At 40.6% G+C, this 61067-nt stretch overlaps 3 protein-coding genes across 3 annotated transcripts; all 3 read right to left on the bottom strand.

The window, feature by feature from the left end:
• Window positions 1–20469: 20469 nt before the first annotated feature.
• On the bottom strand, window positions 20470–32689 carry rassf8b (Ras association domain family member 8b). The gene is made up of 9 exons (XM_029495445.1): window positions 32582–32689; window positions 25806–25976; window positions 23472–23822; window positions 23145–23350; window positions 22842–23045; window positions 22642–22716; window positions 21984–22106; window positions 21065–21215; window positions 20470–20585 (listed from the first exon to the last, which is right to left on the bottom strand). The coding sequence occupies exons 2-9, from the start codon at window positions 25939–25941 to the stop codon at window positions 20470–20472; spliced, it is 1362 nt and encodes a 453-aa protein (XP_029351305.1). The 5' UTR covers window positions 25942–25976; window positions 32582–32689.
• Window positions 32690–38726: 6037 nt separating this feature from the next.
• Window positions 38727–47653, bottom strand: pkp2 (plakophilin 2). Its single transcript, XM_029495155.1, has 14 exons — window positions 47389–47653; window positions 46197–46255; window positions 44777–45363; window positions 44545–44683; window positions 44245–44452; window positions 43877–44054; window positions 43024–43141; window positions 42556–42717; window positions 41574–41579; window positions 41302–41469; window positions 40396–40549; window positions 40116–40308; window positions 39927–40014; window positions 38727–39409 (listed from the first exon to the last, which is right to left on the bottom strand). The coding sequence occupies exons 1-14, from the start codon at window positions 47612–47614 to the stop codon at window positions 39341–39343; spliced, it is 2355 nt and encodes a 784-aa protein (XP_029351015.1). The 5' UTR covers window positions 47615–47653; the 3' UTR covers window positions 38727–39340.
• A 2166-nt stretch (window positions 47654–49819) lies between these two features.
• On the bottom strand, window positions 49820–60599 carry nudt4b (nudix (nucleoside diphosphate linked moiety X)-type motif 4b). Its single transcript, XM_029495513.1, has 5 exons — window positions 60162–60599; window positions 54163–54273; window positions 52847–52891; window positions 52597–52684; window positions 49820–51880 (listed from the first exon to the last, which is right to left on the bottom strand). Exons 1-5 carry the CDS (start codon window positions 60255–60257, stop codon window positions 51660–51662), a joined length of 561 nt encoding a protein of 186 aa, XP_029351373.1. The 5' UTR covers window positions 60258–60599; the 3' UTR covers window positions 49820–51659.
• Window positions 60600–61067: the final 468 nt, after the last annotated feature.

The following is a 61067-nucleotide window of genomic DNA, read 5'->3' on the forward strand; positions in this document are numbered from 1 at the left end:
CTAACAACTGGAATTGCGAGATACTTTACAAATTAAAACTTGACATTAAATACATTAATTAAGTACATTAATTGTTTTTAAGGTGTCTATCTAGTCTTTTGCATTTCATAGACTAAACGATTCCACAAAGTAAATAATTGCCATTGTCAGTAATTGTTAGTCATGAATGTTGCTATTATTCACTTTGTTATCCCTTTATATTAATACTGAATACTGTTATTCCCTGCTGGTGTTAAGGAATGTAGAAACCAAAGTTGATGAAAGTCATAGACCTAGAATGAAAAAAATATTGTTGTGAGGTAACAAAGGTGTTTGTTGGTCCATAGAAGACAAGTATATTTGAAAAATGAGGCCTTCACTTAAGAGTGTACATATATTCCTACCTGCCCTGAAAGACCAATAAACTCAAAAAGAATTCTCATTATATCAGTAAACAGTCTTTCATAGCGCTCATGAAGAAATCAATATAATGTACAGAGAGATGGAGCTGAGAAAACAAAATGGTAGTGTTGCTGAGGTTGGCATCAGAGGGGCCTTTATAGTGAACTTGATTAAAAGAAAATTGCTTTCAAGTGCTCTCAGCAGGCTGGGAGGTTGAGTGGGAGTGCTCTTGTGTGCAGCGCTGGTGGAGTTGCACAAACTAGGCTTTCAGGGTGAGAAAACAAGATGAAGAAATGCTTTGAAACCACCTGAGGACAAAGAATGTGGAGGCACTGGTGACATGGTGGCGCAATATTATTGCTATTATCATTTTCAATACATTTTCATTAACCTGCCATTTTTGAGACTGGTGAGACAAAATACATTTTGATCTGAAAAATAATTATTTTTAAGTTCCCGTTTCATGATGAAAGGAGTTTAAATTTCTATAAAATACACATTTTCTTTGGTATTTCTTAGTTATAATTGTTGTTTTTTATAGTTAAAATGTACATGTAAGCCATAAATAAAATATCAGCTTTTAAATTGTGTGTTGCTTCACAATATAAGTGAATTAAAATGGAACAGAAGAAAGGCCATCTGTGTGCATATGAGCCAAATTAGCCAAAGAGGAGGAAAATAAAGAAAAAAGATAAAATCACATAATAATGGATTATGTGTCAGGTGAACTGACTCTTGTCAGGTAATCACCTGACAGCTGGATGAGGTTGTTTAATTCTGGAACTGTCAAATTTGTGTAATTTATTCCCTCTTGAATTCAAAATGACATCAGGAGATCAAATACAGTCCCTGATTTCCATGAAATGTTCACCTAATTGGCTTTTAAAGGGAGGAGTGAGAACTGGTGAATAATTTTACTACTTTGTTTTAAAGTAATCGGAGTTGGGTGAGAGTACTATTGGAAATCCATTACTGTGCAGGGTTAAACTTTCTTTCAATTTTTTAAAAGAACCAGTATTCAGAAATTGAATTTGCATTTGATTTACATTTGGTTTCCTTCCCTGCACTCATTAAAACATATTGTCAGTCTAGTCATGTATGAACCAAGCAACAACAGGAGCAACACTAAAGAGACACTAATATATAGCTGGAGTTTTCACAGGCAGCTTTAAAGAAGCAAACCATTTCACAATAGACCGTTTCACCGGTTTAAGGTTTTCTTATAGCATATTTGTGTTTGCTTTATTGCTTTATGGGTCAAACGGAACAAAGAACCAACAAATAATGAGGATTATTCACTTCTGTATACAGTTCATTTTAAAACAGACTATTCTTGCACATAAACAGACATGGTGACTATGTCTGAACATCTGAAATACATTAGCATGTGCACTGTAGCACAGTAAACACTGAACCTATAGAGAATAAACTTCATGAATTATTTTGAGTGATTAATGAGCCCATTTCCCCCAAAAAAACTGTAATTGTTTTCGCTTTTTCGTCATGTTTTGCCACTGTGTTTTTGTTTTTTTCTTTTGTGGGCAACATTAACGTCTTGGCTTGTATGAATTTGTCCTACACTACTGTGTTCTGTCCTAATGTCTTAAATATGTGTCAGATCAAATGTTAAAGCAGTAGTTAGGAAATTGACATTCTTGCTATGAAAACATTGACACGGCTGCCAAATTTGCTTGGCTTAGCATAAAGACTGCAAAAAGAGGGAAACAACTAGTTGGGTATGTATATATCCAAAAGGAACACAGACCACTTACCAGCACCTATAACCTCTTGGCTAAACGGTTATATTTGATATTTGATTCAGTTTGAGTCCATGTTACACGTCATCAGTATGTATTTGAAGTTTGGATCGCGGTTATTTTATATCAGTCGGTGACTTCTAGATGGAGCTGACAGGAGCTAGTAGTGACTTGGCATTGGACAGAACATGCAGCCCACAGACAGACGCGGAGACAAGACAGAACACTTCAGTGACCACGCTGAGATGGGTGAAATCCCCCAGTCCGACAAACTCATCCCACACGATCGATTGCTGCTGTGACAACAGCCCCTCTCGTCACAGGCTGGAGAACAAGCTGTTGCGAAGGTCTGAGAATGGAAGATAGGCCCTGGAGGGGAGACTTGATTTACGAGCCTGAGTCAAGATGGAGGCACAGTCGCCCACGTACTGTAGATGGCCTTCCTGGCGCATCATTCTCACTCTCCCTGCCTGCCTACTGCTCCACACGTCCTCCCTCCAGTGTCTATTTGCCTGCCTGTTGACAGCAGGACTGGGCTGAAATGACATATCATCCCCGCAAAAATTCATTGTGTTCTTTATCTTCAGTCGGATGTGTTGGATGGTGAAATCCCAACCATCACCTTTAGCTGGTTTTAGCTGTTGTTTAGCCATCGCCAGAGGGGGAAGATACTTGTTGATGTTTAGACAGATAATGCAAAAGGAGGAGTTAATTTTAAGATGCCATGTAGCTGTCGACCCCTGGGACAAACACACTGGTGGCACTCAGGAGGTTAACTGTGCTGCTAGACAATACAACCACCCCGAGGTGAGAAATACAACACAGCAAAATGTACACTCGGTGATGTCTGTCCTAGACATGAGACAGAGAAGAAGACAAATACTGTGTCAGCATCACGAAAACCTGCGCATTCCACTGATAACAACAACAAAAAAAAGTTACTAGGTCAATGTGGATATTGTTTGATTTTAGGGCAAAAGGGAGAAACACTGCACATTAACAGTAAATGCAGTGAACATGCAATATATTTTTACGATTTAATGATGATTTTTTTTTTTTTGAGCAACAAAATGTCAATCAGGAGAAAATGGCCTATTAGCCTACTACGCATAGAAAGTCTAAGGAGTTTTAATTTAATATGAAATTAAACAAAATAGGAACAACAAAAAGGTTTCATGAGCGTTTAAAACATTAACAAATGTTTCACTCCTCAACCCATAAGTCTACTGAATAATTTTTTTTTTTTGTTTAATTTTGCTTTCATTTTTTCACGTTTATTCATTAATGTGGAGGAATAACTTTTGAACACTCACAGGCTTTGGAAATTATTCACAAAAACTCAGCTGTTATCAAAGCAAGATGCAATTAATTTTCTGCCAGTCAACTTATTGATTAACAGGCTAATCATTTTAGCTTGACTTGGTTAAGGCCTTCAAGAACTTCAGTGCATTTATTATCTTTTGGACTTGGAGCTGTTGCAGGACATATTAGAATTGAAATACAGAGCGAGCCACAATCTAAATCTGTCAGAAGCTCTTCAGCCCTTTGACCACATATTCTGGCAACATTTTAGAGCCCAAAGGCTTTCCGATGCAGAGTACAGTTTCACCCCCTCCCTTTCATTTATCAGGCTTCTGTTGAGCGAGTGAAGACACCCTGCCTCCATCTCTCTCCTGAGCCGTATCAATATTCATGGGTCTGCCGGGTGCGTTTGTGCGATGGCTGTCTCATTAGCCTTTGATCCCCTTGCGCGGGCCTTGTCGGAGCGTTGCTGCGCCAACAACAGAGCAGCGTTTGAAGTGTAGAGAGAACAGCTGCTTGCATTGATCTCCATATACTCTCTTTGCCATCCACATGCACGTCCACACATGCACAGATGCTGCCCACGGGCACATGAATACATGCATCTACTGTAGGGATACACTTTGTAGAGTCTGACCTCAACACTGCAACAACCTCAACTCTGCAAGTGTGCCATGTTCATATGCTGCTTTTTAGTAGTGCAATATGTAGATTATATATATATATATATATATATAGATAGATAGATCAATTGGATGAGCAGAAGATTTGAGCAGCAAATTGGACAAATGATAAATCATCTAGATTTTCAGGTTTCTAAGCAATAACAAATGTGAATATTTTCAGTTTTTATTGGTCTCCTATGACTGTAAACTAAATATCTGTGAGATTAGGACAGTTATTCAGACAGAACAGGAAAGGAGGATCTTTCTGACATTTTTTTCTGAAAGATTTATTGACGAATAAAAATAAACAAGGTGAATTGATTTTAAAATGTAGCTTGTAACGTTTTGTTACGTCTTATCAACAGGATTTATGCCAAGTGCACCTTATTTACGAAGAAAAAAAACATTGTTTGAGTTGGGATTATAGAGAGAATATTATAACATGTACCATCACTGAGTGTGTTTGGCAAGATTGCTAAACCACTAGATTACTGGACAAATTGCAGCAAAGTTGTAAAAACCTTGTAAAAGACACTTATTTCCTACAATGAGGCAGCTAGAATTATAGAAATTACAGAATCACTTCCTGCAATCAGAAATATTTTGGTCAATCCCGCGAAGAGAAAATAGAGTTAAGTGTAGTTTAGGAAAAAATATAAAATTCACTGTAGAATCTGCCTACTCTTAATGAATTAATGAATTAATGCAGTGCTTTAAGGAGCATCTGAAACAGCCACAATAACATCACATATGTTATGTAGCCAACAGTGCAGCTCCTGCTAGACTACGATTTCACAGAAAAACAGGCTTTCTTCTTTTGTCTTGAATTTTACATGAAGTGCTTTTTTATAAAGCAAAGTGATTGAATTACATATCAGAGCCCTGATGACGCCGAAGTAATTTCAAGAACAATGGAATTTACCACCGTGCTTTAATCTTCTGCTCTGCTTTGTGATTACAGGACAGTCCACCTCTCTCTCATGTTCAGATATTTTTTCACAGCCTAAAAGAAGAAGGTCCAGCTAGTATGACATCATGACACCTGCACAAAGACAGTCCCTGCGCCAGTCCACTCATTAATGCCCCACTCTCCTCTGAAACGCTATCTTCCTTAAAGAGTGTGGTTAAAAATTAAGATCAGGAGCTTCTCTGGGCTATTGCCCCCCTGAGAACAGGTTAGCCGATCAATACCGCAAATGTGCCTGATAACATTAGACTGTTCTTAATGGCACTAATGAAGAGAGTGGTCTACACACACTTACGAGACTTAGGTCAGAGAAACAGCCTGTCAGCTGCAGAGCCAATTCAATCAAAGTGTGGTTTTAGAGAATTTTGTCTTATTTTAACATTTATTTAGTTTTTATTTCACATTTAACTGCATTCAATCATTATTTATAAGAAAAGTATTGGACATTATTCAAGATATACTCTATTTTAGTATATTAAGAACATAAGAGAACAGACAGTTCTTCAGGAAATTAGTGTATTTGTGCAAAAAGGTGACCTTTTTAAGTAACAATGTAGTATAAAATTAATGCTTGCCTGTCGCAACAAGCTCTGGTAGTGCACAGACAAATGAAAAATAGAAAAGCTCATTTACAGCTGTGAGAGTAGAAATAAGATCAGAGTCTAGTTTTACGATACAATCAACTCTTTTCAGTGTCATTTATAACATCAGGATGCAACACGAATCAGACTGATAACAGGAAATGTTATCAGTTTTCAAATGTCAAAGAAATTACATCTTTGCAGAATCACTGCTGACATTTTGTTTAATCAGACCCTTGTTTTGCTCCATAGACTCACGCACACAAACAGACGCACGCACACACACTGACACAATGCACAACCGTATGCTGAAAAGCCTTGTACTTGGCAGGATCTTTGCAGACAGACACACTACTTAACACCCCCCAGTGCCTGACTGCTGCTGGTCCACACAGTCCTGCTGCAGATGAAAGGAGAGGAGTGAGACAGAGACAGTGCGAGGTTAACATACCTCAGAGCGGACGCCTTGGCTTTAACTTCAGGAGCAGCTGGGACGCACTGGTGAGGCAGGACTGTCGAGTTCTTCGTCCCCTCTCTGTGTCTTTTCTGGGATGGAGACTCAGGAGGAGGGCTACCACTTCGCTGCCGCCTCCCTGCCTCTGGCTCACTCTGCTACTGTCTCAGCCCCTCTCACTATCATACCTCCCTCCCATGCTGCCCCCCCGACACACACCCCCACCCCTCTCTTTTTACTCCTCCCCTTTTCTAACCTGCTCCCTCCTGTCTGCTCTTTCTGCTACACCATCTTACTCCTCAAACTCAAGGTTGACAAAGGAAATCATCATTAGTTTTTTTCCACTGATCGTTCCTATTCCTATCCTATTTAATCAAAGCATCATTGTTTAAACATTTTGTGAAGCGAGTTTTTGTGATTTATATGGTTCAGAGAGTCCAAAGACTATGTGATGACAGTACATAATGTAGTTCAGCACTGTAGACTATGGCTGCAAATAGTAATTATCATTCTATGACAACCTTTTAAATTAATCCTTCATTTGTTATATTTCTAAATCCAATTTGATGTCTTCAAGTTGCTATTTTATAAATATCCATTTTAATGTCATTAAAGAGAAGAAAGTCCAGAAATGTTTGAAACTGAAAGCATCAAATATTTTCCTTGAATATTGCTTGAAATGAGTCGTTTTCTGTTCTGTGGCTAATTGAGGAATTGACTAATCCTTTCAGCTCCACTGTGGACACAAACCACGGGTCTGATGTAGCTCGTTGTTGTGTGCAGCTTAGGTGAATGATGAAAGCCGGATTCACTCATTGATTTCCCTTATTAAGATAATACAAATCACATTGGAAGCACGTAGATAAACCGGAGCAGAAGAGATGTGTGAGGATTGATGTGGTACCTGCTAATGCATATTTGCGGCTGAAACTCAACATCAAATGATTGTTGGTCATATTTGGTACATTCAGTGATCATATCTCATCACAGCTGGTGTCTTACTCATAGCTTCCCCACTGTCTCAGTGAAAAGAAACTGTTAAAAGAGTGAACCGATGAATACTGAAATAGGATAGAGAGGCACTTATGGCACAGTGAGGTGCTTTGGATGACATTATTCCACCCATTTTTGCCCCAAACCTGTGAATGAAATCCATTTTTTAACTCTCCCCCATCCTTATTTAAAAATAAGATTTACATCAGTTGACCACTCACGGATTCCTCAGCATCGGCTAGTTCCCAGTCTTTTTCTGTTTCTCCCTTCGTCTCTCTCCCCCTCTCTCCCATAGAGAGCCCTTCACTGCCTCTGCCCCTGTTTCCATAGTGACACTTTCCCCGAATCTGGCTCGACATAATCAAGTGAAGGGGATAGGGGTGGGGGTTGGGGGCAAGTGAGGGAACAGGGAGTGTGTGTGTGTGTGTGTGTGTGTGGGTGGGCGAGTGGAGGTGCGTTGTTGAAGGAATGGCCAAGGTGAGAATGATAAAAAAGAGCTAACAACGAGTGATAAAGGAGCAAATAATGAATAAAGAGAAAGTCAATAAAGACGGTTTGTCAGCGGCAAACAGTGTTTTCGGCTCGAGTCCATAGCTGCCTGATGCTGGGCTCAGATCAGGTGCTTTGCAAAGCCTTGGCATATGGCTGAAATAATTATCGTGCTCATCAAACAAATAGATGGCCACTTGTGCTTTGTGACAATGCTCCCACCAGAGCAGAAATGAATTATGGGATCGCGTTGATCAATCTAAATTTTAATGTGAGTGGTGCTCAGCATGGGTCTACAGCCTGATGCCACCACCTCAAGCACTGGGATCGTTTCACAACAACATTTAGACTAAATTTCACTGTTAACTTATTCTGCAGCAGCATTTGTCTGTCTGGCAGATCCAAAACATTTTTGACAGACATTTGTGTTCCACAGAGGATGAATCCCAAACGCTGCAGTGAACCCCTGACTGTTTCTCTGGTGACATGAGCTTAATCTTTTTGGTTTTAATAGAAAACTCTCAATAGCTGTCTAATAGATAGATGTGTTCTGATTTTCAGAGGATTCATTCCAGTGACTTTGACCATCCCCTCAATTTAATCTAGCAGCACCTACAGGTGATATGTTTTTAATTATTCAGTGAAAACTATCAATATCTATAGGAGTACATTTGGTAAAACATCCCTATTTCTCAGAGGTGAGATGAAAACGAAAGATGAAAATCTCAGATGAAACTGACAATGACTGCGCTGATTTTGATTTTGCACCCCTTTGCCATCATCCAATATGAACAGAGATTGGCTCCATCCATGGATTAGAAGCATAGAATGGACTGGCGAATTTGGTCATCCCTCAGCTTTTCATTTAGTTCCCTTAACAAAGCAAGAGATGCTACTTCCGATTGTTTAGTAACTACCCTGATGTGGAAAAATATAAACTAAGCTATCCCAGGGATTCACTGAGCTGGAAGTTTCATTTTGCTATCTGGGAGAGCTTGAACTGACAGCAGTGACTGATCAGCGACAAGAAGGCTTGGAGGCTTTGGAGATTTCAAAATATTCATTTTCTCCTCCTCTGATAAACATTTTATGAGAATGTTTGTGTGCTGACATTAGCATTTAACTCAAAACACTGGACAGATCAAAACACTAAATACAGCTTCACTGAGCAAGCAGCATGGCGGCAGTTTCTCAGTCTTGGGGAACAAAGGGATGCTGGGAAAGAAACCACAGGCCTTTACTGTGTCCTCATATGAATCATAGAGCACTATTATAACAGCCCTTCATGCTGCCACGAGATGGCCTCAGATCTGAACAAATAACAGCCAAATTTGTGCAATAACTGCTTAATTCCTTACTTTAATAACAGCCGTGAGAATTCTCAAGAGAGGGATAAGAAAGGCTGTGTTGGCAGCGTTTTGTAGCATTAGTCACTGTTGCATTGGATTACCGATGACTGCTGGCCTTCCTGTGTGATCAACCATCGCCAGCAATATAGTTTGAAATTACTAATTTTCTATCGATCCCTGAGCTGCTGTGTTCCTGCCAGCCTCCACCCACCGGGAGGGTCAGATGGTGGGGTCACCTGCTCCTGGACACAGTAAAGATTTAGCTTTAGCTTGAATACGGTGTTTGTGTGCATGTTTGGAAACAAATACAGCATTAAGAAATTGATTTTCTTCCAAAATGACTTTGACGTGTTTGGCTTGGGCTGGGAAAAAGAGCTCAAAATCTATTTAGCGTTTTTAATAGGGCTTTACCTTGGTTGTCACTTTTACATATCTAGAACAAGAAAATGACACATCCTCTCTGTCTGTGTGAAAGATGAATTGGGTTAGGTTTCCACCTAACTGCTGTGTTGGCAACATCCCTATCATCAATTTGGTGATAGTCCTGCCTATAAACAGTACTACCTGGCCAAGCACAAACTTGTCGTAAAGATTTATGTCTCTCTAACTCCAAATTCCAATCTCAGCCTGTTAGTTATCCCTGGCTTTAGTTTAGTTGGCAGAATGATTGACAGCTGGCTGATTGGGGAGCTGTGGATTTCTGTGCCCTCAAGTCAGATTCTGGAGGGATTCAACCAATTACTGCTCAAGGGCATCAAGACAAGGTGCAGAGGGTTGATGCCAGTGCTGGTCATACTCTAACCCCTCATGGTGCTTGTGCACGCCAGAGGGTACAGTACGATGCAGAATAAAAGGAACAGCAGAGATTACTAAGACACAATCAAACCTGGCAGGTTATGTCTTTTGTAATTGGGGGGAAAAAAAAGTTTCAAGGTTTCAGTCTCAAGGAGGAGTAACAAAGTATGAAGCAGGGTGTGAATTCAAAGCTTGTGAAATTGTCAGATACTGAGAGCGTCTACTGAAAGCAGCGGCATTTTATTCTGCTTGGAATTTATTAATTTTCATTAGTATCACTTATACTTTTCGATCTCAATAATACCTGCAAACTGAACCTGAACAACAACTTCTCTGCTACACTTACTTTTGATTAAAATGATCATTATTCTGAAGGGATATTCATTTTGAATTTAAAAAAAATGTTTCATTACCAGTACATTTCTTGGAGAGCAGTGTCATTTGGTTAGAATTATAAGCAAAACACGAGAAAACCTTGATTCAAGCTTGACTGAATATAGCATCTACATAATTTTCAGAGTGACATTTGATGTCCTCTAAGCATGGCTCTGCACTAATCATACCTAAACTTGTATGTAGTCTTCAATCAGGTATAGCCTTTTAGTTCAGTTGCATATTAATTTTGTTTTCATACATGATCTTTGAAGAAAATACAGTGTAGCTAGTGCAGGGTGAATTAACCATCAATCAGTCAAACATTTATACAGCACCTCCCAGACATGTTAGTGCAGTCTGAAGTGCTTCACAGATGACTGATGAGACAAAAAGGAAGGACAAAAAAAAGATGACAATGAGGTTCAGCCAGTAATGGATGAGAGCTTTAGTTAGAAATCTTGCATCAGATCAGGTCCAGTCTGGTGGGGTCATAAACGCTCCGTTTGGATCTTCAAATTTAAGTCTCTATGCTTGCAATTATTTGAATTTCCCATCTGCGATCCTGTAATCAGCATCAAACACGCATAGTTATTACACATTAGTACATTCCTGACCCGCAATGTGAAGCAATATTACTTTGCCATTTGTGACGCCCTTTTCTTCAGTGTGAGGCAAAAATTGAAATGTTATTTCAAACCTACCCTGTGAAGCCTCTAAAGGTTACAACAGAGTAATGCAAATTTAGTAACACGTTTACAAACTGTACAATACTTTTAATGCCATTGTGCACTGTTGTGTTAAAAGGTAACACAGTGCATGGCATCCCAAATTATTACTGTAGCTGGTCTGACATCCGTTTAGGGCATTTAGTGTGCATTTGTATGTGCGTGTTAGTGTGTGTGTGTGTGAAAGGCACACAGAGGGAGAGCAGACACCTACTTGTAAATGATGTCTTTCATCTCTTGACTTCAGATGTGGCTGTCACCCACTTCCATCATACAGCAGGATGAGATGGGACACACAAGACAGGTTGGAAGACAGGAGTGCAAGAACAAAGGAAACTGAGAAACACACACACACACACACACACACACACACACACACACACACACACACACACACACACACACACACACCCTTTTGCACATGCCGGACATGCCATAATCACAGAAACAAGGGAAAATTCTTTCTCTGCTACTTTAACTTGCAATGTGATATTTCTGATAATCCTCAGGATGTCAAGGTGTGGAAAATGAATGAGCAACACTCTCAACAAACACCAATGTGGTGTCTTTGAGGAAGCCACTTAAACCCAAAATTGCTCCGGTAGAGCTGCTCAGTGGCCAACAGCATCGGGCTGCAGCTGCACTCAGTGAATGTCTGCATGAATTTGAAGCAGAAGGCTGAAAAGCAGCCAGCGAAACCCCTCCCAGGTTAATTTTAAAGAAATCTGGATCGAGGCAGTAAGCAGGGGAATGGCAATTCATTTATGGCAAAGCTACAAGGTGTAAAATAAGAGTCCCTTGGGGAAATTAAAGTGTGATAAAACAAGACATTCACATATTACAGTAATTCAACCAGCTGTGCTCAACTTGGATATCCCAGATCCCAATGTAATTCCTTTTCCCCTCTCCTATCAGAATCAGTTCTCATTTTTCAGTGACAGCTCAGACTGCAGTCAGTAGTGACTGGAAATTGAAATTGCCTTTCACTGTCTCCAAACTCCCATTTCTAGGCAGATTTTCTTTTGTAAGAATAATCCTCGGCTGAATATCATGAGGAAGTCTCACTTGTCAAATGCAGGAAATGTCCAGCTTCCCAACTCATATACAGATTGAGTTTTTACAGACTGTAATTACTTAATAATTTGGTGTTATATCAGATTACGAAATGAGAGAGTGACAACTAGTTATATAGAAATTAAATAGGAGGTTTTACATAACAGCAATATCCAAGCTGTCTTTTACCAAGAAGGTGATCCATGACAGTTATTAAACCTGACCTTTAGCTTCCCATGTAACGAAAAATACCTAATATTAGCAGAGACCCTTTCCCTCAGACCAGTTTGTTGGCTGCATTTGACACAATTTTAAATTCATGCATTATTTAAATTGTCTAACCAAAGAATATTAGCTAAGGAGAAGATAGCCCTTAATATATTGGCAACATGGGTGAAGCATAAATAAATCAACTGATAGAAGTCCAGATTCTGGTTTTTCACCAGGTAGCCTGGTATAAACCTTCAAAATATAACTAGGATCATCCCATTTGAAAATTTGTTTTTAAACTGTGTATTAAAAATGCAAACATGACTCAAGTTCTTGGAGAGAAAGTTGTTAATTGCTGGCTATAACAAAAGCCAAACTTGCAAATAGACAATAACCGCATAAAACAGGAAATAAGCAGCCTTAAATCTACTAATTATAATCTATCTATGACCTAAATATTATCAGAGGAGCCTTCTACCACTGAGTGCCAATAAACAATATAAAAGAATGCAGTTTCTTGGTGTTTGATTTACTTTTTTGTACCAAGAGTCCTATTAGCTAAGAGCGGAGCAGATCAATACTCTTGCATGGTGCATCTGAGCCGAGCACAGAGACAGAAGAGAGGAGGAGGTTGTTACTATTCACCAGTAAAAGTGATCTTAATAAGAGCTGCATGGGGAAGAGGATAAGCAGCTCTCTTCACCTTACATACCAAGACTCCGACTGCTGAGATGGCTTCATTAAGCCCAGCAGACTATGGGCTGTCACTCCTGGAAATGGGCAAGGCGGCAAAGGAATGGGAAACAACAACAGAGTAATAACGCTGACATTTACAATAGGCGTAGGATATCATATCCAATTTCTCCCTGTACACCCTTAATTCCTTTTTAATTGCTTTTCCGTGTTGGTTCCGGGATAAGGCTGTCTCTCTTCATTTCTGAAAGTGGAAAGATGGGGACAGTGGTGTGTGGGGGAATGGCCCATGGTATGTATATATATATATATATATACGTGTGTGTGTGTGTGCGTGTGTGTGTGTGTGTGTGAGTGAAGTAGGGGGGGGGGGGGGGGTAATTAGACGCTAAAGTGGAGGTGGTGTTGGTTGCAGGCTAGTTGGAAGGGCAGTACTGAGATAATTGGTAGCTCTTTCAAACAAGTCAAATACTTTTTCAAAGCGCTTCAATTAAACACTTTAGAAATCGGACTTCATTTGATGAAGTAACTGAAGAATAAAATGATTATGATATACTTGATTAATTATATCGCAGCACGCAGCTGCACAAATATGTTCATGTGTTCAAATACTCATCCCTAAAGGGAGGATTATGATACAAATGAGAAACATGAATTCAAATTTGCTACACTAAGCTAACCGTCTCATGGGTGTAGCTTATATCACCGCACAGATATGATAACAAAACAAACTTTTTTTTTTTTTTTTAAATAAGCAATATTCAATAGAACACAACATTAAACATCACACGCAACATAAAATTTGGACAGGAGCTAAATCTGAAATGGAGTGAACAACCAGTAAATCTAAAATGGTGGCCTGTTCCCACTGGACCAATTCTGACAGGAAAATACTGATTTCTTTTTTTTCTATGTATGCATTTTTTGCATGCATGTATAGCTAAAAAAAAGAAAAGCAAAACTGTATTCATCTAGTATATATATCTTCTATATATTGATTTCTTTTTTACAGATATAGATGTAAACAACATCAATCAAGCATCAGGTCCGTCACACTGCTGACTGACTGATCGCACAGCCCAGTGCACCACATAACTTGGCAACCCTGGTGTTACTTTTATCCAGCAGAGTGTGTGGTGGTTAATCAAAGCCCATAATTTCCATAATTCATGGATGCCCATCTGTTTGCCACCTACTCGCATGCCCAGTGCAGAATAAACAAATTCAGGAGTGGGGCCAAGGGGCTATTTAATGACAGCATCAGCCATGGCTTGTGCAAATATCCACATATACACACACAGCAGAGCACAGACACACACACACACACACACACACACACACATCCATACAAAACTTGGTATAATCAATCTTTTGGCACAACTATAATTCATTCTAAACACAATTGTTTAATCCATCTAAGGTGCGATATTTGCATCATAATTCACAAACTGGGGTTAACTAATTAGGCCTTGTAAGTTTAAGACTATTACTCATTCCCATCAGACTGTGCCCTTTAGAAGACTTTCAGATAACTCACAACTCATAAAATCTCAGATCTCCATCCAAAGACTTTCTCACAAGTCTTGTCACATTACAGGATTGTACAGATTTCCTTCTGATAAAGCCGAACTACTTTGATGTTATTGCGAGCACAGCTCAGGATAGAAAAAGAAGTCGATAAAGCTTAGAGGGAACTGGATTTGTTGTATGAATCAGAGATAAAGTCTTACCTAACAAACATTTTAATAGTAAAGCTGCCAATATAGAGTTGAACCTGACATGTCTTTGTCTGGGGGCGTTTAGATGTTGTATTTTTTCTGTATTCTTTTACTTTCGAAGAGACTGTAAGGAAGTTTAAAACTCATGTCAATATCATATCTTATTGTTTGTATTATTATTGAATATCAGGAACGTTAAATAACTTCACATGGTCACCATGTTTCCAACAGGTTTTTCTTTGTTGTGTAGTAAACTTTTGGGTTACAATTGAACATATTAATTATTTTCTCTTATTTCTTACTCGCTTTCTTCAAACAAACATATAAACAAAAAGAAACAGGCAGGATAAGTTAAATAAAAAAGTAAGTAAAAAACTAAATAATACTTGGCTGGTGCCTCCATCTTGACAACTGATTTCTCCTCTAATGAGATATAGGCTGCTCTAACTTTACCAAAAGTGATGCTTGCTAAAGTACTAAATCTAATGATGACACCTTATAAATATCAGGAGACAACGGAAAAGACAAAACAAAATGCAAAAAAAAAAAAAAAACCCAACTCAGGTCAGATGAACTTAGCAGGATTCAAGACTACAAATCTTCAAGTATCATCTGGTGTGAGCGGGTCACAGATGTAATCAGAGCCCCTCTGACCCAGCTGTTGGGCTCCATTTAAAGTATTAAAGCTGGAATACACTGGGGAGAGACCAAGGGACAAATGACTTTTCTCACAAAAAAATACCTGGTGTGATGACCAAAGTTTTCCAGCTCTGCAAAGTATCAGAAGTCTCCCTCCAAACTTAAATAAATTTGGAATTGGATCTCATTTTGAGAAACTTTTATTCCCTTCATTCTTGGCAGCAGTTTGACAGCTGCTTGACTTATGAAGTGCAGGTAAAGAGGCTGCTAAGGCACTTTCTGCAATTCAGAAACGTATAAAAAAAAATCAAGTTGTTTTTAGCCTTCATGGATGTAGAGAAAGTCATCTGCGCTTTCATCTCTTCTCGTGTAGACAACTGCAAATGCCACTCTCACGTCTCTGGCTGCAACAGTGGGTTTTTAACTGCTCTAAGACCGAGTGCCAATTCTTCAGCAGCCCCCCCACCAAATAGAAATCCCCTTAGACGAATGTTAATGAGTTACATTTCCGGCTATAACCAACACGACTTCAAATAGAAAGAAAAAATATTTAAATTTTTTGGGATACAACACTGGAAGCCTGACACATTTTTCTGTTCTTCCTCACTTCGTCTCTCACTGAGGCTGCACAGACCCAGGGGAGCTCTAAAAGGCACATCGCCTGTATTTTGGTAACTGACCACTTTTTAAAACCCCTTTTCCAAACAACAGCAGCAATTTTATCTTAAGCTGACTGCTTTCCAAAATCTAAATCAGGGATGTTTCCAGTATTGATGCGCAACTCTGAAAATGTCATCAGATTTAACATTGCAAACACGATGCTAACAGGACCTACAGCAAATGACACACATTCCAAGCTAAACTATGAAACTACAGCAAAGCTGGCCGTTTCCTCGGCACACCACAAGCTGCTCAAGTGTAACAGGCACAGAGAGTGAAAGATGTGATGTGAATACATTTTTCAGAAAAATGTTCTGCGCTCTATATATCACTGAAGTGTTTTAATATATAACTGTCACATGTTTCACTACAGGGAATCAGGACTCATCGTGCTCCTGTCTTATAACCAGCGTAACCCAAGAATTGTATTTTTATTCATTTATTTATTTTTTTAATACATGAAACCTAAACAGAGGGAGCTAAATATCTGCCTGAAGGAGCTGAAAACCAGCTGGTCACTGGTGACCACCATAAAAACAGAACAAGACACTCTCCATCTTGTGAAAATGAGGACATCTGGTCCCAACCCTACTCCAGCGCACTTCCAATGAATGTCATTGTGCGTAGTGAAAGCCCTGTTCGAGCAACTCTTTATTGTGCGGCAGCCAAAATGAAATCAGAGTGTATGTTGATATTGGTGGATCCAGCTCAGTTAGTTTACCTACAACACCAGCCAAACTTGTTTTTCTGAGATAGCATTTTGTTTGCCAGACACAAGACACTAGAAAGAAGCTCTGTATGCCAAAATGGAAGCTACATCCAAGAACACTACCAGGAACAGTAGACAGCTCTCCGTTTTTATTTTATCATATAAATTCACAACAGGCCTTTTTCTGGGATGAAAACATTGGTCAGGTTGCATCTTCCCTGTAGAAATGCATGAAATGAAGCCCTGAAAGTTAATACAAATAGTTTCTATAGTTGATTACATACACATCCTCTGTACAAAACAACAGAGTAGGAACAAAGAGTATGATGCATTATAGGGACCACAGTGTGCTGCATTTCGTCATCATAATGATAAGAAAAAGGCAAGTGACAAAGGAAGCCAGACAAGTTGGTCAGGAGTTCATCCAACAGCCAGATAACGACCCCAAACAGAAGAAAGGAAACCAAGAGAGGCTTCACATGATTGAAGAGCAGCAGTCTGCAGACCAAAACGCACAGGTCTGGAAGGTGAAAGCAAAGAAAACTGAGTGCGACAGATTTGCATCGTTTGATTACCTTTGTAGAGGGAATGTTGTGAATGTATTTGGCTTCTGACTGAGCCATGATACTGTCATTCATTTTCCTAATTCTATGCTTTCATTTCCTGCGTTAAAGACCCTCACATACTGTAAAGCACGAAGCCCAACAACAGCTGTTTTGCCCTAAAGTCAGCAGCCAAGTTAGTCTAAGTATATTTAATATCTGAGATGTATGAAATGCAATTTTTCATTATTAATAATTGTTAATTATTAAGTAAAAAAATAAATAAATCAGCATTCAGCACAGTATAGCAGTTCATTCATTCCTGTCATTTTTGCAAATCTTTTAAAATATAATTTGTTTACATACTTTTTTTTTATTTTATGTTCATGTCTTTCGTATATAGTGGCTGAATGATAACCCACAAAAAAAAGGGGTAAATTCTGAAAGGTACAACAAATACAGTCAGTGAATCTGCAAGTTAGAAACAGAAAATCCTAAAAAGTTGAATATGCAACACGTCCTTAATGCAGATTATTGATGTTGGACAAGCACATTTCACCTCACCGAAGCTTCAGATGGATTTAAACACACTTTGAGGGGCGTTTGAAGTAAAGGCATCACTGTGCAGAGCCTGTAGCGTTAACTAGTCCCAGGCTGTGCCTCTTATGTTTACCCTACTGTAACTCTCATGTGTCGCACTGTTTGAGAACTGCAAGCCGAGACTAGCTGCAACATGGATCATGAGCCAGCAGAGACGATTTACTTTTCAGGACATAATCATTACTTCAGTTACATTAGCAACGTTTTGTCCCTGAGCCAGTGCTACAAATTGTCTAATAGCTGCTCAAGTCTCCATAAGGACAAATATGTGATTTAACTTGTCAAATGGTGCGAGACGACATGGACAGCTTTCATCCACAATTACTTTCGGTCTGGGTAATTCTGTGTCTTGAAATATCCCTGAGCAATGGCATTTCTAAAATAGCTCTCAAAACTACTTGATGGCCATTTCCATAATGGCTCAATCATCTCATTTGTATATGCATTTTTATTGAAAAGCTCCACTGATGGCCGAATATTGGCAATGTGTCCAAAAAAAAAAAAAAAAAAGAGAGAGAAAGGATGCAACCTGTAATGTTGGGATCTTATTTTCACGTATTAAAGCAACATTGTTTAATTTAATTTTTTTTTTATTTATTTTACATCCAATAATGTTACTTTTGACAAAATTAATGGAAGAGCGTTGCCATTTCTCTACTAGTAAACACTGAGCTGCCTGCTCTTTATCTACCAGCATCAGGACAAATGTCAACAAGGCAAAAAGGGACACAACAAACTGAAAACCAAACAAATCTCAGATGAATTGTTACATCCGTGGCAGCCACTAATTAGGAGTCCAAAGAAACCAATCATACACTGTTGCATGCACACAGAGCTGTCTATTGAACAGCAGCATTTAAATCTAACCTCTCTAGCACTCTGCATATTTCAGACTTCAATCTATTTAAAAAATATCCATAGACTGATGTGATATGTAGACATTATTTACAGGTTTGTTTGTTTGTTTTTTTTTTTAGTAAGGCATGCCATTATTCAAAAGAGCTTGCCAAGTTGTGATGTGAATTCCTCCCGTTACCTTTGCAATGCAGAGCACACAACGAAAGAGGGAGGAATTCACTTTTTATTATGCAGTCACAGAGCAAACAAGCCTCTTCCTCTGTGCTCAAATAAAGGTCAGTGAGATTCCGAGCTTGTGAAATGATGAGAAATTATTTTCAAAGCCTGTGCTTCTATGTCGCTCCGAAAAATGTGAGAAATTTTTACATAAAGATTGTACTTCAACTGAGAGTTTGCAAACAGACAAAAGAACTGCTTTTGTTAACATTTGAGTGCAGATTCAAAGCGGAGAAGTAGGTGTGAAACTCAGAGTTCTGGCACTGATGCTACACATACATACTGACACATTTGAGGGTGAAATCATTGGCCCACTTCGGGCATTTGTGTGCATGTATTCACTGATATTCTACCTTTGTTGTCTGCAAATATTTTATACACATTTTACACAATCTACGATTTTAACAGGTTGGTTCGCTTTGTCGGCATAAGTTTGCATACATTACAAAAAGTACATTCATCTAACTATCAATGTTTTGTTACGCTAGCTTTGGTTCATATGAGACATCTTTAGATCATTACAGTGTTAGAAAATCAGATGGAACAAATGAAAACAGCCTGTTTTGGAGGAGGGTGCGTGTCCCTGCTTGATGAACACAGTGAAACATGTCCAATATTGTCAGTGGCACCTAAGGTCGTACATAGACAGCTAAAGTGCAGAGGCTTTTTTTCAAAATAATACAACAATGAATGAACAAAGACATACTATCAACTGAGGGCAGGATGAATTTTCACACAGCGAACTTTCCGCTGGTGAAATAATAGATGTTTTGCCACCACCCAGTGGTGAAACCCAGTACAGAGTCATAGATGGCAAATTTTTTAGGGTGGATTTGAACTCCAAGCTCAAAAAGCTCCATTATCCCTCATAACATACCTACTTTAGACTTTTTGAAGGAAGAAAAACAAAAAGGATATTAATGGCTCTCACAAAATTAAATCCCAAATGATCCAAAAAATGTCAAATAGTTGAGGTTTTTACTTTATGCCCCTATTGATCCTTTTCCTTTAATATAAAGTATATTCTTAATGGAAAAAAAGAATTCAAGAGGAAATACGGAACAAAGTTAAAGTTCATGTTGTAAAAAAAAAAATAGTACTACACTGACATCAGTCACCATGACAAGGGATCCATTGACTTGGTGCTTGGCGATTTAATTTATATGGCGCATAGAATTCAGTAGCTACCTTGAGTAACGGACTTATTGATGCTTGGTTTCAAAACACCAGAGTAAGGCAATCAGATGTGGTGTGGCTGTTTGTGCATGCTCGTGCATGAATTATTTCTTTGTCAATGCATATGTCCAGTCCTGCATCCTGACCATATCTGCAGTTTATGATTCAAAACATAAAAATAAAGTTTGTCCATACTGCTCGCATCAAGCCTCCTCCTGTCAAGAATACATCTGCTGGCTTGTAGTTTTTAAAGAGGAATCCATTAGAGTACACAGAGTAGATTCAATGTTTGTTGACATCAAGTGTCAGTCCTTTAAAAATGGAAGAGGAGGCAGTGCAAAAAAAAAAAGAAAAAAAAAAAAGATCACAAATCACACCAAACTGTCTTTCATGACACCCAGCTGACCCTCCATGTGATGTATTTTCCCAACATCCTCTACAGTTAGGATGTTTCTGGAGCTGGGTTTGTTTAAGTGCCATGCTCAGGACCATTTCAACAGTCTGTGGGCATCCCTTTTAGAGCAAACAGACCTGTGGCATCGGCATGACCTGCTGCCCCGGCTCAGACATAAATGCCCTCTGGGTTGAGGCTGGAGGAGATGGTGTTCTGAAGAGCACGAAGGTCACTGGGTAAGAGACGTGAGGAGCCACGTCTGGTCAGAGAGCCGGACTCCATGTCTGGAACAGGATTGTTTAAAAGCCAAACACAACATTGATTTCCCAAGTTATACAGCATGACGGATATCAGCACACTTCATTTTTATGATTTCAGTCACTGTTATTTCAAAGATGTGCTACATTAATACTGATGGCAAAAGTTGCCATTGGTGCTTTGTGCAGACATGTCAAACACAAACTCACAGCAAACCATTCTGGATGGTCTGGATTTTTCCTTTTTAGAAAATGGAAGATTTTCTTTTTGACTTGCTGTGAAACTCTTACAGCATTTCATGGCTGCTGATTTGCTCCATGTAATAGGGTTTTAGACTTAAGCTGCCAGGGCACAACAGTTGTTGTCTAACCTGCAAGTCTCAGAGTGACCACGAGGTGGCGACCTGGCCATTGTTTCTCTGTTTTTACACATGAAAAAAACACTTAAAGTGAATTTGAGCAAGATGATGCAACAATGGTAAGTCATGAAGACTGCTGGTGTGTACCTGGATACGTGTGTGTGTACGTGCCATTGTCGTTCTCTCCTGTAGGTTGAGCAGGCAGCACAGTGACCTTGGTGCCAGTTTGCTGAATGAACTGCTGCAGGTTGACTTGTCGTAGCTCTTTTGTCAGCTGTTCCAGCTCCTGTTCCTTTTCCTGTGGAGGGAAAAAAGCAAACAAACAAAAAACCCATTACAACAAAGTCACGCCTGTGCATGGGGGCTGACATAAGGTGCAGAAATCACATCCCACAATCCACCTATCAGTAACTTAGCTTTAGATTTAAGCTTACAGACACTAGTGTAGGTATATAGGTAACTGCTGAAATCCTAATTTGCATCTTGCTTCTTCTAAACAGAGATGGATTTAAAATGTGAAAATCAATTGGGTATAGTACTCTGGATCTGTATCCAGAAGTTAAAGCCCAGTTGAGGCAGCTGAAGAGAAGACTTAGCTCCCAGATGGTTACGCAACCGCAGCCAAAGGATTGTGTACTTATTCAGGCCCCTCTCTAATCAGGCTGAGAATGCCGCAATATTCTTCCTCCCTTTCCCTTCTCATTACTTCACGCTTCCCACCCCCTGCTGGACCTCGCCTATACACAGTGATCTTCAACTCATACTAGGATGCATGTATCTGCTGCACAACCCTGCAAGCCAGAGATTAAACTACGCTTCACTGCCCACCACTTAATGAGCTTAAATTTCTATGGTTCCACCTGTTTACCAGGGACTCAAACTTTTTAATTAGCACTTTTAATACATTTTCTAAAGTCAAACTTCTACAGTGTCCTCCAGAAACACTGAGACAACCCATATTCTTTTTTGTAAACTACCAAGGTTGTGTCACATTCTGGGCAATGTTGAGTTTGTGTTGGTAAAAATAATAAAATAAATTGTACTAAACAGAAGAATCCCAGCTGACCTGTAATCTCTTGCCTGACTGGCCAAGTGAGCGCTCCAACGCCCTGCAGCTGCTCTCCAGTCGTGCTGTTTGCTGGCTCTGGACTTCCAGCTCCGACCTCACTTTCTCCAGCTGGACCTGCACCTGAAATCCAGAGAGGAAGAAGTGAAGAGTGAAAGCCAGAGCTCACTGCAACTTCTTAGAGGGGATGAGCAAAAAGGAAACTAATCCTCAAACATGTAGGAGGATTTTTTTTTATGATTGAGTGTGTTTTCAAGTTGAGGATTTGAGAAACTGAGAAAAAGGCAGGTATTTTGAGCTGTAGTCATCTTATAATGGAAAGATGAAGAAAAAAAAAACTTTTTAGTTATGTACTTTGGGGAAATGGCCCATTATTCCGGTGTTAGAAGACATAATTGGTCTCTGCTAATTCTTTCATTTACAATCAAATGAGCAGATTTCATTTCCCAACCGCATGAACCTCTGAAGGGGTCAAGTGATTTCTAAGAGGCGATACTGATTGGTTTTTCATCAAGAGGAAATTTAAAAAGATTTAGCTAAATGTTCCGTATGGCACTGAATCTTCTGTTTCACCCTCTGTTATTGCTGATTCTGTGACGTGAACGTTGTCGTGAGTGTTTTGAAAACTAAGCAAAAACCAAAGAAAGCAGTCCTTTACCTCGTTCTCATTGACCTTCTGGTGGAGCTCGGCCTCCTGCTGCAGCCGTTCCTGCTCCAGGCCTGTTTCCATGTTCTCCACAGCATGACAAAAAAAAAAAAAAAGATCTTAGGGACCCAACAAAGGAAAAAAGCACTGACACTTTCCCTGCTTTTTATGAATCCAGTGAGAACAGGGAGCGTCTTAGATGCCAAGCTCACCTGTATGCGCACAAAGTACTCTGAAAGCTTGGCCTCACATTCACGAATGCGACCCTGCAGCTCAGCCAGCTGCTGCCGGAACTGCCGCTCGCTCTCCTGCTCGATCTGCAGCTCATTGTGCCAGAACTCTTCCTCCTCGATCTCAGCATCATTCCTCCTCACCTGCTGCTCCACAAGCAGCAGCTCCTCCTCCAGATTTTCTCTCTGGTGACAAAAATTAAGATCACAAACGTTTAAAAGACATGAACATTTAGTTTCCAATATTTCTAGGCAACAGCCGTGGCAGCTTTGGGGTTTCCTCACTTCGTTGGCCTTGCAAGCAGCTTCCTCCCATTCTCCCAGCTCGGCCTCACAGCCCAGCAGACGGCTCTCCAGAGCCTGGAGTTTGTCCTTCTGCAGCTGCACCAGGCGGCTCAGCTCTCTGGCAGGACTCCCAGGTACAGATGCTTCTCCAACACCTCCAGCCCTGCTCAGGTTCAGGCTCACACTGTGCTGTTGCAGCTGTTTGGCTGTACGGATGGATGGATGGATGGATGGATAGGTAGGGTAAGTAGGCTAATCAGTAAAGGAAAGAAATTGCCGGTGGCACCAGTAAGTAATAATACTGGACACGAAAAGTGAACTATCTACCTTCAGCATCTTTGCTTCTTCCAAATATCTCTCGCAGACTCTTGGCCCCCCCAGTAAAGGTCAGAGACTTTCGTTTGGGTTCTCTTCGTTTAAGCGAGCGGTCCGTCCCTGATGGGCGGAGCTTGGCCAGAGGTGGGAGGCTCTGGCGGTAGAAGCCACGCTCCGGGACCCGAGCCTGCCTGTCAGAGGTGGGCCGCTCGCTGACAGAGGGGCCGGTTCGTTGGAGGATGAGCTGCACGTCGCTGGCGTACTGACCCCACTTGTTGAGGGACACCACCGGGTTTTCATGTGGAGCCAGGTGACGCTCTGTTTCCCGCCATTTCTCGATCAGTGTATATCGTCCGGTACGTCCTGGGGGGGAAAAACAAAAAACAAAACGGCTAAATATTTAATATTATCAGGATAAACAAAAAAGGATAAATCCAGTATTCAGGGACTTTAGTGCCATTAACTGACAGCAATAGCACATGATGGGTTCCAGATCTGCTTCAGGTCCAGACACTTCCCTGTGCACTGTCACCTGGTTTGTTTATAAATGCACTTTGGAGAACATTAATTCCTGTTCTGTCCTTTGATCAAACACCAACACAGAGTTCTCAAGGAGCCTTTTAAGACCCTGATGGCCCCTGGGTCTTACATAATGCTAGGTACCTTTTTCCACTGGACTTCCTGCCAGATTACACATTAAAGGATTAATTCAGTGATGGCAGCTGCTGAGTGACTTTGGTGAGACAGCAATCGTTATGACACACAAAGAAAATTATTCCAAATGCAGTGAGATAGACACGATAGATATGAGAGAGAGGCCTGGTATTGATCAGGAAGTAATGTTAACATATGATCAGTAAAACAGCCAACAACAAGTTGGATTTGACGATATTTTTGTGTTGAAAATGTTTCCTATCTCAGTGAATTTCTCAGAATAATGGGCTGAAATCAACAGTGATGCCTTTTATTGACTCCTCATTTGTAGTTGGTGATGCCTTCTTCTTGTAGGTACCTCTGACCTGCGGTATTCCTCAAGGATCTATTGTTGGCACTGATTGCTTCAGCATTGGCCACAAATACACACTTCACTTTTATTATACAAATGACACAATGTTTATGGCTGCTAAACAGAGAAAATACTAAACTGATAGGGGCAAGGTTCTTGACAAGGTTGTGTTTTGTCACAATGGCTAACATTTTTTACATTTCTTAATTGCTGCAGCACAATTAGAAAATGTTACACATTTGGGTTGACACATTCATTGTAGACTTTCCTCTAAACTATCCTGTCATAGACGGTTTTGCAAAAAGAGAAGGAGGAGGGCTTAATATGCGTTGTGGTCCAATCAAATGCACAAATCTCAGTTCACTGAATTCTTTTACAACTCTCCCACGCTCGCCCAGCATTGGCCGACTCAAAGGACTCTGCCAGTGCTTGTTGAAAGAACTTTACAGTGGGAAAATTCAACTCAAACAGTGACTGTGTTGGGAAAAAGGACTAGGATCAATAGTTCACAGCTCTCTCTCTCTCTCTCTCTCACTCTCTCTGTGTTTGTGTGTGCTTGCATTCCTGTCTGCATGCATGTAGATAAGCGCTAAACACTGCCCATTGCACCCTCACCCTCATTTTGCACAGTAAGGGTCCTTGTAAAAGAGGCACATTCATCACTACAGCCATTCACATCAAAGTGCACTGGCCTGGACAAAAGGCAGAGGGAAATACAAAGGACACTGAATGCTATAACTCCTGCTACACTGTCACTGTGAGAGAGATGCAAACGTCTTTGCTCAAAGGGGAAAAAAAAAAAAAAAAAAATCCATTAATGGGATTTGTGATAAATCTGTCTGTTTTTTTAAAGACAGTGCACCTCTCTCTGTGTACAAACATCATAATCTCATGGTCCTGGACACATAACATTTCATGGACCCTCCAGTCAGTTCAGTGTCTAAAAAACAGGGTGTTCTTTTATTTCTCTCAGGTTTTTCTTGTTTTATATTATGTTTTGTGAATATCACTTCCTTCCTTCAAGTTGCAATTCATTTTAATGCAATTGATCATCTCCAGTACGTATAAACCTAACTGGCAAATATTGGACAGAATGTCCCTGTAGAGAATTAAATAGGCCACAATCTAATTTAGCTGACTTTGCATGACATTTCATCTCATTGCATTAAATAACTGAGCTCTGTCAGTATTTCATCTGACTGCGAATTCTCCTTCAAGAAACTAATCATTCTTCTCACTTACGGTTCACATTTGCTCAGCTTCAGACGTGTGCCACCTGTGAACAGGGCAGATAAACCTTCTGTTTTTCATACCCTACGAAGGATATTTTCTTATCTTACCAATGGCTTGTGCCAAAGCAATGACCACTTCCTGGCATGTGGTGAACTCCGTGACCCCGCACACGATTCGCTGCACTCCGTCCACCCAGACTTTGAGCTCCATGGCCTTCATCCAGAGGCCCTCATTCCTCCACATCACAAGGGGGTTCTAACAAAGACTTAGTGTCCATCCTAGAATAAAAAAAAATAAGTAAAAATTCAATCCTTCTGTTGAAGATGATATTTTTACAATGGGACATAGGGATAGAAGTATAATGTGAAAGTTGCTTACGGTGAAAACCTCAAAGACTCAGTGGTAACTGTCCGGAGAGCTGTAGCATCTGGTAGCTGCTTTTGTTTTTATTTTTGCAGTTTTTGCATTAGTTTGGTTCATTCCCATCGCTCTCTACTTTGTTTTTGGTCACAAAGCTCAATAAAACATACATATAAAAAAAAAAAAAAAAAAAAGCTAGCTGTAAGCACTAAAGAGCAGACATGACGTGATCAAAGTGGAACATTTAACACCTATAGAGGAGATTGGTGGAGACCAAACCAGAGCTAAATTGACAGTAAATATCAGTCTCCAGTTTCAGTTTGTCGTGTTTCAAATTTCTATTTGACGTAGCAAGCAAGAATAAGTGAAGATGTTGATGTAAACATACAGCAGATCATTGTGCTGGTGACGCAAGTTCCCTGTATACCAACAACTTAACAACTTAAAACACTTAAAACCCCAGCGGCTTCCTGTTGTGCTGCTGATTGAGTATTGCAACAATCCACGTGTTGTGCTGCAACTGCATCTGTCTGGCAGGCCTCATTCGACATATTTTTCATTCACTGGTGTCGGTGGAGGAACACAGTGGTTGCGTGCACGCAGAACGAGAGCCATTTCAAACTGCTGACACAAGCACCTCAACAGCGAGGCAGTCATTACAAACCTGGCAAGGCCACAGCAGCAGGCCAGAGCAACAGAGCAGTGAAGGACCAGATGCCTAATGCTCAGACTTTTGCACCCTACTGAGCAGCAGCCTCCCTTCTTCCTGACTGGCCCATCAGCTCTGCTGTGATCCTTGTCCTTCATATTGCTCGAAGCTTCCCTTAACAATCGAGCCGCCCTCCATCTTCATTACAGCTGGAACGGGACTTCCACCTCCTGCAATGTTCCTACTGCTTCCCCTCAAGGCCTTCTCCTACAGGGTCTCAATTACATTGCACACTCGTCTGCACTGGAGGCATCTGGCGAGGGCAAGGGCTGCATTTGACGTGGAGCAGGACAATTTGTAAATGCAGACAGAAACGGCAGGATGTATTTGAACCCAGACACCTGTTACAGCCCAGGGAAAGAGAGCATTAGCATGAACAGAGGCAGGGGACGGTGGAGGGACAGATGGGTAAACGCGGGTGGACTTTGTTTCATTCACCTTGTTAGAGGAGAATGAAACAAAGTGAAGGTCGGGCTAGTCTGAAGAAAGACTGGAAACACTTTAGGAGGAATGATGAAAGCATATGCTAATGAACATGTAGCTCCCAAGATGCAGCATAAAACAGATTAATAGTCTGCAGTGAAACTACTGTGCTGTTGGTTTCTGATCTAACCACCAGATGCCCAGATAAGATTTGACTTTAACAAAAAAAAAAAAAAAAAAAAAATATCAACAACTATTTCTAACTTGGGCATAATGTTTCTTAGGAAAAACTTGTCTTAAGTAGTTTATGTACAGTTTGTTGACAAAAAGTTCTCTGACATGGTTTCATAACACACAGCATCCAAACTGATGAGGTGATGACAACTGACATTTTCACAGCTGCAGTCGACATGTTGCAATACTGTGTTTATTCAAAGAGGGGCGATATCCAGACCCAGATGGGGGTTTTTCCGGGAGGAAGAGCCAGTTGGCACAAGTGTGTAAACCTGCTCTCTGGAACGCTTCTGAATACACACAAACACACACATTTGCTGCACATCCATGCAAGAAGTCGTACTGAAGTGTCTCACTCTGCTCTGATATAATTTTCATAGTCCTGTAATTTGAGCAGAATTAATTTTCATGCCATTCAAGTTCAAATAAATACTGAGCCCATCTTCTCCAGACTACAAGCCATATTTTACACTAAAGTAATAGTTTAGTTAAAAAAAAAAAAAAAAGACTGTGCAGCTCAACTGCTGAGGAATGTGGAAAGAACACATATAGAAGGAGAAGACGTTAGGTCAAGACTGGAAACAACGCGACACCAAATATCTACAGTTACTTTCTTTCCTTGACTCGTTCCCATCGGTTCCTTGACACAAACAGCACAGCATCTGCAAGGAGGCTTTCATTATAAGCAGGTGCAATTTAGGTGCTGAGAACGTCTATCGGTTCATAAGCTTTCATCCTTTTCATCGCTACAGAGATGCTCTCCTTTGGTGAGTCCAATGAAAATCTCAATCTCGCAGCATTGAGCTACAGTGAACAGGATACAGAAGCTGTGATTATTGATGTCAAACTAATTGAATTTCTTGCTCAGCAGCTCAAAACGACATCACCTTTGAAGTCTGAGCCTCGATTTTCTTTACCCTTCTCTTCGCAACCTCCAACACTTCAATCATTAGGATACCTGCCATGTCTCATCCACCTCTGCTGCTTCCCCCACCAGACCCTTTATTGCTGTTGCTGCGCTCCTTTTTCATCATACTATTTCCACATGCTCTCTGGTTACGTCTTTGATCTAAATCACAGTTTCTTTGAAGCCCCCCCTGCCTCCACAGTGTGAATAAATAAATCATATGGGCTACATGGAGTGTACATACAAAATTAGTATGCTGCGACATGTGCCTTTCTATTTTGGTCCGGCTTCACTTTACAGTGTATATTTCCTTATTAAGTATCCGGCCCTGTTCACTGAGATACATTTTCATGGCGATTAAGCTCAGGCCCCGTGAAAAAGGTGCCTTATCTGTTGGAATTTCCTTTCCTATTAGTCACAGTTAATAAAAAGTCTCTCAATGCACGACATTCCCGCTTCACTTATTAATCTATTCATAGAAAATACAGGATGGGAGACACATGCATCCTTCAACATATTCAGCCTTGATGTTTGGCTCATGAACGACATGAGCTTATAGGAAATGATATCATCATCCTGATCCAGACACAGGAAGTAAGCTGCCAGAGATAATGGAAGGAGTTCAGTTATTTGCAATGTTACAAATCTCATTAGGGTTTAAATGACGTTGTCTTTGTTGGTTTTGATTCTCTGCCCCTCTGCATCTGTCCACCATGCTGTGTGACAAAACTGAACTATAGCACTGGCCCAGTGGTGTGAAATTACACAATGCACCCAATGTCTGTTAGATTATGTAACGTTTTCCCATTGTTTTGGATCTGATGGCCGCCACATTTGTTAAGCATTACCCCTAAAAGTAAAGGGCTACGAAGGCAGAGATGTATCCATGTTCATTTTGGTTGTGTTGGCGCGATGGAAAGGGGAGAGGAAAGGTTGCTGCCTTTAGTTAATACGAATGAACAACTTTTACTGCAACCATTCAGATTTCAGACATAGTGTTAGAGTAGCGCTGTGTGGGCCGTGAATGGGCTAAACTTAGTTGTGACTTCGGTCTTCAGCCTCCCCTGAAGTTTCATTCTCAGGATGCCACAGAAAGGCAGAGTTAGGGAGGGGACACAGAGTGGCGAGTCACTGTTGCTTATTTCCGTTTCCACTTACACTGATGTAGTTGAACAGTTGAGATGGATCAAATGCCACTGAAAGCTCCTTAAATCTCTGAGATGAGCATTAAAAAGATATTCTCATGGGAAAATGTAAAGAAAGCTCGTAACACAACACAAACAAAACACCTGGGGTTAAATGCAAAATACCAGACTAGGAGTTCATTTCCTGTCTTGCTCAGCTTGATGCTTTCAGTCTACCGCTAAATTAAAGTTTAACAGACTCATTGATTGGCTTTGAACCTCTGACCTCTGCTCATTTCCCCAACACCTTGCCAACAAGCAGAATATTGTTGCCAGGGGGGAAAAAGTCTCAATTAACTCTCAAAGTTGCTGCTACCTGTCAGATAAAAGCAGTACATTACTGCATATTCTCAAAAACACACTGTCAGTGATGGTAATCACTCGTGAACACTAGTTCTTGTAGATGTGATGAGTTTGGAGCAGCTCAACAACAGACGATGATGCAATCAGGGGCTAATTTTCAAAGTAACAAGGAGGCAGTGGCAGCAGTAGGGGGGTCCACTGGGGAAAAAAAAAAGTGCTGTACAGACAAAAGATCATGCAGGATGCGTGTGTGTGTGTGTGTGTGTGTGTGTGTGTGTGTGTGTGTGTGTGTGAGCCCTCATGGCTAACAGCATGACTGGATGCAAACAATCCCTCACCATGGCGACACAACTCTGGCTTTGTCCGAGCCTTACACAGATGACTGCATTGATTGGAGGGCACGGTCTGGGAAAGTAAACCAAACAATCGCTGACAATTAAGAGCCAACCGGTGCTTTCCCGTCACTTCCTTTCTGTCTCCTCTGAATGTGGGCTCGGGGAAACCATGGAGGTGTGCACTACAGTGGGGTTTCCCCAAATTCAGGATTGCGTGGAGTGCTGCAAAAAAAAAAAACCCTCCAAACTCATCTCCATGTATAGAACAACACCAGTTCCAACTGAAGGAATATGGTTTAGCTCACCTCCTGAAGAGGAAACTAATCTCTCCTTCCACATCACCTGAAAAACCGCACACAGCCTTAAATCAGCTGCATACGGTCAGTAAGTAGCAAATTAACAGCACTGGATTTCATGGCCACTTCTCCAGTCCGACAGTGCCACTCCTACAGCTGTGCTGCTATAGTCAGGCTAAAAATACCCACAGGAAATGCTTGTGTCAGCAGCTTTTTCTAATATAAAAAGCAAATTAAATTAGGATTTGACCCTTGTCCTCAGACATGATGCCACTTCTCTTGATGGAGCATCTTGGACACTCAGGGGATGCAGCAAAGACACTATCATGCCAATGATTGAGTTTGAGCTGGCGCACAGCTGTCTCCTCTGTCCTGCTCCGCTTCACTATCATCAGAAGATTACATGAGGGAATGCTGCTATTAATGCATTCTGCAATGAATATGAATCCACAACATTCCTGCCTCCTATATACTGAATGGCGTCGTCTGTAAGAGATTACTTCCACATCAACTTTGTCAGCTGAGCTGGCAGCAGGTGTAACGAAGGTTGCAATAAGCAGAATGAAAAGCTTCAGAGAATAATCAGACAGCACAGCTTTCCATCCCGGCGCCTGTCAGTCATCTATACTACAAGAAACAATGTAGGATTTTGCTCTAAACAACCTGGGAGGTGTTTTGCATGAACGCAACAAATGAAATGTTCAGCATACACCTCATATTGCAGCAGACGGATATTGGCCATCATTTCCTCTTCCACGTGTAGAAACAGGCTGTGTTAAACTGCTGTAAAAATGAGGAAAACTCTAAAATTCAACTCAGGGTTTTAATTTTTATTCAACTTTGTAGAGTTATTTAGAATTATTGCAATTTGTTAATATTGGGTGACACCATGCAGTCTCAAAGTTGAAACTAATCAGCAAAGACAATAAGCCTTTAAACCTGTAAGTCTTGGAGCTTAGTTGTCCTGGGGGGGGTGTCTGCTGTTAAATAGGTGACTGGATTTACTTTGTGAAAATCCATTAAATGAGAAATTTCCTCTTAACAGACCTTTATGCAAATACAGAAGATGCAAGCGAATGTACTGGAAACAATGCATTGTGAAGTCAAATGATCAGATTGAAAGAGGAGGATAAAAATAAAATGGTCTTTTCACATGTTGACTGGACCTTCACAGCTTCCCAATGGACAAGAAGTTCCCCTTAAAGCTGACTCAAGACTCAAAACGGTGCAGTACTTATTTCCCAGCATGTGATGACTCAAATTAAGTCATAGACATATTTAAATGCATACTCCATTTTTGAGATCTTCACATGATAATGCTGCTTTTTCCTTAAAAACAACAACAACAACAAAAAAAACAACATCTCCAAGCTTGTTGGAACTGGAACATTTTTGACCAAACCAAACATCTTGAAGCTCAATCATGACACAGTCATTAGGACAGTTCAACGATAGTCAAGAATTGCTCTGTAAAGGGCTTTAAGTTAATTAAATGAACTGTGCTAGAGAGATTTTTCAGTGATTTCTCATATTGGAACATGAGACGGTACATCAACAAGAAAATGCATTTCCAAAAGAAATGCACGAATGAATGAACGAACAAGCAGAAAAACCTTTCAGCGAATGCAGTTCAGGCCAAATAAACAGGTGGAGCAGCACTGGCTGTGTCCACTGTGGCCTGTGGATGAATGTTGCCCTTCCCTGAGTCACACATGGACTTCAAGGACTCATTACTCTCTACTGGAGCTGTCCGGCTGGTTTGAAGGAACTCTGATTAAAACCACTGCTGAGTGAGCTCTTATAGCACAACTCTATTAAGAGATTCATCACTGCAGGGCTCAGCAGAGCCCCCCCCCCCCACACACACACACACACAGACACACACACACACAGACACACACACACACACACAGAATGACTACACACTCACTCACTTCCTGCTGGCTCATGGATCAGGTATGTCACCATGAGGAGTATCTGTCCACTATCACAGCCTTTTAGGGAAGCAGTCTAAAAGAGCACAACATCCCTGAAGATGAAAAACCTTTAAATGAACGATGTAAAGTAAAGTTCTGCAGCTGCTGTCTGGCGCATTGACAGGCGGCCGTCCTCCGTGTTAAAGCCCCACATACCTGTCTGTCGGAGCGTCTCTCCCCGGGCTGAAATCCCACACTTCCCGCAGCATGTTCTGCGGGGCATCGTGTTTATAGAGAGCCGAGCCGAGCCGATCCTCCTCTGCCTCCCCCCCCCCCCGATGAAAGCTGCTCTCCGTCCCCGCCTCTGATCGCCCGGCTGGAGGTAAACACGCGTTCGGTCAGCCGGCCGTCGGACATCCGACACGGAGCTCCACACATCCGCCACTCCGCCCGGTGACCTGCTGCTCTGAGGGAGGGGGGGTCACGGAGCTCCTTCTAAATTACATCGGAACACAACCAGGACACCGCAAGGCATGATGGACCGGTTAAAGCTGCACTCACACCGAACCAGGAGGGGGGGTGGGGGTGTGTTTGTGTTTCCATGTGCTGCACTGGCCCACATGTGGACTTTGATTCAATCTAATGAAGTTAATAAAAGGTGTCCTGGCAGGGATCAGATGGAAAGGAGAGAAATGGAGAGCAAAAAAAAAAACAAAACAGGAAGTCTGATGGAGTCAGGAAACTCAAACATCTCCCTCAATAAGTCTATCAACGTGAACATATTTCATTTTTAAGGTTTTTTCTGAACACAGATGTCTCCCACTTCACTTCTCATCATGCATTTTGTGTTGTAGAAGTCCAACATCACATTTTCTGTCAGATGTAGAACTTAATGATCTTCACATTGTGACAAAACAATTTTTTTAAATTCACATCTGAATCCTTTCAATTCTTTATGGCAAAGCTTTCGAGCCAAGACCATGCTTTTTTAAAGCACCTTGTCATATTTTAGATGTCCCCTTCATTATTTCACATACTTCGCTCCAAAGATGCAGTCTGCCATAATAGTTGGTATCTTTGGAAAAATTGTGGTCTCCACTAGCATTAAACGCACTTCTGCAGGTTGGAGAAATGTGTGTCTGCACAACGAGTTTCACTGAAGGTTATGTGCAGAGAGGAGGAGGGGGAAGGAAAAAAAAAAAAAGGCTTGAAACAAAAACAGTTCATCCTCCCATTCCTGGCTTGTATTCAGCATCCTCAGCTTTTAGTTTCACAGCCAACAAACTTCCTTTGTTGCTGTCATTTAAAGGTTTAAAAGCCCAGACACATCAACGTGTTTCACCTGTGTGTGTTTGTCCTTATTTAGATTCCACTCAACTCTAGTGGCTTCATGTCTGCCTGCATTAATCATGACAGCTGACTTTATTGCTGAACATTGCAGAAACCCTGATGACCTTCAGCTTTTCAGAAAACCGTCATCTCAGTGTCAGCCAGCTGCTGATGTTACAATCTAGGCTCAAACTAAGAGAAGCTTTTTTTTCTGCTCAGCTTTGGACAATCAGTGACTGAATCTACATTTCACATTTTTGTCTCGCTCAGTTAAACGCAAACAAAACATATTAACACGAATCATAAAGTCATTAAACCTATAGCAGTTCTTCACTTGTTCCAGTGTTCTGGGTTCAGGCTACACTTTACTTTCAAACTTAACTCAGCATTTAATCCTCAACATATGGTTTTGGCTGTTGTGACGATCAGACCCTGAGTGATTGATGTTTTCTTTGCAGTCAGCGGTGAGAAGCTTTGACAGATGCTTTGAGGATTTAAGGCCTGGTTTGGTTATTCCTCACAAAATGAAGGCATAGGGCAGAGCAGCAACAGGCGCAGATTTGCGTGTGATGTGTGATGAAGCCTTCAAGTTAGAAATATAAAATTGCCCAATTTGTAGATTGACAAACTGTTCAAGATCCTTCACTGATGTTTTCACTTTTCTGCCCGACTGTGGGTGTGATGGATATGTTTGTCACTTTCCTGCCAGGCACAATTGTTTTAAATTTGCTCCATGCATCAGGCAGGGCAGAGGTCTCGTGAGTGAAAACACCTGTGCAGCTGTACCAGCTCTTCCTGAGGCCAAACTAAGCCTTGACTGGGTGGAAATGAAAAACATCCACCAATAGAGGAACCAGCTTTATGTAAAAAAATTCTTTGTCTCTACTGGAGATCAACGGTATTCACACCGAGTGGGCCGCTGTCTAAATGTAAAGCAGATTGATTTCTATGCTCATATCAAGTGAGAATTAAAATACTTGTAGTCCGAGCAGGTAGCATGGTCAGAACATCAGATCAGCCAGGTGATAAAACATTAACTCCTGCTGATAATCTCGACTTTCAATATTAAGTCAATACCGTTTTGTTCAATGTGGCCCATGTTCTCACTTTGGAAAGACTGATAACAATCTTAGTAATAGATTTACTCAAACCAATCCTGGACCTTCACAAACGTGAGGTCACATTCAATCTGGTCAGTCATATCGAGACAGGTGGTGCTGTCTCCTGGAGGTATGGTCCTGTAAGTCATCCAGAGCAGAAATCCTCGTCTACCCTCAAACTTTAGCTTCCTTTTCTTCCATTACATCAATTTTTAATACTTTTTGGACCTTTTGGGGGGAGGAAAGTCTCCAGGTTCCTCATGCATTTCTGGCCACCTCCTCGGTAAATTCATCTTTAACCTTCTGCTTGCTCCCCAATGTCCACATGTTGTTTGCCATCAAGTCAAAAAGTTGGCTGTTGACCCGACCTGTTATCAGGACCTACACACTTGAAACTCTTAATTCTTTTCTCAAACTCTCCGGCATGTGTTCCCTGAACCAGCTTTCTCTGTTCCAGTCACAGCACAACCTTCTTGACCCCAATCAGTTCACATGGACTGCTCTGAATTTCTAAAGCTCTCCATACTCATCGTCACTAGTCACTCCCTGGCACATCTGAGAATGTAACCGCGTACATGGTCCTTTTCTACCTGGCTGGCTGCATCTATAAGGCTTCATTTCCATCTAATGGACAGCTCGTTAGTTCCAGTAAAGTAAAATACTCCTGTTTTTTTGCTTGTGTGTGAGATTTATTTTACACACTTTTTTTTTTTTCCCCAGTTCATGTTGTTACATTTTTCAGTTTCTACCTACAGATCAGGTGATTATGTTTTTAAGCTCCGCTAAGCCTTCAGAAATGTTGCTTTGTCTAGGGAGCGACTGTCCAAGTGTTAAAACCTTTGTCCCACTTTCATCTGCCTCCTCTCTCAAGGAGAAATCTCTCTACTGAGACTGAATCGTCACAAGGATTGCTTTGTTGCTGCCAACTGATGGATGCCTATCAGACTGTTGTCTGGGCAAGTGTAGGTGTTTTTAATTAGCTGTGCTTTGACCAAGAAAGGGATTAACTTACACAGACGAAACAGAGGCAACAAAATAACCGGGCTCAAGGGGAACAGGGGTTCTTTTCAAACGGAGACCAAGGTGTGAAGCCAAAAAGGAAAGAGGCATTTACTTTGAAATGACTCCAAAACACCATAAAACCAGAAAAAAAACAAAACTAAAAGCCAGAAATGAAAAAAGAGATGGACACCCTCTCAGCCACAGAGGAAGTGTACTGGTGTAGACCGAGGCTTTTTAAAAACTAAGCTCAGCTGTAGGCAATGCCTCCTGATGAGTAACAACACCTACAGCTGAGACCCTTAACAATGGACAGCTTAAAAAAAGGGGGGACTCCGGTTTTTATATCTGCCCAAAGTCAGTTTTAAAGCAGAGACAGGATTAAGTTTGATTCAGGAGTCACTAAATAAAATGCTTATTCATATGTTTTATCTCTTTTTGGTGGTTTGGACTAAATTGGTTAGGTTTCAAATTATGTTTTTCTGCCTCTTTGACCTTCTGATGTCTAAATATAGATTTTTTTTTTCTCAATAATTTATTTTTTTGCCCTGACAGTCATTTCAAACCACTTTGGACCAAATTTAAGCTCAATTTCAAACATGTTTAAAATAATTGATGGAGCAAAGGACACAGACACATTCATACTAGTATTGTAGGAAAGGACACGTTTTGTCTAATATTTCTTTAATCCCATTTGTTTATCACACAAAATTAAATTTAAATTTCAAAGATTTTAACTTCCATAATCACTTAACTGCACTTTTTGTCACTCAGTTGAGTCTCTGTGTCTTTGGGTGGCGGTGCCAGGTACATATGAAGTGCAGCAACTTGTGCTAAATGCCACTTGGCCCTGACTTCACACAGCACAGTTAGTTTGTGATATTACTGCGAGGCACTTCATTCCAGACAAACTCAAAAGATCAGAGGAGCAAAGTCACATTTAATCCCATGAAACACCAAAAAAAAAAAAAAAAAAAAAGTTTTTGAGTGATTATGTCAGTGGATAGTAATTTGCCCTGAGTGCTGACGCCCCTGACAAAGGCCTCAGTGTAGAGAAAAAGTCTTCTTTTTAGCCTGTTTTTCACTACTGCTGATCTGTGAAAGAATCTGCTCTTTATTTCTATTTGGAAATCATTTGCAGCCATTCTGTGACAGCCCTGGTGTGCCATCACTTCCCCACAAATCCACTCTCATGTGTCTCCACACCTGTTACCGCTGGCTATTTTGGTGTTTTGGACATATTATTTATGTGTTGGACTAAAAATACCATTCCTCAGCCTTCATGGTAACCGACTTCATCCCTCACACTGACAGGAAAGTCATTCATCCGCTAAACTATACAGATGATGGAAAGTTACAAATGGGAACGTTAATTGTCTCATCAACTAATCCCCATGAGGTTTGTCTTTGAGTCTGGCCACCTTATTTGAGTTAAAAAGATGTAGTTCTTCCTGTGAAATAATAAGATATCTGACCAATGCTCAAACCAGCATAAACTGTCACACAAGAAGGCTGTTGTTCACAGGATTTGGCCTCCTTAAAACTTTCCTCTCTCCTTATGCTGAAACCAAACGCTTGGAAATCGTGGACTTTGTCACCAAAACCATTCACAAAGTGGGTGAATTAGAGATTATTAGTGAAAAAGAGGGAGAGTGCTGGTTTAGTTCCCCAAATAGAAAGGCTTAGAGTTTAATCTCAGAGCTGAAAGCACTTAAAATATGTGAGATTGAGAGTTTATGAACAGGAAAAATAAATGTTATGTTGAAGACAATCTACTTGGGGATGATTTAACAGCAATTCTTGTCTAAGAGTCTAAGAGTTATTATGCTACACCACTGCCCTCTGCAGGAGCTATTAATTAAAAACGTCTTGAAATAAAGAAAAGGTTCAACATAATTGACAGGAAACAAATGTTAAATCTCTAAATCTGAAGGGGGATTCACTGACGTATCCCATATCCTTCATGAATGACCTTCAATTGTCTGTCATGTACAATTTCTGCAACTGCATCTGAAATGCAAATTCAAATCTGGTCATTCATGCCTTTGACACATGAAAGTGTCCTGCAGCAGCTCCACACAGAACCAATGAGCAGCAGGAATAATCTCATATCAGTACGCAAAAGCAATTTTTGCTCACGTCATGCTACATTATGTCTTATATACTTGCAGAAAGCGACTAAGTGCTTTTCTGCCAGCATGTCCTCTCCTTTTGTGGAGGCCAGATATGCCGATACAAGGAGAATCACTGATACAAAGCTTTAATTACTCTGTGGGATACTATTAATTTGATTTAGGAAATTTCAACTTCTGTCTGAATTCAAGCGAGGCCTTTGTACATAGATTTCCCAGTCGGGATGGGCTTCATTAGACAAAGCCAGTCTCTGGGGAAATTGGCTGTTTAAGCAAAAGTGTCTGAGCGAGACCACCAGAGCTCAGGCTGGAGTTTCAGGCTTCAGGTTTTTCTCCCCTGAGCATGGTGACTTGTGGACCTGCTCACCTGTCGTTCATATCGTATTCCCTTTTGATCCTTTCCAATCCCTGGTCTGGGAGCAGTGAAGTCAACTGGCACCCAGCCTCTCACGCCAGCCCTCCAACCCCCCCCCCCACCCCACTTCAGCTGTGCCGCAGTGCAGCTCATCTCAAAGTCAGAGAGAGGCCCGAGGAATTAATCCGTCCAAACACTGAAGGTTTCCGTCTCATCCACTGACATGCACTTTGTCTCTGACCTAATGCTGTTTAAAGTCCACTTTTCAAACATATAAAGTTTCTTCATTTATTATTTTATGATGTGCAACTGAACTTTCTCAGCATAGCTTCGCCTGCAGAAACGGTGTAAAGTGAATATAATACAGTTTACTCAAAAACTGTTTATTCACTTAAGCTGGAAAATCCAACTCTTTTTGTTCCAGTAGGAAGTCAGCCTGTCTTTGAATACATTTACATACACAGATTTCTTTCTTCTTTTTTTTTTTTTTGACCAATTTTTAGAATTGTTTTGACTGTAGTTGTTCGTCTTTTAATGCACTTTTACTGTGGGTGACTTTTACTTTTGAGTCCTTCAAACAATGTAGGATCATTATTAGCTGTCAAGCTGTCACTATGAAAATACAAACATGATTGAAAGTTTACATTACAGTTCATTAACTGTCATTCTACGTGTGAATGACAGAACATCTGTCAGTTTTTGTGAACATGAGACACAATGTATAAAACTAAAAAGTGCTTTAAATGTGCCATGAAATGAGAAATAGCTCCTCAGAAATGTTCATCAAACACTGTTGAGTTTTATGTCCTGTTATTTCTATTTTACCACAACACCTCCCTCCTGTCCGCTTTCCACAATTACAAAAATACAAAGCTACTTAATGCGCAACACATTCAAACAGAAAGGAGAGTTATCATTTTAAACATATTTCATACGACTGTAGCAAAAATAATCCTTGTATCTTTTCCTCAGCTGTGACACAGTTAAGGGAAGCCAGTGACTTCGAGAGCTGATACTGTTGACAAGTGCAGCTGGTTCTTAGCAATAAGAGATCTTTGGCTCAGATTCGTCCAGAGTTCACAGCCTTCGTTGTTCTTGCATTGATGAAATCAGCTTTCCTGTACCCACACTGTTGAAAAAACAAAACTTCAATTCTAGACATTTTATTTATGCTGTATTGTATTGATCCTGAGCTTCTTTTTTTTTTTTTTTTTAACTGTTTCTGTTTAGCGCCCTGCCTGGTGGTCCAATCATTAAACATCGTAAAAGACAGGAATGTGCGATGCTACCAGATGGATAGATACCAAATCAGTCTTATAAAACTCAGTGTTGCCATGAAAAAGTCTTGTTCATGGGTTTGTAGTTTTGGACAATGACCCAATAAAACCAAAGACAAAATAAAACAAGGTAAACAGCATGACAGCATTATATATAACCTCAAAATATACTCAGCGTAAGCTCATGAGCGTAGTACAAAAAACAACTGTATCACACGCATCAAAAACAGATGAACAAACCTACCTTATAATGTAACTTGCCCTAATGTTATATTTTAGTGCTGCTTTAATATTTACTCGAGTTTTAGAAGAACAATGAACATTAGAAATGAAATGAAAGAATTTGACTATTATCTATTATGAACCCACCTTTTTGAAGGCAGCTTGGAGGTCTCTGTGTTTCCACATGGTGTGTAGCAGGACACATGCAGCCTGACCTGCTCTGGATGGTCCATAACTACAACACAAACAGATGAAATGATTCAGTCTGAACACGCAATATAGGTACACAAGACTGCATATCAGAGACAGAAGCATTTCGCTTTGAAAAATGCCTACCCGTTGTCTTTGCTGCTGATGTTGATGATCTTTGGAAGGGCTCCCTGGTTGACGATGGCTCTGATGTGCTGCGAGTTGCTCTGACTCAGGTTAATCAGGATCTGAAGGAGACAGGCCGTCACCTCCGTGGGTAGGTCAGTGCTGGTGTCGTCGTTGGGCAGCATGCCCACCACCTCTGGTAACACCTGCTTCACTTCAGGAGGAACACACAGAGAAGGTAAATGCTGGAATTTGAAGCATGCAAAATTAAAGGTATCTTATGGCTTGAACGGAAAGTTACCAATGTCAGGGTGCAGTTCCTGGTAATTAGAGAGGTTTCTTATTAGAGACATGGCTGTCCTCCTCACATCACCCTCTCCTTCCTTTAACAGCTTCTTAACATGCTGAAGACCATTTTCCCGCTGAACAACTGTGAAAGCGATGGCTTCAGTTACCTGCCAAACCACACAGGATTCATGAATTATGCGTTGCCATTTTCATTGACAAATATAGCAATTAGGCCTCTTTTTTTTGTAATAAGTGACATTAGTAGAACTTTAAAAAACCCAACACAAATCTGTGTGTATTGAGTCACTCAATATGTTTTTAAAAGAAGAATGCATGAGTGAATCTACATTAACATGCACAAGTTTTGCAATTAGTGAAATGCTCACCTTTAATGAGTTACCCTGTAATCTAGTGCTGAATATATTTTATGATTAATTCATTAGTCAGAAAATGTTACAATCTCATTCAAGTATAAAATTTATGTATTAAAATAAACAAATTACATTATTTATTTTATTTAACAATCAAAGTAAGTGCTTCTTCTAGTTGTTTTGTCATCCCACCACCAAAAGCAGAATATGAAGAAACTCAATCTATGCATACACAAGTTTTAGTATTCATTTCAGGTAAAATAGATACTGGCTTTATATTTATTACATCTATCATAATAGCTGAAAGAATAATTGATAATTGGAATATTTCTGTATCTTTGCTGAAAGACTCTAATCTAACTGATAAAAATGTACAGTGTTAATGAGTATTCTTCATTTATTGCAGTTTCTATTATATAAATGATGTACCTTTTCCACCCAAAAATAAAATAAAAAATCCAAATATGTCGCAAATGAGTTCTAAAGAAAACAGCATGGTTAATACTCGCAGCCATCTCTGTGCTGAAGGAAACACTCTGATGCCTTACCGCTCCACTTCCTGCTGTGATGTTCTGCAGGGCTCCGATGGCGGCCTCCTGGGTGTAGTGGCGCACACTGCGGGCCATCAGTGACATGTACATGCGGATAGTGATGGTGCTCCACAGCCACTCTATGCCGCGGGGATTCGCCTTCTCCTCCAGCAGAGGGCTCTGCTGCTGCAGATGCTGAGAGGAAACAAGTGATGAGCTGCAGCTCTCAGATGGGTTCACTGGGTTCATATTGACAATAGGGGGCTGCAGGTTAACAATGAATGATGCACATATTTCTCGCTCTCGTTGACTCAATGCATGTCTCTGTGCAGGAATTTAAAGTTTACTTAACCATGGAGACTGGCTGAGCTTCAATACTGTTTTGCAACACCATCATTCTGTAAGCACATAATTATAAAGAATTGACACTGCAGCATCTGAGTAGCTGCAGTGCAGATGATTAAAGGCTTTAATGGGTGTGCAATGACTTGAGGACTATTTAATTAAAATGCATTCTCCAAACTGTTATCCTGTAGCCGTTTCTTTATTTTAATCTGTCCTTTTATATGCTAAATTTACATTCACATATATGAAAGCATCCAATATGATCTAGGGTGGCTAACTTGCCCTGCCAATTCTGCAAATCATGCTTGACTGCTTTCTGGCAGAGCATAACAGCTGTAGGCCTGTGTTTGGATTTCTCTCCAAAGGTTTTCTATATTCTTGCTTCTGGACTGTGTCTTAAAATCTGACTCCTAATGCATCGAGCATACAGATTTTTTTTCATTTGATGGGGGACATTGACTTGCCATCACAAATGTGTGAACTCAAAATCATCCAGCAGCTTTTGAAGTGGATTTGAAATTGCAAAGGGAACTATACATTTCATGGGTCAACATCAGTGGCGCCCTTTCCTAATCCCTGCAGCCAGAAGAGTGAGTACTGTCGTAAAAGCTGATAATGGTTGGCTTTGGGAACCAGTCCCACAATGTTATGACAATTAGTGATTTAAGACTGCATTGAAATGAAGTAGATAGCTGTGGTGATCCTGTCAACAAACTAGTGTTCATTCACTCTTGGAGATATGTTGCCTGTCTTTTAAAAAAACAACAACAACAACAACAACAACAACAACAACAAACAGAGAAACAAACAAAAAAAGAAAAACCAAAAGGATGCTCTTCGGGTGATTAAACCTGCAGAATTTTATCAGTTCTCCCAGAACTGCTACTAAATATTGTATCACATGCTTTGTATTGTCAGCTGGATTACCTCTGCGATCTTGGCACTGCGGGCAGGAAAGCAGCTGACTGTCTTCGACTTGTGAGCCAGGTTTTGCTGAGATTCTCTGAGATCTTGGATGTACTTCTGAGGCAGCTCTGCTTCTATCTGATAAGACAGGTTGTGCAGGATGCAGACACAGTTCTCTGTGGACTTCAGAGGACATAAAAATACAGATGAATATTAAATTCGATGCAGTATATCATGTTGTTTAATCATGTGTATAAATACAAGATACTGAAGCTGTTTTGCTTCTCTGGGCATCCATTACAGATTACAAACAAGTGTGGTTCAGATGCAGAGTGTGTCACGTTACAAAATATCAGATAAAAAAGTGTCCAGGTGGAAATTTCTACTTCCCACTCCTCTTACTATAACAAATTGCACTTTAGAGCAGTCTGTTGTGGAGCCGACTGTGAGGATACATGTTCTCTTCGATGCTTGTCAATTTCATTTCACCTTGTCATCTGTTTTATGGTCAGCTATGGCTCCTCGGATGTAGTAGACCAGGGAGTCAATGAGATTCTCACAATCCCTCATCGCTTTTCTGGTATCTGGACCACCAGAGCTTATATTTCTGGGAAAGGGAAAAAGTCGAAACAATGAAGGTAATGTGACATTTGCGCGTTTTAATCAGATAAACAGTTCTTAGTGAAACCAGCAGTGCTCACAACAACAACAAACCATATAAAAACATTGAGTGCCTTTCTGTCAGTGGCTTAATTATACAAGTTAATGGGCACACTATGTTAGAGCTCAGGCTGATCCAAAGCCGAATGCAATCATGACAAATAATATCTCAGATGAACAAAACCTTTTTTATGTAACGCAACTTTCCTTGGAAAAGGAATAAATACCACAGTTATCATTCTGACTCCACAAAACAAACTGAAAACATGATAAGGAGAACTTGATAAGACTGGGTCAGCAAGGACTGAGCAATTTAAGTTCAGCAGAGCGGAGAGAAGAAAGAGCTCCGTGAATAATTCAGACTTTGACTATTTTCATCCAGCTTTAGTTGCCAAGAGAGCAGTGTGTCTTATATCTCCTGCTTGGTAAACAGAGGGATGATATACGTCCCACACAAGAACATGTTCAACCACAAACCAAAGAGATGATACATAGTCTTAGACTACAACAAACCTGTTGCCAAACACAATCAAATCCAATAAATAGGCCTCACGAGAAAGCAGTAACAGGTTTTATCTACTATCAGTTTATCACTGTAAAGTCATGAGTCAGACCATTTGTTTTCAAGTCAAGCAGATAAATGCTATTTACGGAAAGTCTGTATTTACTTCACAAAACCAACCTCAGGCAGCCTGTAGCGGAGTAGAAAACATCAGTATCAGCAAGGAGCTCATCTTTTGGGTTTTCACCCTCAGAGATGCCAGAACTGGGCACAAGGACTGACCGGGTGAGGACCGATAAGGCTTCTTTGGAGAGACGCTCCTTCAAAATGTCATGAGAGGAGAGATTCCACAAAACACCTAGGAGTTAAAGAAAGTCACGTTTACATTCTTCTTCTGCCACGGGGTCACCCTGGACAGGTCACCAGTCCATCACACAGAGACAGACAGAGACCAACAGCCACTCACACTCACAGTCACACTTCTGAGCTCTTTTTTATGTAGCAAAGTAAAAAATAATAATGATATATAAAAAAAAAAAAAAAAAGACCTGTGAGTTGTCTTCTGGTCTCTGTATCACGGCTGCTCTTCAGTGCACCCAAAATGATGGGCAAGCCACTGCTTTCCTTCACCTCCATCTTGTTTTCGCTGCTCTGGTAAATGACATTACGCAGTGCACCAGCAGCTACACGTTGCACCTCCTCATTGTCGCTGTCGAGGAGATGCAGGAGTTTTCCAATCCCATGAAGAAAGTATACCTGATGCAGACAAAAAGCCGTTTTACATTCTGAACATGCTGACAAATTAGATGTTGAATGACAATAAAACTATCCCGTGTGATTAAACAGACCATCTTTTTAGCATTGGCGCTCTTGAAACATTGATTCTGAATGTGACTGGCTGCACAGATCAGTATTTCCTCGTCATCCTGGTTTAAAAGGTTTATGGCCCGCTCCAGTGTCATCTCTGGAGCCTTGTTTTCAGACTTGCTGTGTGAAGAAAAGAGCTGTAAGTGAAAAGTTGTCCAGTTCATAAATGTTTCAGAAAAGTGTTCATAACCTCAATCATACACGTAATCTTACAGTGTCATGACATTGTGTGTCTGCTGAACTGGGGGTTCTACTTCCATCTGCCTCCCCGTGTCCTCCTCCATGCTGGTGACCGAGGCTGGGTATGAGTTCAGTCTGTGCAGCCCCTGGCCCTCCCTCCTGAGCCGAGCCAACCAGGACAGCCCTTCATGAGGCTGGACGGCATCAAGCACCATTTCATCACTTTTTCGCTGCGCAGTGGGCATCTCCACAGTTTGATTATGACTCCAGTGAGGGCCATATTCACCACCTTCCTGAAACGTTGCACTTGCAAACATGGCCGACTGCCCCGGTGACTGTCTCAGGCTCCTCTGGTGGAAGCGCTCATGTGTAGGTGTGGATAGGTGCAGCTTTGTCCCACGAGGTACCTCAGAGAAGGCGTACCGCCGAAATGAATCCAATCCCACCCTGTGTGACTGATTGGGTCCTGGGAGGGTGCACATCCCAAAACGGTAGCCACTGTAATTGAAACGGCTGCGAGGTAATTTCGGGCTCGGTGGTGGAGACACTTCCACCCTCCTTGATGGTCTCTGCACTTGGATGCTTGAAAGGGAATGGGTGGGGAAGGAAAATCCATTCATCTGTGGAAAAACAAATCACAACCTGCACTTTAATACACGGCAAACTCTTTATGACAGGATTCTCACTGAAAGGTCAATATACTTTTTACAGTTGGTAAGCTAGTCTGAGTTATATAATGAATTACAGTCTAATGAGGCCCAACGTAGTCCCAATGGATTCATAATTCTGAATCTGCATACAGACTAAAACAAACTATTAAACTGCGTGGTATTTGCAGTAATGTGAATTATATTATATTGCATAAATTAATTTTTTTCTCTGTCAGAAATATAATTGGACACATCAACATACAATGCTGCTAAATAAATGAAATAATCAAAAGCAAAATTTTTTTTTAGAGCTTAGAATTTTTTCCATCAGCTAACAGTCGATCCAAAATATTATATTTTAATGTATTGATTGATTACATTCTGGCTGGATCTTTTTTTCCTTTTTTTATGGTTTAAGCTGTACAAATGCATTGCCACATGTAAATGTGATAAAAAAAAAAATCAAAAACCATGTAATCAAATGTGTGAATGTAACCACAGCTACTGTGAAAACGGCATAAATGATAATGTCAAATAAAAGTAAGAGCATAAAAGATTTGTTTGATATCAGGACACTCTGAAGCACCTGCAGACCATTTGCCTGTATTCAAATGGCAACAACTCGTGACGAGCATTGTGAGTCATTGCAATCTTTTCATAGTAGACAGGTACAAAAGTCAAAAGTAAACTTCAAAGACAGAACAACCACAACACATTCAGTATCTAATTTCAGCACTGTTACATTAAACCAAGACACAAATTGCACATACATGAGGAATGAAAGCAGTAAAAGAGTCTCTTACCTTCTGGACATCTGCGGCATCAAAACTCTTTGCTGTGTTTCTCTGGAAATGGAATCCTCCTAAAAAAAAAAAAAAGTACAGAAGGGTTTTGTTCAAGCGTCCAGTTTCTCATACTAACCACCTAAATGCATGTCAACTCTAACACCTCCTTGAGTCAAGAGTACGACTCCCATCCCGACTGCCTGAGCTGAGAAAGCATAAAAGTACACAGTACTGCAGGTATCTTTGTAAAATACAACCTAAATATTGTGTTTACTTGTATGAAGAGAGACTGACTGACGAATTGTCTGTATTTTATGTTAAATGATTCTATTTATTGATTTCTCCTCAAAATATTATATAGCCCTGTGACCATGTAACAATGAATCATATAAAACATTTGGAAGATTAATTGATATCAAAGAAAAACATCACTTTAATGATTACTTTTAATATATAATTTATTTCTATAAAAATGTATCTTGATCTTATCAAGATATCTGATATCTTGACACCTAGTTTAATTCAAGAATTGCATCTCTCAATCAAGGAATCCCGTGAGAAAACAGTCACATTTAACATGTTGATGAAGAGCTCTTTCAGCCACACTTGACATTCGCTAAGACTGCGGGCATGGCTCCTGGGAGACTTTAAATTAAAGCTCTGTCAGGTGTCACCTCCAGCAGCCTCTATGCAAATATATAAAACAGCAGAAACCTGTTGGGCAAGTAAAAGTACTACACAGCATGCCTCCCTGCCACAGAGCTATGGCTGTATTTTGCCTCAATCACAGTTGACCTCCTGCAGGAAGCAGCAACACAAAACATGCGCTTTAGAAGACAAAGACTTCTGTCTGAGACTTTTAGTCTGTTTCAGTGTTTCCAAACTGAGGACCAGGATCCCTCAGGGTGACCACAAGATACTGTAAAATACCTCATTGTTTCAGATCCACAGGCCTATAGCAGTTGAAATGAACAAGCTGCTTAAAAAAAAAAAACATTTCCATGGAAAGCTTGATGGGTGAAATGAGGTTGCAAGAGGAGGCAGCTTTATTTGAAGCCATAAAGCGGTGAACTCTGTTGTTCAGTGGTGATCTGATTATCTGACAGATTAAACACGAAGAAGATTATATCGTATCTGTCCTCTGTTGTCGGTATGAATAGCTGGAGGGTGACCGGTGAACCACCGTGATGATCCTGAGCTGATCCCTCACCGTTTGGCACAGGCCTCCTCTCCTTCCGGGCCAGAGTGAGCTGGACCTGCTGATGGACCCGCAGACTCCGGTGGTTTGGGTCCCTTTTGGCCGAGGATCGCGCCGTCGGCTCGGCCGGCAGAGCCAGGCTGGTGTCGCCCACCCCGGAGCAGTCCGGGGCAGATAGGGCGGATTTAAAGAACATCTCATCCATGCTGGGCCGATCTGAGCTCCGGTACGGGTTCATATCGGTCCCTCCATTAATCTGAGCCGGCACAGCTCCTGGATCCACCTAGTCCTGCTTTTTTATTTTTCATTGGTCGGCCGAAGTCCTGCAGCGGGGGGCGGGGACAGAGAGGCGCACCTGAGGTGTCAGGTGTCTGCTGCTGTCGGTCAGGACCTTCCAGGGAGAAATAGCAGATAAACTACTTAAAGCACGATTCAAGCCAGGCCACTTTACAGTTTGATTTAATACTGATTTGTTAGATGTTGAATAACTCGCCTGACATCCTTAAAAATGTGGGAAATATACATTAATTTAAATATGTCTTCCTGGTGTGAAGAACATATCTGTACTTGATATTACTTCTTCAGCTACAGGCAGTAAAGCAGGAAGTTACAGTTTTTATAGACATTTGCTTTTCACTTAATCAAACAGTTGAACAAATAATGGTTAAACCTGTGCTGGCTGTTACTGTCAGGACCACGCTGTCTACTGTTTACTGTTTTTATACATGTGGCCAGCCCATAATAATCATTGAATACTTACCCAACCCTTGTATGATTACTGTCATGACTAATTCATTAGATATAGTATCTCTGATTGATTTCCCACACTGCAGCACAACAGCAATCTTTCATTTTGCAAAAGGCCTGCCTTTGACACAGTGCTGCAGGTTGCTCAGCTTGTTCGTTTCCCAGGTGAGAAGAAAGGACGACCTTTGTCACTGTCTTCTATTGTTAAGATATCATGATGTATTATGTTTCTTCCCCACTGAGCTGGATTAATGAAAATATATGGAGGACTTGTGGGGGTTGGTCTCTGGTCTCCCGTGTCCTCTAAGAGTCAAGATGTAGATTTGTGGTCCCTGTCATCTGATGCTCAGCTCTCTGTCTCGACCCAAAACTCTTAAAACCTTTTACAATGGTAGCCTGTATGATTAATATAATATGAATCAAACAACTGTTAATAATCTTTTTCCCCTTTAATGCAATAATTTCTCAAAAACAACCTTTCCAGTCCAGCTCTTTAAATCACTTTCACATTTAACTTTTCGGTGCATAATATTCATGAGCAAATGGTGAAAAGTCACTAAGTTTGCTTCGTGCCACACACATCTGTATGACATTACAATGTGTTCAGCAAAGATTCAAAGTGTTCACAAAACAACAGTCATTTAGCAGACACTTGCATCCTGGCTGTCCTACATTTCTGTTTTTTCTTTTTTTTTTTAAGCACACGTTTTACATTGTCGTATTCTTATTCTTGTTGTCTTGTTTTACCCATAACAGGAGAAAGTCAGAGATAAATATAGACCCAAACATGACACAGCATGTCAATAAGTGGAGAGAGAAGGTGTCTCATGGAGCAGCGCCTGGTAATTTGGTGAGAGACATCAACATTAATGGATGCAAGTTACATTTTAGTTGGGTCGAAATATATTCTGAAATGGTCTCATATGCTCAGTACATGACAGGCGGGTGCTAAAACACTATGAGGTAAGTGCCTGGTCCTAACTACAGTCATGGAAGATGCAGTCAGTCTCTATAAACACACAATTTTTTTTACATGATCACAGTCTGAGATAAACATTAATGCAGTGAGTCAAACACTTTTTAAGATCTTATCTCACAAAATCGCTGACATTTTTCCCCCCGTCTGAAGACCAACAATCATTTGATTTGGCACATCATATTTCACATTCACCAACTCACAATACACACTTGGCATACGTACACACTCATACAGGGGTTTGGGGTGGTTGGAGTTCTTGACTCATCTTGTTTGAACTGACAAAACAGCTTGTAAACTATACTGCCATATCAGAGAGCTCGATGGAGCAGAGGCCTATTTCTGAAACACAAGTCTGTGCTGAATGGGAAAATGTACAAGTGTAGATGCATTTCTATTGTAAAAGAAGTTTGAATAAAAACTGATCTGTCTGTTATTTTCTACTGCAGTGCTTTTATTCCCCTAAAATGTTATTTATGCATAAAAAAAAAACCAAAAACAAAACACTTGTATGTTCTGTGGAGGATTCTGTATGACGTGTATGCTCAATTTTGTGCTATCTTCGTACATCTTATTTTGAAATTGAAAACTTGATTGATTATGAACAAGCATGTGGATTTCACCAAATCACATTTTATAATGCATTAATACCACTAAAACAAAAACCAACCAGTCTTCACATCCTAAACCTGTGGCACATTGCAATTGATTGTACTGTACATACTTAGTGAGTTACTGTTTTGTTTTTTGTTGGGTTTTTTTTTTACAGATCATTTTTCTGTCATTTGTACATTGTTAAAAAATATATAAAATATCAAGAGAAATTTTTACAGGTTCATTCAGGTTAAAAACACATTTTCAATGTTTCTCTTCAAAGCTATTTACAAATCTCTGTATGGATACTCTTCATCATTCAGCTGTCGAGATACGACTGAGGTGGCAGATGAATACACAAAAAAAAGTTGTTCTTTGGATTTCAGTCACCATGTTGGCAATTGACTTCTTTTTTTAATTAGAATTTTTTTTGGGGGGGGGTATGTATTTAATTAATAGTATCTAGTCAAAACAAAAGACAGGAAACATGGATGGTGGGGTCTAATTATCACGAAAATGTTTAAAACCAGCAAAATCTCCTTTCCTTATATAGTTTATGATATGAGAGACAAAAACTACCAGTGACTGTCCAAGCAGAGCTGAAACAACCAGTTAACTGACCCCATAGCCATTTTCCACATACTCTCACCTTCTCTGATCATTAATAGATTCATTCAAACAATAATCAGCAGATTAATTGACAAAGACAATAAATATTAGTTGCAGCCCTAGACCTAAGCCCTAAGTAATCTTAATTACTTGTATAATGTAAACAAAATTTGGTGGTCCTTTTATTATTATGACACTCAATAAAACTGTTCAGCACGGGTTTAAAGATGCAACAGTGAATCATCATTTTGATTTCAGGGAAGACGTTTTAAAATAAACTCTCTTTTCTTCTTATATGACCCCCCCCCACCATGGTTCGTGGTAGCACACCTTCCTGACACCATAGGAAACACCAAGTGATGAGGAAAGGTATGTGGCTTTAAACAGTTAACCAGCTCAGATCAGTCAAGGTTAGATCACATGTAATTCGGAGGGACTGGTTGAAGTTTAACTATGAACTCAGCAGAGTTGTGTAAAAGGATATCGAACAGCATCATGACTCAGATCCAGTTTTCATTTTACTGAGGTAGCAAACTCACTGACAGATTTTATCAGGGTTACTTTAATTTAATTTTTCCTTTCATATTAATATTTGTTAATACAAACTTCCACTTTTATTTTTTTTTTTTTTTTTTTAACACAATTGAATTGTGTGGAAGTGGATTTAATAGTTGGGATACTAGTGACTATTCAGTGTTCACACTAAAATGAAAAAGAGGGGATTCTTGAAACAAATCACTCAGATGTCTTTTCCAAAGTTAGACCCCATGTAGTATAATATAATGTTTTGCTGTTGTTATCATGGGTTGATGATGAACACATTATTAAATTTAGAAACATTCTTGGTATGGACATGCTTTGGAGAGCTATTGCCCTTTTATTAACTAGAAAGCATATCCATTTTGCTAAAAGAAAATAAAAATAACCATTACTAAAATAAAACCCAAATACAACATTCATATAAAGTTTCTGTAAGGCATTCCTTCACCAGCAGAGTCTGCAGCCTCCTCTTCCCTCCTCTTCCCAAACTTCAGCTTCAGTCCGGTGTTTGCCAGCAGATGATGTGTTCCTCTGTCAGCCATATCCAGTCTTTTCTGTCAAAGATATGAGATCAACCAGCTTCTCCTGCTCAGTCACAAGAGTCCTGAACACAGTCCTTGCAATGGCTTTGGTCTGTCCTGCAGCTATGTCTACAAATTTTTATTTATACGGCTTCGTTTATATATATATATATATATATATATATATATATAAAAACGAAGCCATTACTCTAAAAAAGTCATTTGACTCATGCAAGACTGTACAGACTTTTGGTGAACTGTCCAAACTGGACAGGACAGAAGGTTTAAGTGCAGTCCTATCTGCAGGAGGAGCCCAACACACTCCCCGTTGAGGGGGTGGTGGCGGTAGCGCTATAGTGGGGGTAGTTGTCATTTGGTGGTGAACTCGGGAGGATGGAGTTTCCATTGGTGGGGGAGCAGCTGAGCTGGAGCCTCCGCAGATACTCGGCGTGGACAGGTTTGTGGCTCTGCAGTACTTTGATGGCTTCCTCCACTGTGAACCACTCCCGCTTACGGCCTGCAGAGGGAGACAGAGATTGATGAGCTCAAGGGAGCTTTTCTGTGGAATTATACTTATGCAATACAATCTGCAACAACTCCATGCCCTTTTCCTTTGCCAGTGACAAATTTTAAACTGTATAAGAGCTGTTTCCTCAAGTATATATAAAGCAGACTTATAATAGATGTAACATGGTTAACATATTACCACTTGCATTCTCTCAACTTCAGGGAAGAAATGGTTTAAATTTGACTTATAATGTAAAAGAGGACTGAAATATTAAGTAGGAAGGTACTCCAAAATGTGTATGTGTATTCTAATCTTCAGATAATTAGTTAATTCAAGCGAAGTGAAGGTAGATATTGTATTTTGAGGACCTCACACACAAATGGATGCATAGGCTCATGAGAATATGACTTATGGGCCTACAAATATACAAAATGACACTGCACATGTACTGTAAAGGCTTTCAAACATCAAAACCAGAGCAGCGCAAACGCAGCAGGCTCTGGTTTACACTGATTTACGCTACTGACAGCTCTAAAATGTTGCAGCTAAAGAACCACTGCAGCTAAGATCAGTGGCCTAGATTTAAATGCACCTGCTGTCGCTGCATACCCCACTGCTCATACAGCGGCATTCACATCAATAAACCCATACCATATTGTATGAATTTCCTACACGTGTGCACATTCATCTTTAAAGAGCAATGAGGTGGTGAAGGGAGATGGTACCTATGTTGACAGAGTCTTCCCAAGCCTCCAGAGTTTCTGTCACAGTCAACACATACACGTACGTCCGGTGCTTCCGATCCTGGTTTTGCTTTGGGGATTAGATGAAAAAGCTCTTAGCTACAATTTTACAGTCAATATAGAACACCGTCAAATGCAAAATACTTAATTAACTCTCAGTGCAATCAAATGTATTAACCAAGTAACTTGTCAAATACTGGGACTTTCAATTTCAATTATATAAGAAGTTTACCTCAAATACACCAAGCAGGCGCCCCAGTTTGCCCTTCACACCAGCCTAAAGTAAAAAAGAGAAAAAAAATCATGGAGAGATCTATTTCTTACTGATTGGAGTCCAAAAACAGGTCATTTTTCTGTAAATGACGCCTGACAACACAGTTTAGTCATATGAATAGAGGGTGGGCACAATAGAGCACCAGACATATTGTTTGATTCAAACAAAAGGTATTGTGTATTAGATTTCAGTATTTTCAAGTACAACCTTCCATGCTTTGTTTTGGCAAAGACATGTGTAACAATACTAAAGATCCAGACGTAATAAGCAGAATATACCCTTGTGCCAGGACTGAGATATTCTTGGGGGTTGTTTTTGTTGTGCTTCACAGTTTATTGTATTTATTTGTGTATTTATTTCTCATTAAAGTGTGATGATGTCTATAAGGAACCATGTCCTGTCTAAGACTGGCTTGATGATAGTGAATCTTCAGGGGCACCTTATATAATAACAGTCATTAATAATGAATCGTCTGTACTGTCCCTTCCCCTTAAGAAAAAATAAAAATAAAATCCTGGCATGAATCCTGAAAGAGTATTATTATCGAAATGTAATAACATCCCTTTCATAACACCTCACAGTTGTTTTATTAATTTAGATCCACTTCACGGGTCAAGACATATGAGGTCTGCCCTTTCCCCTCCTCAGCGTACTTCACAAGTGGCACTGATGCCTCCAGTGGGCTGGGCTGCCAGGTTTCTGAATGCACAGGAATCCAGCGAGAAGCCAAGTTTAGACCACTGACGTGACTGAGAACACAGCGTTCTCAACTGAGGGGGTCTCTGGAATACCAGCAGGCACCTCAGCCACTCTGCTACTGACACCGAGGCCCTTCAGCTATCTCACCCTTAACATCCATTCTGCTGCCAACCACAGCAGCTCCAGTTCTGGGCATTGGAGACTGTTTAGTTTACAGGAAACAAACTGGCCGGGGCATGAGAGAGTCACAGCTAACTCAGGATGCAAAGATGTGAATTTGAGCTGCTTCACGAAGCATCTAATTATACTGTTAACGACTACAAACAGCTTTCCCTATCCAAAACATGTCAGGTGCAATGTTCAGTTCAAGTTCAATATAGATTGGAATTTGTTTTGGTGGGCTTCACACATACCAACAAGAAAAAAAAAACTCTCACTGACCAGGTTACACAATAAATAAAATCATAAATAAAAGTGGACAAAAATATATAAAAATCATTCTCAGCCCTTTGCCATTGTATTGTAGAAAATGGCTTTAATTTGAAAATAGAGGAAAAAAAGAAAGATTTATCTACCTCCTCAAACACCTCTCGCACTGCGGCACCACACGGCTCCTCCTCTGGCTCCATCCCTCCTCCGGGCACGATCCACTGGTCCGGATGTCGACTGCTGCTCACCAGCAAAACCTGTCAAAGAAAAGAAACCTTTAGGAAATGCAGAGAAACATAAATGTTTCAATCACTGTGGTTTTTTTTATCTGTCTTGGTGACACAGACACTCATCATATCAGAGGGAAGCAACAAGTCACAATTCAAAGGAGGAGGAGAACAATATTCATCTAACTTGGAATAGTTTTGGAAGAAACACTTTTCTTTTGGCACCCAGCTGGTGATTGGGAATTGCCTCAGTGGCTTCATGCCTTTTTTCAGCAGCTTTGACCTAGTGTGTCACACGGAAACTGAGCTCTTTGAACCAGGACCCTTAGACTCAGGTCTGAAGGTCAGATGACTGATGACTGGTGGTGTTTTTTTTTTCTATTTATTCTCCGCTGTTGCTTACAGGATCCTCCGTCTACCACAGTGTCCAAACATTTCCTCTTGATGGATAAATGGTCAGATATGTTCATTGAAGGATGAGGATGTGCTATTGGGGTCATTCCATGTCAACGTTGATTGTTAATTCTTATATATTTTAAATATCTTTTATAGCAGTACTTTTAGCAGTTTTTATCCAACTAACAAGAATTATTTTTTCTTATTCTTCTTGTTTTTCAATGTTTCTTTATTACATCCTGGTGACTGGTAACTGGTGTGAGACTTAACCAAAGTCAGTGTCAACACTTTTCCAACATGACCCCAGCAAACAATGCATATGAAACCATAAGCATGACAAACTCAAATTCTATCAGTGCTCCTCTGAGCAACCTGGTTTGAATTACACTACAGTTGCAGAGCACACTGATATGCACAGATCAGATGTGTCTGCTGCTTCTGCCAGTAATCCATACAGCAATACACATACAAAAACAGACACAAATACACCTGCAGTAAACATTATTGCATTTGCATGGAGCAGTTAAATCTGAATTTAAGGTAAATAGGTAAATACTATTGGCAGCCAATACAAGAAAAAAAAACAAAACAAACAAACCCGAATGTAGTAAATATAAATATATATATAACTTATATGCATAAAAGAGAGAAACAGCAGTGTTCAGCAGCTTGCACAACAGATGGTGACATCCACCTCTGCCACCCATCTGATCACCATATCCAGTAATCTGCAAGAGAAGTCAGCCTGTCACTTAATCCTAACATAGCTTTTGTATCTTTCCTTACGTTCTCTAATGGGATTTCAGCTGTAGAGTCCTACTCTTAGGGCTACAGCCAAAGGCCAAACCAATTGGACAGCATATGCCTGAGGCCGTGAGAGTGAGCTTTGTCAGCTGCCACCTTTCTCACGTGCAGCACTCACCCAACTCAGCCACCTTCTTTTCCCCAAATGATATAGGTTAGCATGAAGGGCACAAAGGGAGCATGTGTGTAGCGAGCAGTGTGAAGATCAAGCATGAGGCTGAGGATTGAGTGTGTGAATGCTCACTAACCATTTTCGGCAGATGAAAAGGTTCAGAATAGAAAACAGAGAGGTGTTTATCCTATACAACCGGTGTGGGTCCGATACAATTTACAGTAAGTGGTCTCTGTAAAGTTACTGTAAATGAAGCAAACAAACAGTGCTAGTGCAGAACATGACATCTTCTCAGCAGAGTGTAAACTGCAAAAAATGTGCAAAGTTAAACCTGGTGACCTGTTTGAACCAGCTCTGGAGGGACAGACGGCCAAGAGCTAGATTAAGCTGACTGTCCCATAATTACAAACTGGGGAAGGGGTGTTGAATAAAATATTCAAATTCAAGTATTTCACAGACACAATATCTGTGTCATATGCAGCATGGGGTCACCTGAGGTCTGTTTCCATGTGTGCTATTATTGAATGAAGTACTTCCATGAAATATGGGATATTGGCATGACAGATTCACTCATTCCCTGATGCATTCTTTGGATGCATTAGTGATTTCCTACTGTTGGCCCTCGCTGTCTGACTGTGTGTGTCTGAGTGTGTGTGCTGAGCATCAGCCAACAAGGTCTGAAGGGAGACTGTTGGTTAAACATGTCCAAAGCCGGCAGTGTGGGTTGTATACAAAACATAGACACAGAGCTTCCGGGGCAGTGAGGACAAAGTAAATTTCTGCTCTGCTGTTCCATTTTTATCTTTTGGTGGATGTCCTTCCACTCAACATGGTGCAGGTTGTCTTAATGAATTTCGGAATGTAGAGCACTGAATCAACATATTACAAAGGGTGTATAATTAAAAATGTGTTTCTTCACATGTGCTGCTGAGATGAATGGAGCCATTAGTTTGATAAGAGGGAGCAGCAGCACTTTGGTCTGTGTTCGAAATTTGCTAAAGAACACAACAGCTTCAACCCTGATTGTTTCTATTCCTCTCTCTCTGCAGGCAAGACACATGTTTTACAAATTTAGAAATTAACACATACATTTTAAAGCTTTTAAAGCTTACAAATTCATTTCAAACTGCTGATCACTGACTATAACTTTCACTTAATTCTGTAGGCTTTTTAAAAAAGAAAAAAAAAAAAAAATATATATATATATATATATATATATATATAAACAAAACTAAATATCTCACACCATCATGCCAAGTCCACGGCCAGATGACAGCTGAACTCTGAGCACAGAAAACCTAACTTATATTTGGAAAGGGGGGCAGGGTGTAGGAGAAACCCCAGAGGAGATAACGTAGCATTTCCCGGTGACATTTTACTGTTTTGCAACTCAAACCACTTCCTAGGTGCACCCATTGTCAAATGAAGGGTGGGAAAATTCTAAGGCAACATATAGTAAATCTGCCCTCCGTAATGAAAAAGACTATGTTTCATTAGTCAGACACATCTGGCGTTAGCCAACGTCTGCTACACACACACACACAAAAAAATACGTCTATAACGAACACAAAGTTACACAAGGACACGTTTTTTTTGTCACTGATTTAAAAAAAAAAAAAAAAGGAATACATTTAAATTTGTTTTACTGGTAGCAAAACACTAGCTTTGTCAGAAAGTCCCCTTGCATGCCTTCAAACAGGGAGAGCAGGCGGGAATATTCTGGAGGACATAAACACCTCCTCCTCGAGGAGGAACGCCTGTACCTGTCAAATAAAGAAGGCTCTAAATGCCAGGCTGAGCACTGGGAGGAGGGAGTGATGGTAAGACACTCAAGTTCAAAGGTGCTGGACCAGAATCAATACTGCTACAACAATGATATAGTCACTGCATTATAAATGGTTTTAAGAAGTAAGTGGAGTCATTAAGAGGGAAAGTTGGATGAAAACAGTAAGAAGAAAAGGGAGTGAGACACTAAACACCTCACAATAAAAACCCCCATAGTAATATTTCTAGTATAACACTTTACAATCTGCTGCAATGATTTTCTACCCAGCCTACGAACTAAAGAACATGGATTTCTACAATTCTTATCTCCATCCGAGGAAGCAATACATTTCTCTCTGACGCACACTGCATTACGGTTTGATAAAAACCTGAGCTACAGATTAGGTTGCTTCTGCATCATGAAACAAACAAAATGGATTTTACAATTTGGAACAATAGCTGATTGGTTAGCCTTATGGAGTTAATATAGTCAAAAAGCTGCTCATTCATTCACCTAGCTAATTTAGAGCACCATCATTATTCATTTGGGGTTATTTTTCTTGGTGCTCTGGCAAATCTAAGCTTAGCATTTACTTTGCCTTGAGCCCAGTTTGTATTTTACACCTCCGGTCATTAGAAATGTCTGTATTGTTAGGTGCTAAATGCGACAAAATGTTCAACAGCTAATTGTCAAGCATCTGCCTCTTAGTGAAAGGCTAATAAACCACAATAATGAGCTGACAGAAAATTTCTGTAATTTTACTACTCCTTGGAAAAGAATGAAAGTTATGATGACATAATATCCCAAAAGCTGTTCCTCTATCACATAGCCAGTAGTTTGTGGCTTTCCCTGAGCTCCTCACGATATCTAACAGCACTGTTCATTGGGTAAACATAACATAAAATAATTAAATGTCAACTGTCCCAGCACACAGGCCCGAAGCAACTCACAGTATTAAACTCAGGTGGTTTAACTCAGCTATCATTGCTATCCCTCTGCGATGTCAGGTTTCCTCTTTTGCTTGTTGGGACTTTAATTGCTGTCAGACTACCTTGCCCTGAAGGCTCAGCTTTCCCCTGTCCTCTACAAAAGCTTACTTCAAGCAGTGTCATTTCTCTGATAACATGAGCAGACATGCTTGTCAGATCCTGACAATCCTGAGGGTGATGGTCCCACCCGTATACAGTTGTTGTCACAATATTCTCTGACTGCTCTTTCCAGTAATTACAATTTTTAAGAAAAGCATCACAGTGGACAAACAAGTCCTCACAAAAATTAAAGAGTGCAGATACACTGTTTTAAGCCAATGAATGAAACGTGGAGACACAAATCTCATCTTTAATACCATCAATTTTATAAAACTTCTATATCTCTATATGGCTTTCTTACACCTAAAACCCAGACGTAATGATGACAGATCATCTGCACACTTATAAGTAAATGGATATGCTTGTGTCTACCAAGGCACACACAGGAGGCTAGATTTAGTCATGATAAGTAATATGGACATAATATTTAAACATTAACATAATTTACTAACAATCCAAAGGCACGACTATTAGTCCCACAAGGGAGTAGTAATTTACCAGGTAAATATATATATTTTAAGAGTAAGGTATGAGTGACCAAAAACAAAATTCAGTGCACGTAGTATAACATGGGCTCTGTCCTGAGTGGCTTGCTAGAGCTTTTGCAAAAATTTATATTTACTTAAGTGCTAAAGACTTTTTAAAAACACTGTTTTCTACTGTATTTAACACAGTTGCTTCGTTTTGTTGGCTGTTTTATTAATGTATGTTGCTCAATCAATGTAATGAGTGAATTTAGGATGTGATCAATTGCATTATGTTAAAAAATAAGAAAAAAAAAGTCAATGACATCTTCGGTGATTGTCTTAGGAGGGTCACGGCTGATGCATTTTTAAACCACGTCTGGGTGGAAAACACTGCCGTGTGCAGGTGGATCTGTCGTGTTTTTTGTGCTGTACTTCACCGAAATGAGAAATTGTTGCATTAAAAGTCCTCATCATTTACGCGGTGCGGGGCCCTTTAAATTCTCATCCACATTACTGCTGCGCAGCCGCCCGCTCGAGGCCGGCGGGATGCAGCACCATCATGAATGGCCATGGATGCCGTGCTGTACAAACACGGTGGAGTGACTCAACGTGTGACGGATACGTTTATTAATAAACATTTGCTTCTACTCCCATCTCCTCAAGCAACACAAGCCGATGTTAGACCTGCTAACTCAGGAAACGTGCGGCAGCTCGCCTCGCCCCCCCCCCCCCACACCCCCTTCGTGTTTGCTACTTCAAGCTAGCTAAAGGTGTAACGGAAGAGCTGTGGACGCATCTTCAAAATAAGAGATGTGCGTCACGCCAATGCGCAGTTTTCAATGGAGCTCTCATTCAGGTGGTTTTATTTCGAAAACCAGGACTGTTAGTCGCATGTTGCTAAGCGAAGTTACCCTGACAACCGCCTGTCTTCTCTTTTGTCGGTGTGCTCCCCGAACTAGCCTAAACTGGATAGCCCGAGGCGCATCAATGGCAGCAGCAGCAGTAACACACAACTGACACTCACACAACACACAGTCCTTGGGAGGGGTACAAAAACAGTGTGGATGTAGCGACACACAGAGGGAGACACAATGAATCAAACTCCACATACATCATTAGATTACTGTCAATTTGATTTACAGAGCCCCCCCCACCCCGCTGTCTGAATGACTGGGTGCAGATAGGAGATGACTAGGCCACAAAGTCATACACAACCACTGTATACTGTCCACAAATGTCCATTTCTACATCATGTTACAGTGATGGAGGGGGTGGGGGGGTCTTACCTCCTCTTCCCGTTCATTCTTAAAGCACAGACACGCCGCTCGTTTCCTGAAGCCATCGCCATCGTACGTCCTGGTCTGGTTGGGTTTGAGCTTCATCCTGAATCTTTTCTGTCTCCTTCAACTGGAACCGACAAAAAAAAAACCAAGAAGGAGAAGAAGAAGGGGGGGTGTGGGTGTCGGTGGTGGTGGGGGGGGTCCAGCTAGTTAAGAGCGGAGCCGCCGCATCGTCTCTGCTCTCTGCATCCGAGGTCCGAGGCGGTCAGGCGGAGCGAGATGGAGGGGGGGGGGCTTCACCGGAGAAAATCCCGTTAAAACTCCTCCGAACGGGTGTTTCCCTCAGAAGATGAGTCCGCCCCGGGAGCCGAGAGTGCTGGATTCCCGCAGGCAGGGATCTTAAGTAGACTACAGCCTACACAGCACAGCCCTCCTCCGGGTCCGTCTGCGCATGGCCGCTGACTCAGTACAATGAGCAGGCCGAGCGGAGCTTCAGACATCCAGATCACTCCTCCGAGGAGGGCCGCAGCTCATTGGTCCGGCTCCCCTCGGTGGGCGGGGCCTCAGAGCTGCTCTAAACACTGATAATAATAAACAAATGCGTAATTTGTGCTGATTTCCACCAAACTGGTGCAGCAGCAGCAGCAGCAGCAGCAGGAGGGCATGGCACCATCTGGGAAGGAGAAGTGTACTTGTGAGTAGTGTGATCACTGATCAGGAGGAAAACTGATCAATCATCAATCATCTAACACTGTGAGAGGTTGAATAATTGGGCTAAATTTCCAAAACAGCACATTGTATATAAGGTTTAAAAAGCCTGGATATCTTTACTCTGATTTCCAAGTTTTAATGGGTTATAATAGTGGCAGCAAGAAGCTGAATAGAAATAAATGATATCAAACTTATTTTTTC

This window comes from Echeneis naucrates, chromosome 23 (assembly GCF_900963305.1).
Source record: "Echeneis naucrates chromosome 23, fEcheNa1.1, whole genome shotgun sequence".
Lineage (NCBI taxonomy): Eukaryota > Metazoa > Chordata > Actinopteri > Carangiformes > Echeneidae > Echeneis > Echeneis naucrates.

What these genes read in the sequence shown, in the direction of transcription:
- rassf8b (XM_029495445.1), bottom strand. Translation starts at nt 25,941, where the DNA reads ATGTGGAGGAATGAGGGCCTCTGGATGAAGGCCATGGAGCTCAAAGTC. An exon ending in AGAAGGTCAATGAGAACGAG is followed by an intron (nt 22,107 to 22,641) that starts GTAAAGGACTGC and finishes TCTGGATTTCAG; the next exon opens with GTGCAGGTCCAGCTGGAGAA. An exon ending in AGTCAGGCAAGAGATTACAG is followed by an intron (nt 21,216 to 21,983) that starts GTCAGCTGGGAT and finishes TTCCCTCCACAG; the next exon opens with GAAAAGGAACAGGAGCTGGA.
- pkp2 (XM_029495155.1), bottom strand. Translation starts at nt 47,614, where the DNA reads ATGAACCCGTACCGGAGCTCAGATCGGCCCAGCATGGATGAGATGTTC. An exon ending in ACCATAAAACAGATGACAAG is followed by an intron (nt 42,718 to 43,023) that starts GTGAAATGAAAT and finishes TGTCCTCTGAAG; the next exon opens with TCCACAGAGAACTGTGTCTG. An exon ending in TCCAAGCTGCCTTCAAAAAG is followed by an intron (nt 39,410 to 39,926) that starts GTGGGTTCATAA and finishes TTTTTTCAACAG; the next exon opens with TGTGGGTACAGGAAAGCTGA.
- nudt4b (XM_029495513.1), bottom strand. Translation starts at nt 60,257, where the DNA reads ATGAAGCTCAAACCCAACCAGACCAGGACGTACGATGGCGATGGCTTC. An exon ending in TGCGAGAGGTGTTTGAGGAG is followed by an intron (nt 52,892 to 54,162) that starts GTAGATAAATCT and finishes TTTTTACTTTAG; the next exon opens with GCTGGTGTGAAGGGCAAACT. An exon ending in GCCTGCTTGGTGTATTTGAG is followed by an intron (nt 52,685 to 52,846) that starts GTAAACTTCTTA and finishes TAATCCCCAAAG; the next exon opens with CAAAACCAGGATCGGAAGCA.